This window comes from Carya illinoinensis, chromosome 8 (genome assembly GCF_018687715.1).
Source record: "Carya illinoinensis cultivar Pawnee chromosome 8, C.illinoinensisPawnee_v1, whole genome shotgun sequence".
Classification (NCBI taxonomy): Eukaryota; Viridiplantae; Streptophyta; class Magnoliopsida; order Fagales; family Juglandaceae; genus Carya; species Carya illinoinensis.
In genome coordinates this window covers 38,368,567-38,440,655 of record NC_056759.1, presented here as the reverse complement: position 1 = coordinate 38,440,655, position 72,089 = coordinate 38,368,567, and the positions used below count along the sequence as shown (strand labels likewise).

At 36.1% G+C, this 72,089-nt stretch overlaps 2 protein-coding genes and 2 long non-coding RNA genes across 6 annotated transcripts; 3 read left to right on the top strand and 1 right to left on the bottom strand.

Moving 5' to 3' along the window:
• The first annotated feature begins 22,219 nt into the window (after positions 1–22,219).
• LOC122318592 (kinesin-like protein KIN-14E) lies at positions 22,220–38,423 on the top strand. 2 transcript variants are annotated; one of them, XM_043136107.1, is made up of 24 exons: positions 22,220–22,308; positions 23,258–23,515; positions 25,044–25,116; positions 29,404–29,535; positions 29,619–29,857; positions 30,092–30,419; positions 30,628–30,727; positions 30,815–30,996; positions 31,227–31,342; positions 31,546–31,648; positions 32,134–32,286; positions 32,386–32,532; positions 32,615–32,815; positions 33,768–33,932; positions 34,002–34,106; positions 34,250–34,390; positions 34,482–34,676; positions 34,855–34,981; positions 35,095–35,297; positions 35,426–35,608; positions 35,878–35,973; positions 36,140–36,337; positions 37,147–37,418; positions 37,824–38,423. In XM_043136107.1, the coding sequence occupies exons 2-24, from the start codon at positions 23,358–23,360 to the stop codon at positions 38,014–38,016; spliced, it is 3,810 nt and encodes a 1,269-aa protein (XP_042992041.1). In that variant the 5' UTR covers positions 22,220–22,308; positions 23,258–23,357; the 3' UTR covers positions 38,017–38,423. The 2 variants fall into 2 exon arrangements, with proteins under 2 accessions (XP_042992041.1, XP_042992040.1); XM_043136106.1 differs by lacking the exon at positions 22,220–22,308 and adding an exon at positions 22,470–22,626.
• A 1,714-nt stretch (positions 38,424–40,137) lies between these two features.
• Positions 40,138–40,564, bottom strand: LOC122274134. The gene is made up of 2 exons (XR_006228230.1): positions 40,485–40,564; positions 40,138–40,369 (listed from the first exon to the last, which is right to left on the bottom strand). It is a non-coding gene; the product is annotated as an uncharacterized LOC122274134 (long non-coding RNA).
• Positions 40,565–57,690: 17,126 nt separating this feature from the next.
• On the top strand, positions 57,691–58,290 carry LOC122274237. The gene is made up of 2 exons (XR_006228259.1): positions 57,691–57,966; positions 58,054–58,290. It is a non-coding gene; the product is annotated as an uncharacterized LOC122274237 (long non-coding RNA).
• Positions 58,291–62,796: 4,506 nt separating this feature from the next.
• Positions 62,797–64,589, top strand: LOC122317964. Of its 2 annotated transcripts, XM_043135060.1 has the most exons (4): positions 62,797–62,952; positions 63,115–63,526; positions 63,615–63,731; positions 64,289–64,589. In XM_043135060.1, exons 2-4 carry the CDS (start codon positions 63,158–63,160, stop codon positions 64,364–64,366), a joined length of 564 nt encoding a protein of 187 aa, XP_042990994.1. In that variant the 5' UTR covers positions 62,797–62,952; positions 63,115–63,157; the 3' UTR covers positions 64,367–64,589. The 2 variants fall into 2 exon arrangements, with proteins under 2 accessions (XP_042990994.1, XP_042990995.1); XM_043135061.1 differs by lacking the exon at positions 62,797–62,952 and having other exon boundaries at positions 62,962–63,526.
• Positions 64,590–72,089: the final 7,500 nt, after the last annotated feature.

The window sequence follows — 72,089 nt, the reverse complement described above, 5'->3', positions numbered from 1 at the left end:
CAAGAGATCTAACCTTCTACATCTAGCCAAATGGGAGGACAACTATCCACACATACGGAGATGAGTAGAGAGACTGAGCCATGCACATCTGTACGAATAGCACCTAGTTCAAAAGCAAAAAATGTAAACTCGTGTTCCGACATTGGAGATCGCTTTGTCGTCGTCGTAAGTATGTTTCTATTTTTTTTACTTATTATTTATTTAACTATGAATAAAGATTTACAAAATACTAACAACATAACTAAATCTATTTTTGCAGATAATAATGGTGATCGAGTAAAGAGACTATTGCACTCGATTCCTAACATTTGGCATCTTCCAGAAGGGGAGCGAATTGAAATGGAGCTCAATCTTCTTGGTCAACCTATAAAAAAGCAAGACTCAAAGGTGGTAAAGTTTGATCGTCTGATAGCGAGAAGTAATAAGTTGGTTCCAATAATTTACAAAAATTGGAGGTCGGTGCCTAAATCGTGAAGGAGGAAGCGTGGGGTCTTATAAATGTATGATTTTTTCTAAAATCATATTAAAACATTATTAATAATTAATAGGTATATTAATAGGTATGGAGAAACTTTTAACACAGGACACAAATCCTATAGAAATGGGGTCTGGAGGAGCCATGACTTGGAAATCAGATGATGTTTATTTGAAAGTTATGGGCCTAGAACGGCCTGGACGTGTGCGTGGTTTGGGGTTTGGGCCAACCCCTACAAGGCAAACTTGTCAACATTCACTACCAACTTCAAACCAAGAAGATAGTATATCAAATGAAGAGTTTGATAAAATACGGAACAAATTAACTGAATTACAGAACTTAGTAAACACATTCGTGCATGCATAGGTGAGCACCCTACATATGTTTAGTTGATATCAGTCAACCTTATTTTGGAATTTTTGGACCCTCATTTGAATTTATATTCAAACTTCAGGACAATCAAAATGAGAATGAAGAGAAAGAGAATGATGAAGAAGAGGAAAATGCTAAAGAGGTAGAATATCAAGAGGAAGAGAACGATGAGGACAATGATTGAGGGTTAGGATTACAAGTTAGACTATAATTGAGACTATATTTATGATATTTGTTATATATCGACGTTTGCTTGTTTAATGGTATTTGCAACTTTTCTTAATTAAGACTAAATTTATGGTTATGCCAAATATTGACGTTTGCTCTGTTTTGCTAAGTTGGAATTAGGACGGATTATAAAAGGATAAGTGCTGGATTATGCATTAGTTTTACTATTTTTTTTTTTGGAAGTTGTGAAACTTAGTATGATATTTAACATATTTTTTCATAAAATTCGTAGACGTCACATTCTTTTTTTAAAAAGAATAAATATGAGATCTATATTAAAAGATTAAATTTTTAATAATAGACTATTTTTTTTAAAAGGAATATTGTATGACACTTGCACAATTTTAAAAGGAATGCACAATACTTACATTACTGTATTGTACATTACTTATTAAATATTAAAGGAAATAAATTAAACGGCGTCACATTAAGATCTCAATGCGTGAACTATATTCTTTAGTTCTATTTAACCTCCCTCCCTCCAGAACTGGAATGCAATATATGACATTTACAGGTAGGGCATCCTAGAAATTCAATTAAGATTTTGTGGGTATTTTTGTATCATTTAAATAAATTTTTTTTTTTATTTTTATTATTTATTTTACTATCAATAAATTTATAATAGCCTTCATCCCTGACGCTATATATTACCAGTGTCACAATAAATATTTCGGTGCATTTATCAATTACCGGCGTTTCATTGATCAATTTTCAGCATTTGGTAAACGTCGCCAATGCTATATAATTATTACCTACGTAACAATATAAATGCCAGAAAACTACTTATTTACTAGCGTAAAATTAATTAATGGCCAGCATTTGTTCAAACGATATAAACGCTGAAAAACTTAATACTTTATCAGCGTAAACTCTATCAATTGTCGGCGTTTTGTGAAACTCTGCTGATGCTATATATTATTGCCGGCAGTAGATTAAAAACGCCGGCAAACATAGTTAATATAACAATGTATAATTAATAATGTATTGGCATTTGTTTAAACGCCACCAAAAACAAATATTACTACCAGCGTAACAATCTAAATGCCGGGAAACTACTAATTTTTCGGCGCATAATTGCTATATTGGCGTTATTATAAATGCCGTCAAATCCTTATATTATTACTGGTGTAAAAATTTAAACGCCGGGAATCTCAATAATTTATCGGCGGAAACATTAAGCGCCGGTAAATTTATATAACTACCGGTGCATAAACAAACGTCGTAGATATAAACACCACCAAATTTGTTTTGTTTTGTTTTTTTTTTTTTTTTTTTTGTAGTGAAGCTTAAGAGTGTGCGTGATGTAATTATCTAAAAAACTCAATGTGCTTTTACACTAGGGAGGATCATTACTGATAATATTCTAGTTGCATATTAGGTGATGCATTTTCTGAGAAATAAGAGGCAAGGCATGAATGGTTCTATGTCCATTAAGTTGGATATTAGCAAAGCTTATGACTATGTTGGATGGCCATATTTGCAAGTGATTATGGAGGCAATGAGATTTAATGCTCGATGGATCCATCTCATTAGGATGTGTATCAAAACTGTTTCATTTTCAATTTTGGTTAATGGTGAACCAAAAGGTCCATTTGCTCGTTCTAAAGGTTTGAGATAGGTGACCATCTTTCCCTTTATTTATTCTTAATATGTACTGAAAGTTTGATTTCACTGAACAAACATGCCGAGAGAAAAGGGAAAATTTCAGCTATGAAGGTTTGTAGAGGTGCTCCCAAGATCTCTCATTTACTTTTTGCAGATGATCATTGTTTATTTTGTAAGGCTAATATGCAAGAAAATCAGAAAATTCAATCCATTCTCAACTACTATGAAGCATCTTCTAGTCAAATGATAAACAAAAGCAAAACAAGCATTGTGTTCAATTCAAATCTGAAACCACCAACTAAGGATGCAATTTTGGAATTTTGGGGAATGCAACAAAGTCAGGAGTATGAAAAATATTTAGGACTCCGATAATTTGTTAGACGATTCACTCTTAGCCACTCTTGACTGTGTATATTGTTAAATATTTTAACATGAATATTAATAAACAGATCTTCGATTTTATATGATCTACAATGATAAACAGTAATAAATAAATGTGTACCTTTCTTTATCAGTTTGATGAAGAATTAGATTTAGCTATGAGGGAAGGATCACTCTAACAACTTTGCTTCACAATTGTCTCGCGATGGCAAAAGGCACTCTAATGTTGTAGGTGAGAACTCTTTAACCCCTCAATGCTATTTATAGATTTCTGACCATCAAGAAATCTAAGAGTTTGTATCTGACTATAATTAGAGATATAGAGTTTTAATCTTATCTCTAGAATTTTTCTTATCCCGTTATCACTCATCTTTTATCTGATAAGTTTGAGTTATTTCAAACTCTATTAAGATGGGTGTGTGGGACATGGAGTTTAAATAAAACTCTTACATTCTCCCACTTGGCCCATACGCCTATAAAATAATATTTTTCGTTCATGGGTTTATTACAGGAAATTAACCATACTACGTAAATTCATTTTCTGAAACTTTCATAGTTCAAAGTACATTACATTAGTTCTGTAATATCAATGTTAAATCAACTACTAATGCGAGTCATGGTGGTCCTTTGTTATATAATCAACAAATTCCCTTCCATGTACCACAACACTAGCAACCAATTTTACATTATCTTTAATTAGGATAATTAAGGCTAATACCGTAATGTCTTGGGTTTCAATTCATATCTGTTGCAGAGATTATCTTGTCATCATTCTTCCAGACCATTTAATATACAAATAAGTGGAAAGACAAGAAAACAGAAACAAATCAACCATAATAGATATCATTAAGTGTCCAAAATAAAATAAAACATCTACGAGCTTAATAACATGTTTACATCATAAGACCTATTTTGTCAACATGCTCTTTAAACTGCTTCGCTACTAAACCCTTTGTTAATGGGTTTGCTATCATAAGCGTAGTACTAATATGTTCTATGGACACTGTCTGTTTCTGTACTTTCTTTTTGACACTTAGGTATTTGAATTCTATGTGTTTAGCACCTTTAGAATACCTATCATTTTTGGAGAAAAATACTGCAAAGGAATTATCACAATAAATTCTCAGCGGCCTGTCTATAGAGTCGACAACTCCAAGCCCTGAGATAAAGTTGCTTAGCCATAAACCATGCACTGTGGCCTTAAAACACGCCACAAACTCAGCCTCCATTGTTGATGAAGCAGTGATTGTTTGCTTCATACTTTTCCATGAGATCGCTCCACCGGCTAGTAGGAAAACATATCCAGAAGTAGATTTCCTACTATTAGAACAATCGGCAAAATCAGAATCTGAGTATCCAGTTACCTCTAAGTTGTCAGTTCTCCTACAGGTAAGTTGGTAATCCTTAGTTCCTTGCAGATATCGCAATTCCCTCTTTGCTGCTTTCCAATGAGACATCCCTGGGTTACTCTAGTAACGCCCAAGCATGCCAATTGCAAAACTAATGTCTGGTCTCGTGCAAATCTGTGCATATATCAAGCTCCCCAGAGTACAACTGAAGCATAGGGGATTTTTTCCATCTCATTACGCTCCCACTCAGTTTTAGGACATTGTGATAGGCTAAACTTATCACCTTTTGATATCAGAGTATCAAGTGATGAGCAACTTTTCATGCCAAATATCTCAAGAACTCTTTCTATGTAACTTTTCTGAGACAATCCCAATAGTCCTTATTTTCGATCCTGGAGGATTTCAATTTTGATCACAAAGGACGCCTCACCCATATCTTTCATTTCAAAGTTCTTAGATAGAAAACCCTTTGTTTCCTAAAGTAAGCCAAGATCACTACTAGCCAACAAGATATCATCAACATACAAGATCAAAAATATAAACTTGCTCCCATTGACCTTTAGGTATATACATCAATCAATGATGTTTTCTTTAAATCCAAAGGCAGTAATGGTATCATTGAACTTTAAGTACCATTGTCGAAAGCTTGCTTAAGCCCGTATATTGATTTCTTAAGCCTACATACTAGGTGATTTTTGCTCTTTTCTAAGTAGCCCTTTGGCTGCTCCATGTAGACCACTTCATCCAAACTTCCATTTAGAAAAGCTGTTTTCACATCCATCTGGTGTAACTCTAAATCAAAATGAGCCACCAATGCCATAATGATTCTGAAAGAGTCCTTTTTAGATACTGGAGAAAATGTCTCTTTGTAATCAATGCCTTCTTTCTAGGTGAAACCCTTAGCAACAAGTCTAGCCTTATGTCGTTCGACGTTGCCTTTAAAGTCGCGTTTGGTCTTAAAGACCCATTTACACCCTTTAGGCAACTCAACGAGATCCCAAACTTGATTTTGATTCATGGATTTTAACTCTTCTTTCATGGCATCGATCCATTTACTAGAATCACATCTCTCTATAGCTTGTGAAAACGTTAGTGGATCTTCACTTGTCTCAATGTCAAATTCAGATTCTTGGAGATATACCACATAGTCTGCTGAAATAGCAGGTCTCCGATCTTTCTGAGATCTGCGTAAGACTATCTATTCTGGTAACTCCGAACTTGGTTCATCAGTGATATTATCATTCTGAGATGGGTGATCATTTTCTTGTTCCAATATATCATTGTGATGATCAATTAGAGGAACCATTATCTTTTCTGAGGATGTAGGTATGGGGACATCTACTCATACTTCCTCAATGATCACATCTCTAGGTTCTATTTTCCCACCGATTTCGCCAAGTTCAATGAATTTGGCATTTCCTGTTTCCACTATTCTCGGACTGTGATTAGGACAGTAAAACCTATACCCTTTGGATCTCTCTGGGTAGCCAATAAAGTACCCATTTACTGTTCTGGGATCCAATTTCTTTTCATGTGGGTTGTAAAGTCTTGCTTCTGCTGGGCAACCCCAAACATGCGTGTGTTTTAAACTTGGTGTCCTACCAGTCTATAGCTCGAAAGGAGTTTTTGGAACTGACTTACTAGGAACTTGGTTTAAGATATAAGTTATCATCTTAATGGCTTCACCCCACAATGATTTGGGTAAGGTAGAATTGCTTACCATACTTCTGACCATATTCAATAAAGTCTGATTACGCCTTTCAGCAACACCGTTCTGCTGTGGCGTCCCTAGTATCATGTACTGTGCAACAATGCTAAGCTATTCAAGAAGTTTGGTGAATGGGCCAGGGTTACAACCCGATTCGTCATACTTTCCATAGTATTCTCCACCTCGATCCGACCTGATAATTTTCACATTTCTATCTAACTGCCTTTCCACCTTCATGAGAAATACCTCAAGTACTAAAGCAGCTTGAGATTTCTCATGTAGCAGATAGATATATCCAAACCATGAAAAATCATCTATAAAGGTAATGAAATACTTTTCTCCACCAAAACATTCAATGAAGAATGGTCCACATATATCTGTGTGAATTATTTCAAGAAACTCTTTACTTCTTGTGGCACCTTTCTTAGTATGTTTGGTTTGCTTTATTTTAATGCAATCCACACATATTTCAAGATTAGTAAAATCTAAATGCGGAAGTATCCATTCTTTTACTAATCTCTTTAACCTTTCTTTGGAGATGTGCCCCAATCTCTTATGCCACAAGTCATAAGAATGTTCATTCATCATATTTCTTTTAGTTTCAATACACATTTCATAGTTATGGGTATAGGTATTATGAATAAATGTATTATTGAGACAAAGTCGATAAAGACTATCGAAAAGAAGCCCAGAACCAATAGATAAAGAGTCTCTGAACAAATTGAAACTACCATTATGAAATGAAAAGGAATAACCATCAATGTTCAGTCTAGAAAGGGAAATTAAATTACGCCTCACAGAAGGCACAAAAACTGTGTTATGAAGGTCTAAACAATGACCAGTACTCAAAACTAAACTAAAAGTCCCTATGGCCAAAACTTCAGCCTTATTCTCATTTTCCATAAAAATGAATCGCTCACTGGGGCTTGGTATTTGGCTTGTAAGGTATCCCTGCATGGTTATAGAAACATGAACATTAGTACCTGAATCTAACCACCAAGAATTAGTAGGAACATTTACAAGGTTTGATTCAAAACGTACAAGGGCAAGAGGCTTACCCTTCTTTTCAAACCAAGCCTTACGTTTCTGACACTCATATTTCATGTGTCCATTTTTCCCACACCAGTAGCATTTGGTACTACTATGTTGAACCTGATTAACATTTCCAAGCTCCTTTCATCTTGGTGGTCCAATTCGTTTCTTTTTACTATAATGGTGCTTTTTCTTTCCAGCTTCTTTGGTCACAAAATTAGCAAAGTAATGCCCTTGTTGTTTCAGTCTTACTTCCTCCTGAACTACCATACTTGCCAGCTCATTCACATTTCATTTATCCTTAATAGAATTATAATGCATTTGGAATGGACCATACTGAGGTGGCAATGAGTTCAGAATAAATTGAACAATAAAGGACCCCTCTACTTTCATTCCCAGGGTTTGTAATCTGGCGGCAATATTTTTCATTTCAAGGATATGTTCTTGCATTCCTTTGGCTCCATCATATTTCATGGTGGTAAGTTTAGCTATCAGTGTTCCTGCTAAAGATTTATCTGCAGACTTAAATCTCTCCTCAGTATTTTTCAAAAAACTTTGGGCATCCTCAACATTAGGGAGTGAATTTTTAATATTTTCAGATATGGTCATTTTCATGAACATTAGACTCAGCTTGTTTGATTTCTCCCACTGTTTAAATGACTCTTTCTCATCCTTGTTACTCTCTTCAGTGAGGGGTGGTGGTTTTGAACTTGTAAGGGATGAGTCCAGGTCAAGGACCCTTAAGGTGAATCTGACTCGCTCAACCCACTCAGAAAAATTAGAGCCATTCAAAACAGGAACTGATGAAATTTGTAAATGTAATGATATTGGTACATTGACTGCATGAAAATATTTGTCACATAATGCTTTGAGTTAGACACTTATAAACTATAATCAGAATTTAAATAATTATGGATGAACTAACAGTGTCATCAAGACCCTCCTTTGGGAGTAGATCTTGATACATAAAGTATTCTCATCAATATTAAATTATGTGGATGAACTAAGTGTATCATCAGAATTCTCCTTTATGAGTAAACTTTGACATACAAATTGTTCCCTCCAATTTTTCTTTGATGGATGAACTAGTAGTGTTATCAAAACCCTCCTTTGAGAGTAGATCTTGATACACAAAGTGTTCACTCCAACCTTAATTTGATAAATGAACTAGTAGTGTCATCAAGATTCTCCTTTGGGAGTAGATCTTAACACACAAAATTGTTCACTCTATCATATCCACCTTACTATGGAATTTAATGATTGTTCACCAAAATTCACCAAAATTGAAGAAAATCTTGTACCTTTGGACAACCAAGTTTTTCTTTAATTTTGATAAAAATCACTTGTCCATATTAGATAAACAATTTATATATAGCATGATAATAAGAGCCAATTCATACATGAATAAAAAATTTATGTATGTAATAATAACATGCACATGTCATTTAATAAAATGTAATACATGTATTTAACAATAATAACATGCATATAAATTTATAAATAATATAATTTTCATACATGTAAATAACAATAATAACATGTATATATAAATAAATTCGATTTAAAAAAAATTAAAATAATAATATTTTAATATGACCGGTCCGATCCGGGTCTGAACCGGACCGAGACCCAGTTTATGGTCAATTGGATTTGTTGACCTGGGCCGAACCTACTGTACAGGCCCTTTTTTTTTCGTTTATTGTGCTGGGCCACATCAGTGGCCCATAGGCCCGTTTGTTTCTTTTGTCTTGGATTGGGCCAAGCCCAATCAACTCATAGTCTAGAAAGCAAACCCTTATAACACAGTTTAATGCAATGCACTAGGCCGAAGCCCACAGCCCAGCCCAAAACCCAATCACTTATGCCTTTCACAATAAAACCCTACAGTTTTCTTTTCTTCTTCCTCATATACACACAGCGTCACTTCCTTCAATATGCACACACAACACCGAGCTTTATGGCATCTTTAATGGTGGTCCTTGCCAGCAGGGAGAAGATGGCATGGCATCCTCAACCTCCTCCCGCCGCCGAGGTCCACCTCCTCTTCCCCCCCCCCCCCCTTTTTTTAATAACCATGGAAACACCTCGACAGTGGGCTATGGAGCCCTTTACTGCCGTTACAGAGACGCTGAGCTCCTCCTCGCGCTTGACCTCCCTCAGCCGATGAGAGCCATAGCCACCACACACAAGGTGGTAAAACCAGACCCAGCAGCCTGAATTGTGTTTTTTTTTTTAATTAAACTTGAAAACAATATTATTCGGTTTCATCTCAAAACAGTTTAGAGTTTCTAAAATTTGGGAGCAATTCAAATGCATACATAAATTCACATGTGCTATTTCACACACACACACACACACACACACACACACACACACACACACACACACACACACACACACACACACACATATATATTTCATATACAGATCATGAATATCAGTTCGATAATCATACATATGCAGAATCAAATTATAATTTTATGCGTATGTGTGGCGTAGCAGATGGATGCATATTATTGGTACAAAGCAATATGTATTTTTATCTTTTACAATCGAAAAGAAATATTAAAGTGATATACGGCATGTGCAATATTATATCGAGATCATAAAAAATCTATAACCTGGCTCTGATACCACATGTTAAATATTTTAACATGAACATTAATAAACGGACCTTCGATTTTATATGATCTACAATGATAAACAGTAATAAATAAATAGGTATTTTTTTCCATCAGTTTGATAAAGAATTAGATCTGGCTATGAGGGAAGGATCACCCTAACAACTTTACCTCACAAGTGTCTCACGATGGCAAAATGCACTCTAATATTGTAGGTGAGAACCTTTTAACCCCTCAGTGCTATTTATAGATTTCTGACCATCAATAAATCTAAGAGTTTGTATCTGACTATAATTAGAGATATAGAGTTTTAATCTTATCTCTTAGGATTTTTCTTATCCCGTTATCACTCATCTTTTATCTAATAAGTTTGACCTATTTCAAACTCTATTAAGATAGGTGTGTGGGACATGGAGCTTAAATAAAACTCTTACATATATCCCATAAGCTTCAAGCATCCAGCAAATCACATATGAATTTCCTTGACTAAGCACAAACTTTAGAAGAAACATGTTAATATTGCATGAAATTGATGCTAGTAGAGAAGATACTTTGCATGTATTACTCTCTTGCCCATCAATTAGAGAAGTCTAGATTAAAAACTTCCCAAAGTAGTTACAAATTAATGAGTCCAGCTTGTTTATTGATGTTGCTCTTAAAATGCTACATTATAATTGTGCAGAGTTACTGGAGTTGTTCTTTTTAATATGATGGAGCTACTGGTATAGAAGAAACATGAAGATTTTTGAGTAGAAAGATGTACATGCTGATGCTATGCTGGTAAGTGCCTTGGCTATGTAGAAAAGTTTTCATGAATTGAGGAATTTCCACCACCTGGCACTTCAAATTGAATGTAGATGGAGCCTTTTCTCAAGATGGATCTGTTGCAGGTATAGGCGCTGTATTGAGAGATTCAAAGGGTAAAGTTATAATGGCAACAGTAATAAGAGAAATGGCAAGTCTAAATGAAATCGAGCTTGAAGGCCTTGCAATCCTTAGGGGGCTACAGCTGTGTCTTCATCTTGGTATCCATCATATATCAATTGAATCAGATTATCTCTTGGTTGTAAATGAGTTCAATCGAAATGGACAGTCTATGGCCATCATGGGGAACATTATCAGTGAAGTCAGGAAGTTAATGCATCGATTTCAAACATATGTTCTAAACCATGCAAACAGAAGCTACAATACAGTAGCTCATACTCTTGCCAAACTTGGTTTGAGTGTCTCGAAAATTAGTTTATGGTGGAGTTCTTACGCGGATGTAATTGCTAATTTCCTTTGGATTGATTCTTCTTTGTAATATGTTTTATTATATGAATGAAGATAGGTTTTCCTATTTAAAAAAAAAAAACATATTTGTCACATAAAAAGGCGATTAGATAAAATAACAAATAAAAAAAATAAAAAAATGACAATTATAATGTTAGATTCGAAAATATGAATATAGGATATGTAAACTAATAAAATTAAATAAATCTAAAAATATAAACATACATATTTTAATGATTTAGGCAAACTAATAGATAATCTAACGAAGGATTCATTGAGACTAAATTATGTAATATAACTAATATGCTTTTTTTTTTTTTTTACTAATGATTTATTTTAATGATTTAAAAATTTAACTAAAAAAAGAATAGGCTGAAACCGACACACTAAAGATCTAAATTCGCAAGGATAAAACTTCCGGCTGAAACATAACTATTTTAAAGTTGGCCATTATATTTCACAAATATAAAAAGTGAAGATATATAAAGAGAGACCTTTGGAGTGATTTATATCAAGTAGACGAGGAAGTGGCATCACCCGTGACTCTTTCCTTTTTAAAGGCAAGAGTACTCGTGAGTTCTATTAATCCATTTATCATAAATTTATATGTCATATCATAGTCTATTATCCCATTGAATATAAAAATGTGGGTTCAGTCTATTAGAAGTTCATTATTAAGAATAAAATGAACAGATAAAACAAGAAAAAGATACAACTAAAATAGGTTCACTATATACATTGGACAAGTATGACTCACCTATTCTAAAAAATCGAGTAGACCTCTATAAAAGGAGGGAACCACTATATACATTGGACATCTAGCAACTTTACAAGAAAAGACTCTACGACTCGTGGGGCTCCCTCTATAGAAGGAAATCATCTTCTTCAACTTCCCTTTAACCCTATTTTCTCCATTGTATTGAGATCTATGGAGACCATGAGAACCTGTAAAATTATCTAATATAGTGGATTTCACCCCTAAACGATATGTAGATGTAGGTTTTTATGTCAAACCACGTCAATTTGCTTGTCCCTCTTTATTTATATTTTATAAGTGTTATGTATTATTTATTTCATGAATGAGCATCCGAGCATCGTATCAACGTCCAAGCCATTATCATGGGTCATTCAACCATATTATTGGGCTCCAACCATGCCGAAAAAATGTACCAATAGTTTGATACCGTCTGCAGGATTCGAACCCACAACCACAAGGTTAAAACGACCTTGGCAACAATACTTCGGCGACCGGCTAACATGACCTTAGTGACCATAGTTGTTGAGCACACATCCTCCCACGATAAACAAGGCAGACATACGCCTTTGTCGCAACAGCCAAGCTTAGAAGCACGCAAGCTAGGCTCTGGCAAACAAGGCACACATATGCCTTTGTCACAATAGCGCAGTTGAGCAAGGCACATATATGCCTCTGCCATAACTACTGCTAACGGGTCACTTCCGGGAACAATCCTCTGAGCTTTATAACAGCCTATTGTGTGTTACCTTCAGGATGGGCTCAACAATTACATGAGATAGACCCAGAAGATTAATGGCTCCCTGACCACTTAGCGCAGGTTACAACAAACAAACTCAAACTTTAATGCCAAAACAGTAGCTCCAAAGTGAAGTCACCTCAAGAGGGCAAGAAATCTACTAACGTCAACGAAAATAAAAATGATGCCAAATACAAAAACTTCTCTTCTAGAGAGAGAGAGCTCTTGAGTTGCAGAGAGGTAGTAGAGAGTCTTTCCTCATAGAGTTGTTAGATGCCCCACATTTGTAGTGGTTAAATCCTTTTATAAATGTCTCATTCCTTCTTTAAAATAGTCGAGTCGTACTTGCCTTTTATCACTTTCATATTTTTGTATCTGAGTCAACATTTTTTAGCTTTACTCTTACTTATCTTATCTCTTTCTTTTATTTTTGAGCTTCCAATGTGCTGAACCCAATTATTTTATATTCAACATATCCTTATTTTATTCCCATCACTATTGTCCAACTTATATGATTCAACATATCTCTTCTGTTGCCCACTCCTAGGAGGGATTGCCCACCGATTCCTCATTGCCGGATCTTGAAGGTCATAGGTATATCTTAATGGTTTTGCACCTCCAGGGACAATTGTGAACTAGTTAAGCAACCAGATTCCACCACATGACTCGTCAGCATTTCTGTTGCCGGCTTGGTGGTCTTCAACATTAGTGGCGATCCTCGAGCTTGAATGAGTTACATGGTGTGGCTGGACAATGGGCACCCTGCAAACATTGGAAGCCTGCAAGTAAACCACCTGCCAACTACACACTCACGACCAGTAGAAAGGGCACCCAAAAAGCCCGTCGCAAAGAGTGACAGAGACCAACGATGATAAGAGTTGGGCTTGCACACGATAGCTCGCCACCCCAGTGAAGGGCAATAGTCTCGCCATGGACACTACTAGATGGCAAGCAATGACCCACCATTCGCGTTGGGCTTGCCGTAACCAGCTTGCCACCAAGGGGGCATGATAGGCAAGCTCCTTTACCCGCCCATCGTATCTTACCCTTCATGGCAAGTAGCCATCCCCTGTAGAGCAACTTGAAGAAACTCACCACTCCATGTGGCTGGCAACAAACCCACAACGGGCAAATCTTTGACCTCCAAGGTGAAACACATAGGCTTTCCTAGCTTGACAACCTTATGGCTGGCAATGACTTGCAAGGGAACAACATCACTCTCAGTCAGTAGCAGGCACACAGAGTGGGCTGTCAATATGGAGCAAACAGTTTCCTGGCCAAGATAGTGCATGTTGGATTTGCTGCTTATATGTTGTCAAGGAAGCAAAATTTAATATTCTAGTGTTTGAGCCTCACAATCGAAGTGACTTAATTGATTGCTATGGAAGACAGGATATCTTGGTAATTTTGCATTCTTCATCAGAGATAAGATGTTGGCTTTGGGTGTTCTACCACATGTATTTACTTTCAATGCACCTATTCATGCTCAATAGCTTCTTATAACTTGGGCCAAGTGTGTTTAAGTAGTTAGCTAACCCTACTCGAGAACATGGATCTCCCCTTAGTGCAGTCAGGCATCTCCTTCAGCAAAGCCAAGTGGTCGCAACACTCACATATCTTCAGCTGGGTTTAACCACACTCGAGCTGTCAGGTAAGCCTACCCTCAAACACAACCGAGTCCATCTCTTTCAGCAAAGCCAAGTGGTCGCTACACTCACATCTCTCCCACCTGGTTTAACCACACTTAAGATGTCAAGTTAGCCTACGTACCCTAAACATGGTCAAGCATCTCTCCCACTGGGTGTAACCCAGCTTGAGCACATTGGTTACCCTTTAGCACGGTCGAGCCATCTTATTCAGCAAAGCGGAGTGGTTGCAACACTCGCATCTCTCCCATTGGGTCTAACCCTACTTTAGCATACAAGTTACCCCTTAGCATGGTCGAGCATCTCATTCAACAAAGTCGAGTAGTTGCAACACTCGCATATCTCTTATTGGGTTTAACCACACTCAAATCGTCAGGTTAGCCTATCCTCCAACACGCTTGAGCATCTCTCTTGCTGGTTCTAACCCCACTCGAGCACATAGGTTAGCCCTCAACACGGTTGAGTATCTCCTTCAGCAAAGCTGCGTGGTTGCTACACTCACACCAACGAATCTTCATGGATGGCACCACTTTCTTAAGGGTGTCGATCCTCGTCGACGTAGTCGAGTCTATCTCTCACTGAACCAAAGTTGAGTGGTCGCTACATGCATCGGAAAATCTCCATGGATGGCACCACCCTTGCCAATACAGTCGAGTTTGTCTCTCACCGAACTATAGCCGAGTGGTCACGACGCAAGTACTGGCGAATCTTAGCTGATGGAACCAGTTTCTTAAGTGTGTCGATCCTTGCCAGCACAATAGAGTTTGTATATTGCTGAACCTAAGTTGAGTGGTCTATTGCCTCTCCCTTGAACCTTAGGCAAGTGGTCGTTACAGTAGCACCTAGCGAATCTCCATGGATGGCACCACTTTCTTAAGGTGTCGATTGGTGCTCGCACGGTCGAGTTTGTTTCCCACCAAACCAAAGTCGAGTGGTCACTACAGTCGCACCCGATGAATCTTCACAGATGGGACCACTTTCTTAAGTGTGTCAATCCTCGCTTGTTTAGTCGAGTCTATCTCCTGCCAAACCTAAGTCGAGTGGTCACTACACTCACACCTAGTTAATCTCCATGGATGGCACCACTTTCTTAAGGATGTTAATCCTTACTAGCGTGGTCCAGTCTATCTCCTGCCAAACCTAAGCCAAGTGGTCACTACACTTTCACTTGGTGAATCTTCATGGATGGCACAACTTTCTTAATGGTGTCGATCATTACCAATGAGGTCGAGTTTGTCTCTCACTGAATCTAAGTCAAGTGGTCACTACACTTGCACCTGGTAAACCTTCATAGATGGCACCACTTTCTTAATGGTGTCGAACCTTGCCAGTGTGTTTGAGTTCATCTCCCTCTGAACCTAAGACGAATAGTCACTACACTTGCACCTAGTGAATCTCCATAGATGACACCACTTTCTTAAGGGTATCGATCTTCACTAGTGTAGTCAAGTCTGTCTCCCACAAAACCTAAGTTGGGTGGTCGATACACTCATATCGACGAAATTTCATAAGAGCTTACCACACCCGTGCGAAACAGTTTTGGTTTGCAAGTCTTTACCTTGTAGTATGGTTAAACTACAACAATCGATTTGACTTTTGGTGAAAACCTCTTAGCTTGGTTGAGTACATGTCCTTCTATAGAGGTGCAGTGGAGCTTCACTCCCTCCTACAGACGTCTCCCGCAGAACAAGTGCAATAGAGCCTTGCCTCTAGCCGCAGCAGTGTGGCTGAGTAGTGCTCTCGCTAGAGTAGTGCGATTGAGCATCTCTTTCAGTAAATGCCAAGTGTCATGCCACGGCTGCCCCATGCGAGTTACCTTTAGGAATGAACTTTTGAGCTCTACAACCTCCTCGTGCGAATTACCTCTAGAAATGAGTTTTCGAACTCTACAACTGCTTAGAATGGGTTACCTTAGGGAACGAGTCGACGAGCTCAACAATTGCCTAAAATGGATCCAGGGAGTCGACGGGCTCCCTCACCATCTAAGTATAGGTTACAATGAACACAACTTAACCTTCAAACAACAAAACACTCAAGAGGGCAAAGCATCTGCAGATGCCATTAGCAATGAAAAATGGAAGTATGTGCATCCCATGAGGATCATTGAAACATTCAACCAAAAATCCACTCAGCTATCCTACCCAAAAATAAGCCTCTTAATTGCACATCCTTTGTTACCTTTGCTAGAAATCCACATATCTCTGCAAGGTCTGATTTCTGAGATCCTCGTTGAATCACACAACAAGGAAAAATCAAGGACAAGTTTCTTTTATTCATATTCTATCGATTTCCATGGATTATCTCATTTTAACAAGTCAACATTAACAATCGTGAACTGTTAAGGACCAAAATAGCACCCTCAAAATATGTCGGGCCTAAGATACACCAAGCCCAGTCCACCGAAAAGCTATCATAAAAAACCAGGAGGGAATAGAAAAGACAAGACAAGAGCTGGGGGAGAAAGTGAAGTCAGGCATGCAAAGGGTAAGGGTGAAGTGACTTAAAGTTGACATTTCTCACCAACCACCCTATGACCTCAATAGATGGGGCTTTCCTACCCAAGAGATCAAGAGAGGGGGGGGGGGGATTTGATCGGAGGGGGGACCTCTAGGCAAACATTATAAGACTTTTGGAGGGCTCTTTCAGAAGGCTTATTCTACCTCAACTCAAGAAACTCTAGAGCAATTCTTTTCTCTAGGCAAAGGGTCATTGACCTCAATTGTACTGTGAGATATGAGAGATCATGAGAGACTATACAAATAATCCATTGTAATGTATTTGCCCTCCAAACACCCCGTTAACGTAAGTTTTATGCTGAACTACGTTAATTTTGTGTGTATGTGTGTCTCTCTCTTATTTACATTTTATTTATAATTTCATGTCGTGTATGGACTCAAGCATATTGTATCAATGCACAAGTGACCATCAAGCCACCATCATGGACTGAGGATGGCTTTTTCTTTCATCCGGCTTGTTGGAAATATTAAATTTTGCAACAATCATTTCTTGTTGTTATTAACCTTAAACAATAGAATAACCACCTAAAATGATTTTCTAATGATATCTTATTCTTATTGTCATGTAGATGGTCATTGAAAATATAAGTAGACATTCCCAATGACTATAATTTGTTCACAAATAAGAATAAATGTTGCCAATGACAAACTTTACCTTGCGAGTAAGAAATATATATTTTTATAGTGATCATAATATCATTGCTAATAATGAGTATTTATAATGAAATTCTATATGCTTGCAAAAAGATAATCACATTTCCAATGAAAAGGAAATTCGGCACAAATAATGGAACAATTTCAAAGAAGAATCTTAATTGGGAATATTTTCCGTGCAAATGGTACTTATTAATTGTGTGATATGAGTGATAGTAAGAACCAAACATATTGGTGCGGTTTTGGTCCAAAACCAAAAATGCACTGGCACATTTTTAAGATGCCAGTACTAACTGAAATCGACCGACAAGAAGAAAGAGAACTGGTTGGAGCCTGGCGGTCCATACAGATCAGTTTAGCGGTTTGGAGATCTGTTTTTTAGCCCTATGATTTCTACTTCTATCCCTATGTGCTACATCACAAATTGATTCACAAGTTCACAACGTACAAATTGAGTCCAAAAAAGAAATAGTACCACTAAAAATCAAAGATCAACCCACTCAGAAACCAAGTCAACCTCCTCAAAAGTGGACAAGCTTGCTATTGCTGGACACCAAGAAACCCACAAAACAACACCCAACACAATAAACCACTTGAACTACCAAATTTTTCCATGGGTGGTGAGATGAGAGAGCTTGATGAGATGAGAGAGAAAGGCAGGGAGGTTGGTTTTGGCCATTTAGAATAGATGTCACCAGCTGTTGGAGGGAAAGGCTACACGGTGTGAGAGAAGAGAGACTAGCGGCGGCAGTTGTGCATGAGAGAGGTGAGAGAGAGTATGAGAGAAATTCAATCGAGAGAGGAGAAGAGGGAGGGAGGGGGTACGTGAGGGTATCAAACTCTAAAGTCAAACAACTTCGATATGTGTGAAACGACGCCATTTCACTCACTTAAGTGAAACAATGCCATTTTATATAACATATATATATTATCGATCGGTTCATCAGCTCGGGCTTGGTTCAGATTGGGACCGAATTGGTCGACATTGATTTCGCTAAATTTATGACGCCAACAAGCCGGTTCTTTGTCGGTTTCTATATAGCCCTAGTTTCGGCTGATTAGCATACACAAAGGGTCTAGCGTTAAAACACATAATTCACACATTGTTCTTTTAATTTTTACGGTGTGTTTTGAGAATTAGGACTTGTTAAGACACTTAAATATATAAAAATATTTGTAAATAGTAATGAAATGATATATGAATAGTAATGAAATTGTTTGAATTAATATACTTTATTGAGTCTTGGGAAATGAGAGAGAAAAAGTTGAATAAAATATTATAAAATTTAAACTTATTTACAACTTATTTTTTAATATTATTTTTATTTTAAATTTTAAAAAATTTGTATTATTATTTTTTATTTGTTTGAAGTTTGGAAAAATTGTGATAATTAAGTAATAATTAAATGAAAAAGTAAAATTTGAAATTAAAAAATGATTTGTATGGAATAATGTTTCAAAAGGAAATATATGATAATATTTCAATGTCTAAACTAGCCCTTAATTAGGATATAAGGTGCTCTTAAAAAGGTCTAAACCATGTGTTTTGACAAGGTTCCCTAGGGCCTAAACTCCTTATTCTCTTTGTCAAATTGCCTTTCTCGCATGTATTCTTAGAATTCGTTTGGATGTTAAAAACATATCATAATATCTGTGAATAGTATTAAAATAATTTAAGTTACGATGTTTTATTTGGTTTTAGAAAAGAATAGAGAAAAAACTGAATAAAAATATTTTAAAGTTAAAAAAATTGTTTGATATAATTTTTATTTTGAAATTTGAAAAATGTTGCATTATTTTTTGTATTTTGTTTGAAAATTTATGAAAGTTTTAATGCTTAGATTAGGGGTGTACAGCTTTCAGTCCGGACTAAACCGAATCGAAAACTATACTAGTCGGTTTTGGTCCCACAAATTGTAGACTAAAGAAATTCGATATAGTGCCGTGGTCTATAAATTTTGGACCGGATCGGACTGGATCGAACTATATATATTTAAAATATTTTTAATAATTTAATATATTATTTTTATATAGTAATTATATAAGTTAATGATTTAATTTTTATCTAATTTATTATTATTGACCAGATAAAATATTAAATAGTATATGCTATCAATTAATAATAAATCATAAATCATGTGATGATTTATGTCATTATATGTAAATAGTTAATATATCATATATTTATACATATTTTACTATCTATACTTAATTAAAGTAATTAGGTAAATACTTAAGTAGCAAACAAGTAAGAATAATCTATGTATAATGAAATTACTTTATATTCATTAACCATATATAGAATGTATGACATTATTCATAATTATGCATGCTAAAGAGTAAAGTCTAAGTTAACCAAAGCAGAACCGGGGGGGGGGGGGGGGGGGGGGGGAGGGAATGAGGCTTCGGCTTCGTCCTCCCTTCCTTCCCTCCCTTCTCTTTCTTTTTCTTTCTTAGTAGCTATTTTTGTAGTTTTGTTTTAGATTTGTTTTTGTTTTAATCTCTAGTTTTGGTTTTTGGATAAGCTCTCGGTGAAGGTCTGAAGAGGGGAGCTGCATCGCTGTGGCTCTTACGCAAAGGCCTTGCCTCGGCTTACCCCAAAACCCCTCTCTTCGGTCATTTATGGTGACGTGTTAGCAGTGTGGAAGCGTGGGCTGACCTGACAAAGAGGTTTCGGTGGCCAGAGGTTTGGCCTCGGGTCCATTGGGGTGAGGGGTTGGGCGGTGGCTCTTGAGGACGTTTCTGCCAGTTGCTCTATTTTCGAGTTATAACAGGGACGACATGTGCTGGCTGTGGGGTGCAGAGGGCCGCTGGTGTGGTTGTTGGTGCTGCTGAAACGTTGGGGTTAGAGGTTGTGGGGCTCAGCTAGGCAGAAAGATCTTAGGTTGCGGCGTGGAGGTTGCGGTGTGGGCTGTCCTCAAAACCGGCATTGATGAGAGCAGTGCAGGGCTGGGCAAGAGCCGGGCGGGAGAAGATGCAGAGGCTAGGAGGGATGACGTTGGGCGGCGGCGGCGGCATAGTGTTGAGATAAAACCCTAACGGGTTGGGCCCCCATGCTGGCCTTTAGTTCGGGCTGGGCTCTTTTGTCTTACAGCCCATTATCAGTTTTTTGTATTTGTTGTTAGTCTGTTTTAGTTTTATTAAATAATAAAAAAGACTAGTGTCCCACTCCTCTTTTGAAGAAAATTGGGTGTTTGTCCTACTCCTCTTTTGGAACAAGGTAGGTGTTAGTACTCTTCCTCCTTGGGAGGAGAGAGTGTGGTTGTACTCCTCCTCTTGGAGAGGATGGAGCGTGGTGTACCTCTCTTTTTCGGAAGAAAGGTTGTTTTAGCTCTGGTTTGACAGAGCGCCTTCTCTGTTGACTGCTGTCAGGAGAGAAGGTGTAGAAGTTTAGACAATGTCCATCACAAAGAAATTTGTTGGCGGGGAAGCTCCTGAGCAGTTGCGTTAGTTGACTTATAGTCTGGTTATCCTGTATTGATAAGTCACAGTTGTAACTTCGTTTATGAATGAATGCAATGAAGCATATTTTCATAAAAAAAAAAAAGTTAGTAAGTAGTAACTATCAACATTATAAATAGAATTATAGTTAAATATTTCTTTTAATGAATTTATTACATAATCCACATTAATAATTCACTTAATTTTAATTTTAATAATTTTAATAATTTTTTATTAATTAATTTGCAAAAAAATGAAACAAAATAACAGAATAATTAGGTCTGACTTAAAAAAATGATGGACCGAAAATTTTGGTCCATCACCTATTCGAAATGGACTGGACTGATTTACAATACTATATTGGATAAAAAAATTGAAAATTAAAAATTAAAAAATATTTTATATTAACGTGATGCTTGAAAAAAAATTTAAGAATGTTTAAAAATAATTGAGGACAACCATGTTCCCAAATGGGCCCTTAAATTTCCTCTCTCTCTCTCTCTCACATAGCAATCTCTATGGATATATAAAATCTAAGAGTAATGTTATATACAGTTGTGAAATTGTAAACGCCGTGCAATCGCTTTGAAAAAGAGTGAAGTCCACGATTAAAAAGTTAGTTTTTTTTTTTTATATGGGTCCTATATTAATTCATTTTTTTTAAAGTGACTGCACGCCGCTTACACAACCACGACTGCAAATATCATTTTTCAAAATCTAAATATGTAAAGTATTTTTCAAACGTCGTAAGGAAACCTACCTGCTACATGTAGCAGCTACAGTTCATCCTTCAAATAATTGTTTATTATTTATATTTCATTTCTTTATTCATTTTCTTTGACTTTGGTTTTTACAATCTAAGTAAATTTTTTTTATTATTCATTATCTAAAACATATTTATTTCATTTTCTCCCATAAATATTTTGGAAATATTTTCATGATATGATTGTACTTTTTCATACTTTGTTTTATTTTTAATTTTTATTTTGTGTGTATAGACAAAATTATATCACGTGGTATATAAAATTATATTACAAATATAAAAAGATATAAGATATTGTAAATTTATTAATAATTATAAGAAATATATGAAAATGACCAAAAAATCTGTTTAAGATGCCGTTTGGACGATGAATTGAGTTGAGATGATTTGGAATAAAAATTAAAAGTTAAATAAAATATTTTTAAAATATTATTTTTTAATATTATTATTATTTTGATATTTAAAAAATAAAATTAATTATTATATTTATGTAAACATTTAAAAAAATTATAATAATAAAATAAAATATAATATATTTTTTCCAAACGGGATCTAAATAATATGAAGAAAAAAATATAAACTTATAAATAGTATATTGTAAAAACTAAAATCAAAAAGTAAATTTTGATAATATATAAATAGAAAACAATATAAACAAATCATGAGAGTGCTCTCATTTTTCTCTCTTTCTGCACCTCGCCCTTCACCTCAAACGTAGCACGCCACCCATCACCGCCACGGCATCGTTGGTGGTAAGTTTCTTTGCCCCTCTCGTTCTCATTCTCCTTCTCCGTCTTCCCTCTCCTTCCGTCTATTTGAAAACTTCCGCCACGTGGAAGTCTTCTACGGGGCAGGAGCCGGCATGGCCGGCAGTTACATATTTTTGTCAAGAGAAATAAAATGACGCTTCCATTGAACGTACGATTAGGAACCAAAAGATAAAAAAAATTATCATAAAACTACTCTCTTCTGTTGCCATTATAGTACTCCCGTGACTCCCACTTCTCTCTCTCTCTCTCTCTCTCTCTCATCCTCCGGCTCTCCCATTTTGGCCTCTACAGGATGAACTGGTGATTCTCTCTTTTTAAGCTCAGATCTCAGATCTCTGAGATGTATTTGTTTGCGCGATTCAATGTATCATCACCTCTATGAAAGCACAAGTTTTTTTTTTTTTTTTTTAAATTATTTTTAAGCCTAGAAATGTTTAGTTTTCACTTTAACATGGCGTTCTCTGTTGTAGAAGGTGCATCCATGTGTGCGTTTGGATCCGCAATCTCCACTTCAGTGTTTGGCATCTGATTTTGGGCATTAGTCACACCATTTTTTTCTCCTTTCGGGATTCTTTTCCTCTGTTTGAACACTAAACTTTGTTTTAAATCTGGATGTGCTTTTTTGTCCTTCTTTCTTGTAGGCTAAATTTAAGGTAGATATTTCCAAAACTATGTCTCAGATGATGGAATTTTATGGTTTTTTTGCTGAAGTTCCTCTTAGTTCACCCATATCTGTCTTTCTTTGAGTTATCTTTACTCTCGTTTTTTTGATCTTTTTTACAGACATTGCTTTGATACCAATAATATTTTCACGTAGCTTTACCTTTTCCTTTGTGTACATAATTCGGTAGAATGCTGCTTATCTTGAGCAAGACGATGTTACCAATCAGTGGAGCTAATACCTTATGCTTTTGATCTTTTCTATATTTAGCCTTTTTCAGATTCATGACAGAATGGAGGACTCAAAGGTGTTCCAAGGAGCTAAACTGTTCATCTGAAGGTTCCTAAGTTTATCAGTTAATTTTAGCGCAATGACCATTGATATGCAGCCATCTACGGCCCAAAGTGCGGGAACCAGCAGGTCTTCCTTTAGCTCTAGCAATGGGAATGAGGATACTCCTCTGCACAGCTCTACTGCCGTCTCAAATGGCGATGACTATGACAGTGATGGCTCTAATTTTGCACCACTGTAAGTGTCATGAATTCCTCTCGAGCTATTTTATGACTAATTCTGTGGTTTCTATTCATTCACAAGTAAGGTGAGAGTCATATCTTCTGGTACTATTCATTATGATTTTTCTCCTCTACTGTTAAAAAATACTTACTCAATTGCTCAAGGTATGTGGTAGTGCTGCCGGTTGTAAAGAAATTGTGCTGGAGAATCAGAAATTTTTTTCATTTTAATTTTAATATTTATTTGGAACTTGTGAACAATTTATCCTAATTAGCCTGCCAAAACTCTTCATTGATTGTTTTGGAATTAGTTCCACAGATAGGAGTATAAACAGGTCTAGTTCGGGTGAGTAGTGGGTTGAGCTTGCCAACGAGTTTCATTTTATGTTCATAAACAACTCACTTATTTTCAAGCTAGTTCATAAACAACTTACTTATTTTCAAGCTAGTTCATAAACAGCTCACCTATTCTTGGTACTACAATCTCTTATTAATTATAAAAAAAAAAAAAAAAAATTCAAGCTAGTTCGAGCTTAATCATAGGCTACTTAATTTTTATAAAATAGATTATTTATATTATATCTTATTATCTGCAAACTTTAGTGAAAAATAATTAAACTTTTGTAAATATCTGTATTTAGTTTATACATACATATATGAATGATTATATTCCTAATTATTTAAACAATCCATGTCATTTTAGAAGCATGACTTCAATATATCTTTTAAGTACTTGAGACATTCTCGTTATGATGTTATCAACAATATATAAGATAATAAATTTCCAGTCCAACAGTCACGTTGCTCCTATGTACTTCGGATATGCCTATTTACTTGGAATAAAATCTCTTATTACCTATCAAAAAAAATATATAAGATAATAAATTTGAAATCATTCGAGTTTCTACAAGCTTATAAGTGGAGTCGAGTTTTATATGAATTGAATCTTTTAATAATCAATCATAATTTTGTACTAATCAAAAGAGAATAATCAATCCTAATTTTGTATTCAAGAACTAAACTACTCATTTGATAAACGAATTGAGTTGAACTCAGGTTTTGCTGAGCTTTCCGAGTAGTCTTGTTTATTTATAGCTCTACCATGGATATCAAAACCGCCTTCAAGCTCCTGGTGGGAACTTTATTTTCAGCACACCCCTTCTTTGCCTGTATGCTATACACACATTATTATGTTAGCTTGTTGTACTTTTGTGTTGAAGTTGGTATTGATGTCCTATTCTCAATGGTCATTTTTGCTTTTATCTTCATTAACTCACTTCTTCACAAAGGTCATGTTAAATGCAATTTGCTTAGGTAAAAATTTGTCCAGCCACCACCTGCCCTTTCAAAGTGGGTTCCTTTCTACTATGATGAGGGCAGGTCACGGTTTCATATCTCCCATTGTCTACCTTATGATTGTTGGATTCCTTAATTGGTTAAAACAAACTTTTTTTTTTGTTTTTTTTTTTGGGGGGGGGGGGGGGGGGCTTATGTGCTTTGTTTGGTTATTAACTCTAGTAAACCTATATTCTTGTTTCTTGCAGTACACCAGCAACCCTCTCGATGGCAATTCCAGAAGAACTTGCTGGTGCTATTCCCTTGATTAGTAGATTCCAGGTGGGAAGATATGTCTTACAGCTATTCATGTGATATGATCTACGCAAAAAAGGAAAAAAATTTTATTGAATTTTCTTGAAATCATATTTTCTTAAAAAAATGCAACGCTTGACTTGCTTTCATTAAAAAAATTATATGCTATATATAGTTGGAATTTTTTTTTTTCCAGTTCAAATTAGAAAACTATTTGCAACCAATTCAAATTTTCTTTCTACGTTCATAAAAGAGGATGTAACAGTAAAACCACCCACTCATATATCTTTCATTTCAACCAACCTACTATCCCACATTAACAAAATACCACCCCAGGTTCCTCTTGAACAACACTAATCTACATGATAGTCGCTCTATAGAGTGTGAGCAATACCATAGGACATTTGTTTCAACTCAGCTTCCTGAAGGTAAATGATATCGGCTTTTTAATCTCTCAACGACTTGCTAGAATGAAGGCCCTATCCTCTTCAGTGAACCTTCTAAAGATGCCTGTAAAAACCTCACTGCACCGCAATAAAAATCAGCATTCTCCAAAGCCTCCATAACAATAACAAATAGAAAGGTGGATAAGAGATTCCCTTATCATAAACCCCACATACTACTTTCAACATTATTGAAAATCGTACGGAAGAGATGCACTGTGCGAACCAACCACATCATTGCCCCCCAAAAATCTAGTAGATTAAAAATTCTCAATTTGCATAATTATAAGGCCTCGTTTGGTTACATAGATGAGATGAGATAAAAGTTGAAATTTGAATAAAATATTATTAGAATATAATTTTTTAATATTATTTTTGTTCTGAAATTCAAAAAAGTTGAATTGTTTATTATATTTTGTGTGAGAATTTGGGAAAGTTGTAATGATTATATGATATGAGATGAAATGGTTTGAACCGTGTAACCAAACCAGGCCTAAGCCTTATCAATGTCCAACTTACATGACACTCTCGCCTCTTATGATCTCAATCTAGTAATGATGCATTAATTGGCAATAAGAACCAAATCAAGAATTTCTCCTCCATTAACAAAAGCATTTAGCAAATTGGTAATGATCTTTGACAACACTGATTTCATTCTAATTGCTAGAACTTTGGCCAGGCAATGATCCTTAATATCAGCTACTCTAGGGTTATTTGGGGTTAAATCAATGAATATAGCATTGATGCTCTTCTCGAATATTCCTTTATAATAAAACTTATGGAGCATATTTATAACATCTTCCTTCACAATATCCTTCAAAAAGGGCCAAGGGATAAATTTGATGCCTTGGCACCCACCATAAGGGCTCTCACCACTTGCCACATTTCTCTCTCCTCAAAGAATCTTTCTAACCATTGAGCCTTAGTCTCCTCCAGGAAAGTAAATGAACATCCATCCAACTTCAGCCTTCAAGTGGATTTTTTCATGTACTAGTTCTAATAAAACTCCACAATGTGATTACTAACCTTGAAAGATCATAAGAAGCTTTACCATAAAAAACTAAGTAGTCAATGGAATTATTCCTTCTATGTGAATTAACCACCTGATGAAAGACTTCACACATTTATTGCCCTCTTGAAGCTGAATTCCCTTGATTATTGTCTCTATCATATTTTCTCCACAGGTGTTGTCCTTTCCAAGTGATGTCTTCCTTAATTTCTTTTCATCATTCAAGGATCTATTTCTTTAGTCACATCATTGCTCTTTAAATCTTTCCTATATTACCAATCACTCATTCCAAACTCATAAATCAGCTTTCAAAGCTTTTAGTTTACGTTCCAAGATATATATATTTTTTATAGGCAATAAAGAAGTTTTATTCATAAGAAAAGAAGGCATAGCCCAAGTATGCAAGATGTATACATGAGAAGTACCAAATTGGAGTTTACAACTGAAAATATCATGGACATTTAGCTTATTAAAATCCCCCGTCCATAAGAACAAGGTTTTAAAAAAGAAAACTTTAAGCTCATTCATTGTCCTCTCGCGATCCTTGAAGCTTCTATCATTTCTCTCATGCCAAATGCACCAACACATACATATAGGGGACACCTTTTAGATTGCTACCACTTGAGGATTGCCTTGGAGGCCTCTCCAACTTGCTAGAAAGCCCACCAGCCTACGAGGCATGACCAATGATATTCTTATTCCTACAAAAGAAAAAAAAAATCATCCCACATTGTCCTGGCCACCTCATAATGTAGAAACATGGTGTGGGGTTATGGAAGCATATAAGAAAAGGTTGGGGGGTATTCTCTAGCAACACTAGGCTAGGTATGGAGAATGGCCAGAGAATCAGCTTTTGGAATGATGTATGGGTGGGTGATACAGCTCTTAAGGCAGCTTACCTTGCTATTTTCAGCATTGCAAGGGAAAAAGATGCGAATGTGGTAGACTTGTGGGGTACTACACATGATGCTCAAGTGTGGAACATAAATCTCACTAGGGAGGCTCATGGCTGGGAAGTGAGCATGCTGGTGGAGTTTTTTAACCTACTTCATAACATCTCACCTAATGCTTTAATTGAAGATAAGCTGGTTTGGTGTCCATCTCGGAAATGAAAATTCTCGGTAGGTTCTTATTATGAGACTCTTGCAGCCCCACCTTTGCCTAACTTTCTGTGGAAGAGCATATGGAGGAATCAAGAACCTCCTAAGGCGGCATTCTTTGTCTGGACAGCAGCCCTCGGGAAGATCCTAACCCTTGATAATTTAAGAATATGCGGTCTTATAATAATGGATTGGTGCTGTATGTGCAAAAAGAGTGGGGAAACAGTAGATCATCTTCTCCTACATTGTGATTTTGCTAGGGACACTTGGAATCATTTCTTTAGTAGGATGGGGTTAGCATGGACAATACTGGGAAGGGTAGCTGAATTATTGGCAAGTTGGAGAGGGATTTCAAGGACAGCATAGATTTTAGCACTATGGAAAATGGCCCCCATTTGTATCTTATGGTGCATCTGGAGTGAATGAAACAACAGGCTTTTTGAGGACTAGGAAAGATCTATAGAAGAATTTAGGGGTTTCATATGGAAGACTTTATTTTTGTGGGCCATGGCTTTAGAGTTCTATGGCCTCAGCTTCCATGATTTCCTTGTAACTTTTTCTAGCTCTTAAAGCGGTGTATTCACATGTATACTCCCAGTGTACCTGGCTTACGCCTTCTTTACATCAATAAAATTTAATATTACTTATAAAAAAAAAAACAATGTAGAATCAGGTGATCTATTGATTTCCCATTCTTCTTACATATCCAACACCATTACAAGATGTTTCCTCAAGTTGTCTATAGTAAGAATCTTGCCTAAGGAGGCTGTCCGAACGAAAAATGTTGCTTTCAAAGGAGCTTTCGTCTTCCATGTATTCCTCCAAGGAAAAGTGTTCATTTCGTGACTAGTTAGAAATTCGTAGAAACATCTGATTGTGCATCTACCTTTCTAGGTGGGGCTCTAGTTGATCTTGTCTATGGTTCCTTCAGTCACTCTTACGGAATACAATAAAGCAAAGAACTCGGTGATAACCTCCAACTCCCAATCTTGTGCTATCCCGAATGAAATCTACATTGCATTGAGGGGAGCCACTAGAGAAGACTAAGAGATCAGCTACCGAGGCATCCTTCACCCATACAAGCTTGAAGATGGCAAGGAATGTGTCTTTTAGGCTTTGTTCATTGCACCATGTGTGATGCCAAAACCTGACTCGAGAACTGTCACCCATCTCAAAAATCTCTCATCCTTTTTCTAATGTGTTTCCACAAATGCACCGTATGGTTCGCGTACCTCATTCAAGCACCTTTCTTCCCAAGCTTCCTTGAACTTCGAATCTATAATTGTCTTCCATGGGCCCCCCTTTCTTTTTGGTACCGCCACAACCATGTATCCAAAAGAGCTGGTTGAACTTCATCAAGTTACTAATCCTTAATCCACCTCCAGATGAAATTTGAACTCGCCCCCCATGCCAAAAAAGCCTTCTCGCAAGGTCATAATTGGGACCATACACTGGGAAGGTCCATTCAAGTCATCCTTTATTAATACCCTTAATAATAGATTGTGATCCAAAATAGTGCAACTTTTTCTATCTATAGTTCCCAATAATTTTTATTGCCTTTTACTTTTCGTTAGTTAGGTAGATATATTGTATTCTTCTTGTGTACTGAGCATTTCATATTGATAAAATCAGCCTCCATGTAAAAAAAAAATATTTCCTCTCATTGTAAGCGAATAACTTCAATCCATATTAAGCATAGCTTTCCTTGCTTTTGTTCTATGCAAGTTGGTAGTAATGCTCCTTTGTCATTTGCTCTTCATAGGTGGAAGGCTTTCTAAGGTTGATGCAGAAACAGATTCAGTCTGCCGGAAAACGTGGTTTTTTTTCGAAAAGATCTGTAGGCTCTCAAGTTCGGGAAAGATACACGTTTGAAGATATGCTCTGTTTCCAAAAGGTGATGGCAATATGGCATGCTGTGTCTAATGACACCACAGTCTGTTTTATCATTGAAGATATAAACAAACTATTTTTTTACAGGATCCTATACCAACTTCGCTTCTTAAAATTAACAGTGACCTAGTAAGCAGAGCAACAAAACTGTTCCAAATAATTTTGAAGTACATGGGTATTGATTCATCTGATCGAGTTACTCTGGCAAACATAGACGAACGGATTGAGCTTGTTGGAAAATTATACAAGCATACTTTGAAGCGTTCAGAGCTGCGAGATGAACTTCTCATTCAGATTTCAAAACAAACAAGAAATTGTCCTGATAGGTATTCCTCTCATGTGATACCTTATATTTTATAAATCAGTATCATTTGGGCCTGTAGTCTTTAGCATTGTGACATAAGCAAAATGTCCACATCTCCACATTCATAACAGTACAGTATCTCCTCTGTTCCACCTTTTCTGAAGCAAAGTCTCCAAGTTATGACTGGCCTTTCATATCGGAACTGCTATGATTCCTACTCTTAATACCGTTATCATACCTGATCTTATTATTACAGGCATTACTTGGTAAAAGCATGGGAGTTGATGTATTTATGTGCATCCTCTATGCCTCCTAGTAAGGACATTGGTGGATACCTATCAGAGTATGTCCATAATGTAGCCCATGGCATGAGTGTGGATTCTGAGGTTCGTGGGCTTGCATTAAATACACTAAATGCTCTGAAGCATGCGGTGAAGGCTGGTCCCAGGCATACAATACCAGGGCGTGAGGAGATTGAGGCTCTCTTAACCGGTCGAAAACTCACGACTATAGTATTTTTCTTAGATGAAACTTTTGAAGAAATCACTTATGACATGGCAACCACAGTGGCTGATGCTGTTGAGGTGTTTTTTTTTTTAAGTACTTTGTGTTTTTATTTAATATGCTTTTTTTAGCCTTCTCTAGTTTTCCGTGTGTTTGAACATATTTATCGATCTGCATATCTACTAATAAAAGAGTTTTATTTTGAAGCCTTCAAAGATGCATTATTTTAAATCTTCATTAAGATCTGAAGCACTTTGTATCAACTGAACTCATTTATATCCATTTCAGGAGCTTGCAGGAATAATTAAATTGTCAGCATACTCTAGCTTTAGTCTGTTTGAATGCCGTAAAGTTGTTACTGGTTCTAAATCACCTGAGCCTGGAAATGGTATCTTATTCTACCTGCTTCCTGATTGTTTCCTTAAGTAAGATGTATGGAAATAGTAATCTATGCAGGACATTTTTTGTCACACAGAGGAGTATATTGGGTTAGATGATAACAAATATATTGGGGATCTGCTGGCGGAATTCAAGGCATCGAAGGATCGAAGTAAGGGAGAAATTTTGCACTGCAAACTAACGTTAAAAAAAAAGCTATTTCGTGAGTCAGATGAAGCTATAACAGATCCCATGTTTCTGCAGTTGTCCTACGTTCAAGTATGTAACTTCTTATTTAAAAAACTAGTGATGCTCATTTCAAAGTATTACAGCTTTGCTTTCTCAACTGTGGAAGTATTTCTTTCTCTTGTGAGCAGAAAGTGATTCTTTCATAGATGGAGGCATCTCTGAAGTACCTACCTAGCAGTTTCCTTGTTAACCTTTTATCTCCTTTGTTTTTGTTGATACCCAGTTATAGTGTTTTTTGATACCTAGTTGTATTGTTACAGTTGCAACATGATTATATATTAGGCAATTATCCTGTTGGAAGGGATGATGCTGCCCAGTTGTCTGCATTGCAGATCTTGGTCGAGATTGGATTTGTTGATAGACCTGAATCATGCGTGTGAGTGTTTTGTTACTTTGGCTTACTTCATCGTATTCATGCCTCTTTTTTTTTTTCGTGTCACATGTTAATTTGAAGGTATTCTACTTGCTTTCATCTTCTCGTTGATTGGAAACATAGGGGAGTTCCTTTTTGTTTTATTTTAATTATATTCAGACATCCAATTGTTTAATAACCTAACAATTTTTAATTCTAATTTTCAGTGATTGGAATTCACTTTTGGAACGATTCCTACCTAGACAAATTGCAATAACACGAGCAAAGCGGGAATGGGAATTAGATATTCTTTCTCGTTATTGTTCTATGGTAAGAACTAGAATTTTGAAGTTCCTTGTGCATCCACAACTAACTGGCGGCAAAGGAGATTAGTGTTCTAAGTCCATTTGTATTTTTTTCCTAGAATTCATTTTAATTTAACTATAGAACACTTTCAACTCTCATGTATAAGTTTCTTATAATATACTAAAAAAAATATTTTCTGATGATGTTCTTTTAGCTCTTTAGACCTCTAAACTGTTTTTCTATGACAATTGTACTTAAACTTATCTTGTTTGCTTCCCTCAGTGTATCATCTGCTGTTTTAAACTAAATTGACAATATTTTCACTTATTGAAAAGATGACTATTTGTGGCCTACTAAGCTTTTCCCCCTATTTTGGTTGTCTAACCGTTTTCTCATGCATGCATGGTTATCTGTCTTCCACTTATAGGCCAATCTTTACTTAGGACATCACTACATGTTTAACTGATGGGAAAAAGTTGAAAAATAAAATCTGATTTGTTTTTTGCTAGGAACATTTGACAAAAGATGATGCAAGACAACAGTTTCTGCGGATATTGAGATCACTTCCTTATGGGAATTCAGTTTTCTTTAGTGTTCGCAAGATTGATGATCCTATTGGACTCCTGCCAGGACGGATAATTTTGGGCATTAACAAGAGGGGGGTAAGACTTCAAATTATATTTTCACGAAGTACATAATTTCTTTCCATACTTTGATAAGCCAATTGCCCTACATTTATTCGTTTTCTCATTTCCCGGTAGGTTCATTTTTTCCGTCCAGTTCCAAAGGAGTATCTACATTCAGCTGAATTGCGAGACATAATGCAATTTGGTAGTAGCAACACTGCTGTCTTCTTTAAGATGAGAGTTGCTGGTGTGCTTCACATATTTCAATTTGATACCAAGCAGGTTTGATCACCTCTCTAATTTATTTAACCTCTGAACTATTTCATGAATTCATGCCTAAGTAGTTATTTCTCCTTTATTGTAGGGAGAAGAAATTTGTGTTGCTCTTCAGACACATATAAATGATGTCATGTTGCGTCGTTACTCTAAGGCTCGGTCCAGTGCTGGCAGTTCAATAAATGGAGACCTTACTAACAATTTTAGGCCTCCTAGCATGGAAGTGTATGAGAAACGTGTTCAGGATTTGTCTAAAGCTCTTGAAGAATCTCAAACCCAGGCTGATCAAGTAAGACTTGTTGCAATTCTAACAGATTGGAATTGGAAAACTTGGTAGTGAACAACTTATTCCAAACCTCTCTTCTTTTTTTTTTTTTTTTTTTTTTTGGGGGGGGGGGGTGTGTTATAAGTGGACCTGCAGTGGCTGCGTTGGTTTTACATAGATACGAATAAACCTGTCAATCTAGTGAAATTTACATACTTGCTCAATTAAAGCACCACCAAGGTCCCATGGTTGAGCTTATAGGTAAAGCTTCACTGACTAAATTTAGCCTAAAGCAACCTCAGGTGAGGTAATCACAAACACTGGGGCTTGTTTGGGAAACTCATCTCATCTCATAATTTCTCATAATTTTTTTCCCAAACATCACTCAAATACAGACACTTCAATTTCAAATCTTCAACCTTTTCATAGATCATTACGACTTTCCCAAACTTCCAAACAAAATACAAAAAATAATATAATTTTTCCAAATTTCAAAACAAAAATAATATTAAAAAATTATATCCTAACAATATTTAATCTTTATAATATTTCTATTCAATTTTTTCTCTCCTTTCCCAAAATCCAATAAAATATCTTAACTTAAACTGTTTTACTACTATTTCATAGAATCCTCATCTCATTCCCCAAGCATCCGCTAAATCTTTCATGATTGTTTGGATCCTTCCACTCTTCCAAAGACTGAGAAATGTACTGGATACTCATATTGCAAAGTTGATCCTAGGTTTGGAACATGAGGGTCATTTCTTTCAAGCTATCTAAGCTTCCTAATTGTACACTATTAATGGCCTTCTAAAAATCATCTAGGTCCTCATGTAAGTGGGGCTTCAGTTGATGGTAAGAGCTGGTTCATGTGTAGTAGAAGAAATCTTCTTTTGCTTATATACTATTATAGAAGTTTTGATGTATCTCCCTCATGGAATTACATCTGGTATTGAAGTTAAGCTTGTTATTTTAGTTTTTACAAGAACTGCGTGAAAAACAAAAGCAAGATGTGAAAATGCAAGAAGAACTAGAGGAAATGAAAGACTCCTTGAGATCTGAGAAACAAAACCTTGCAAAAGTTACATGCGATCGTGACAGACTTAGATCATGGTGTGATGAAAAGGATAAGGCTCTTCAGGTTAGTATGATCAACATTGTGGAATTGGCATTATTTATTTGAGCTTGCATTAATTTTGAAATCTATTAGGCTGCACTGCTGGAGAAAAGGAGCCTGGAATCGAGGTTGGCCAAGTTGGGGAATCTTATGATAGAGAACAATACCAAAAAAGATATGACTGGAGCTGATACCCAGGTAAATTTTGCGGAAATGAATTCTTGGTGTCAATAGGAATATATCTGTTAATTAATTCATATGATTATAATAATCTCTTTCAACAATAATGGGTTTTTATGTGATGGACGAATAACTTTTGTATTTTGAACACTTTAACACAGTTGTTACAAAAACTCCAAGATGAGTTAAATCTTCGTAATGAGGAGTTTCATGCAGCTGAAGACATTATGAAGAAGCTGGTTAGTGAAAGATTATCACTGGAACAAAGGATGTCTGAACTTGAAAAGAAGAAAGCTGATGAGGTAGCACTGTTAATACTTGAATTTGGTTTTAGACACCTCTATCATTTTCACAAGGTTAGGAATTGTATCCATAGTAATTATTGAAATGCAGATAGATTTACTTGAGAAAAACTTTGATCAAGAACGTAAAGCCTTGAAGTTTCAAATTCTTGAACTTGAAAAGAAGCTTGAAGGGGTGACACAAGAATTAGCTATTGCTGAGTCAACTCTTACAGTCAGGAATGCTGATCTAGCTTCATCACAAAATAATCTAAAGGAATTAGAGGAATTGAGAGAAATGAAAGAGGTATGATACTTCTGATCTTATGTAATTCGTTGAACTTCAATACCTACTTCAATTGCATCAAAAAACTTCAGGCCTTGATGTAAACGTCTTTCCAGTTTGGTTGATATGGCTGCATTCTGTATTTTCCTAAAGACCCATAGTGAGTAAATCTTACTCATTAATTTCCACTTGCATTTAGGATATCGATAGAAAGAATGAGCAAACTGCTGCCATTTTGAAGATGCAAGGGGCCCAACTTGCAGAGTTGGAAGTGCTCTATAAGGAAGAACAAGTTTTAAGGAAGCGTTATTTTAATACCATTGAAGGTTGGCATTTTCTAATTACTTCAATGGGGTGCTTTTTTTGGCCTTTGTTTGTGTAATCTTGAAAAGTCTTTATCACTGCAATAACAAAATATTATCTCTTGGATACATTTCAGATATGAAAGGCAAGATCAGAGTTTTTTGTCGATTGAGACCTCTTAATGAGAAAGAGATTGCGGAAAAAGAAAGAGATTTACTTACAAGTCTAGACGAGTTTACGGTTGAACATCCATGGAAAGATGATAAACTCAAGCAGCATATGTATGATCGTGTGTTTGATGGCAGTGCTACTCAAGAAGATGTGTTTGAGGATACAAGGGCAAGTTTGACTAATTTAAATATATTATCAACTTATGGGATCTTATTTTTTCTCTATAGTGAGTGTGTTTGTGCATGTACTGTAATTTTCAATTCATAATTTCATTTGCTTTTATTGTTTTAATGCAGTATCTGGTGCAGTCTGCTGTGGATGGCTATAACGTGTGCATATTTGCTTATGGTCAAACTGGATCTGGAAAGACATTTACAGTATATGGATCTGAAAGCAATCCTGGACTTACCCCCCGAGCTACTGCAGAGTTATTTAAAATCATAAATCGAGATGACAAAAAATTCTCATTTTCATTGAAGGTGCAATTGTTGTAACAAATTGAATTATTTTTTCTGAAAATTTCATCATTTTAATGGTCGATAGATCTTCAATTCACTTTATATACAAGCTTGAAGGTTACAACCCTCGACAAAATAAAGTTGTAGCTATTGCTCAATATTTCTCATTTGCACGATTATGTGTCTAATTAGTTGTTCATCTATATATATATATATATATATTTATAATTGTTCGTCTATATGATTTGTATTTATTGTTGTAGAATTGACATCAATCTGTATTGATGCAGGCATATATGGTGGAGTTATACCAAGACACACTTGTAGATCTTCTATTATCAAAAAATGCTAAACGCTTAAAATTGGATATTAAGAAAGATTTGAAGGTATGATGTTATCCAGTTTCCCTTGTAATTTATATTTTCTTTGAGAAATATTATAAAGAGTTTCAATCTATTAGATGGTAAATGAATGCTGTTCTTTATAGTTGATCATATAAATCATAGTATTCCCCTTTGAAAGCTGCTCTTGATGTTAAGACTGTGATGTCAGGGCATGGTATCTGTAGAAAATGTAACCGTTGTATCAATTTCAACATTTGAGGAATTGAAGAGCATTATTCGAAGAGGATCTGAGCAACGACATACATCCGGAACTCAAATGAATGAAGTCAGTTCAAGATCTCATCTAATACTTTCAATTTTTATTGAAAGTACCAATCTTCAAACTCAATCTGTTGCAAGGGGAAAGGTATCATCATTATCAGTCATAGTGTTTATATGTTTGAACATACAATGATATATAGTTCATGTAGGCTTGAAGCCTAGTTGGGAAAGAGAGGAGGAGGGGGGGTTGGGGTTTTTTGTCTTCAGGGCAAACACTATGATGCAAACGAAAAAAATGTAAAGATTTGTAGTACTTCTCCAGAAATGGCCCCCCAAGAATCCATAAAGCCATCCAAGAAAAACTCTGGTTCCTTTAGAATATGTTTCTCATACTTGGGTTTATGCACTTTGGACATGGACAATGTATACATTATTTTGTCTTGCTCTTTTTATCCTGCAATGCAAAGAAGGATAAATTTAAGTGTGATGATGCTAGAGATTAGGATTGAGGCCTTGTCTTGGTTGCTGCCTCGTTTGGTTACACAGTTTAGATGAGATGAGATGAAATGTTTTATTGAAAGTTAAATAAAATATTGTTATAATATAATTTTTTAATATTAGTTTTGTTTTGAGATTTGAAAAAGTTGTAATGATGAGATGATATGAGATAGTCTAGGTTTGGTTAAACAAATGAGGCCTTTGGCCCGGTTTGGATAGTGAGTTGAGTTCAGATGAGTTCAAATGAAAGTTGAATAAAATATTATTAAAATATTATTTTTTAATATTATTATTATTATTTCGGGATTTGCAAAAGTTGAATTGTTTATTTTATTTTGTATGAGAATTTGAAAAATCTGTAATAATTAAGATGAGATGAGATGAGAGTTTTCTGAAAGTAAACCAGGCTAATGTCTTTTATGGTTATATGTGACCATCGTATGATTTCATTTGCAGCTAAGTTTTGTGGATCTTGCTGGTTCAGAAAGAGTGAAAAAGTCGGGGTCTTCCGGTAGTCAACTCAAGGAAGCTCAAAGCATCAATAAATCACTTTCAGCACTCGCTGATGTTATTAGTGCATTATCTTCTGGTGGTCAACACATACCTTACAGGAATCACAAGCTAACCATGTTAATGAGTGATTCACTTGGTGGTAATGCCAAAACACTCATGTTCGTAAATGTATCACCATCTGAATCAAACTTGGATGAGACGTACAATTCTCTAATGTATGTTATCTCTCTACTGTTCACAACTTCACGTCTCTAATTTTCTTTTGGTGTGACTTGCTTCCTCTCCTCACTAACTTATCCTTAGCAATACGTCCATAAGTTATAAAGCTTGATTGTTATTGAATCATTGATAAGCAATAATGGAATGAGAACATGAATTCTTACCATTAATATGAATTTATGTTTCTGTTCTTTTTTAAAACTCAACATTACGTATTGCTGATTTTGCAATTTTAAGTTGCTGAGCATTGTAGTTTCATTCCAACTTGGTGGCATATTGATGTAGGACGTTGTTGGCTATGAATTATTTTCATACCTAGTGCCTTGACTAATTATTCTGTTCTTTTCCTTTTCACGGTATACAAGTGTTTGTTCTTATCATGCTTGCCTCTGCTTATTCAGGTATGCATCTAGAGTTCGATCGATTGTGAATGATCCAAGCAAGAATATTTCGTCAAAAGAGGTAGCTCGATTGAAAAAGTTGGTCGCTTATTGGAAGGAGCAAGCAGGTAGGATGGGGGATGGTGATGAACTTGAAGAAATTCAAGAAGAACGGCCAACAAAAGACAGGACAGATGGTCGTCATTCCATGTAATGCTTCTATCATACAAGTTGTGTGAATCATTTTCTTGTGAAAAATAGCTTAGGCAAGTTGCCACGCTAGGTTTTGGGCAGGTAAGCTAGGGCTTTGGCAAGGTTGAAAGACTACCTTGGTAGTTACATTATGTTGTCGATCCATGTTTATCTTGCGCCAACAATGTACTAAAGCTGGAGGTGCTGTAGTTAGTTTAGCAGGATTTAAGTTGTATAGCCTAATGTATATTTATCATTTGTATCTTAGAACGACTGCGATTCATAAGAACTTCAAACTACAAATGGTAGGCGCAACGAGTAAGTAGCAACTTTTAGAAGCATTAAATTCATCACAAATATGTAACTTTAACAATTCACGAAGAGGAGACATTGTCAACAAGCTTAGATCAAGCTCATTTACACAAGCAATCGCCTTTGGTGCATGGGTTGCGAGTAAAGATGAGATATTGTATCACTAGATACTTGTCCAATAGGGTTGTATAACACAAAGCTACGTTGCCTTAGTGGGAAAGCCTCACAGTTCATACAACTTGTAGTTAACCAAATGCAAGACATTGTGTGCTTCATATGTGCTTATTTAACCAAATGTGAAATTTAGTGGATGGTATTTTTAGTCACTTTTTGAGTCAAATTTATTTTTAATGTCAATTTTTTTTTTCTTTGACTATGTCTTAAGGTGGATGTTGTAATTATTGTTACTCCATGTTGTCTATGGTCATGATTGATATGATCTAAAAAAGAATGGTTGGAAAATTGATTTGACCAAAAATTGAGTAACATTAGAGCGAATAAAGACTACTCAATTATGCTATTTGGTTGTGTTTGCTGACATCAAAGTATAATGCTACACGGTGGTAAAGAGACAAAGTTGGTGAACGTATTGTGATATTAGAGGTAGTCAAAGTATAGTTATGAGTTTTTTAACTGGAGGGATAAAAATAAAAATGCTTGATCTGATATACTTAAATGAGTACGGGGCATGACAAGACATTTAGGTTTAATACCATGCTGGTCTTCTCTATAAGATGTTTGATATAAAGCACAACCTATGTTTTTGCATGAACAAAATTGAAAACACAGAGAGACCAGACATGAGGATGGTCCAATTACCCGTCACATCCGCAACCTCACATAAGTACTATACTAATTTATAAATAAACATTTTCCTAACGATAGGCTTGGAGGATGATGCCATAACTATATTCGATATTTTTGTAGTAGATCTGGTATTTTTATGGTTAGACCGCCAAGGACGACGAAGCTAGAATTTATGTAGAGGGGGCAAAGGATATATAAACATTTTTATATAACAAAATTAAAAGATTATTTAAAAGCGTGTATAAGTATATATGAAGTTTTAAATTTAAATGTAAAATAAAAAAATAAAAGCATTTAATATGCCTATTGATCTCAATATTTTTTAAACAAATAAAGATCATTAATTATCACATTTCTTCTCAATATGGACTAGCAAATAATTTATAGGAAAGTTTTCATTTATTTTGTTTTGAAATCTTATCTCAACAATATTAAAAGTTGGAAATTTTCATTTAATTTATTTTTATTTGAAAAAATATTCTTAATAATGTTTATGATTTAAAGTTTTTGGCTTGTCCATATTATTCGACTTAGGTTTTCAACATAAAAGGTAAAGAAAATGATCCATAAAAAGTCATATTATGAAATTATGATGAGTAATGATAGGTATAAGCTTTTAAAATAAACAAGCCTAGGACTGTTCATCCAGATTCCGAACCGGGTACTCGGGTGTACCTGGCCTGGAACCCAAGTTTCAAACCCAGGCAAAAACTCGACCTAGGTACACCTGGTTTATGACCCGGTCTAGAACCGAGTGACTCCGAATTTTTTAAAATCTAAAAAATCCGGATTCCAGGTTCTACTCGTTTTTTTTCTTTTAAATAACAAAAACTTATGTTATGAAGTTTCTTTTAAGAAACATTTTGTTTTTATCTTAAAGCGTATATTCTATTACAAATTTTTCAAGAAAAAATGTTGAAAATCACATTCTTTTTTATACAAAACTAATTATTATTTTTAACTAAATGCATCTAAAAATAAAGAAATTTAATATCTATCATGTAAATGCATGCCAAGAAAAAAATTGCAATCAGTACATATTATATTATTTGGTATTTATACATTACATTAAGAAACATAATTACAAAATATGAAATTACATATAAAAAATGGATTACATAGAGCCACCAATAAATGTTACATAATATGTTTGCTTCATGCAATGAATGCATTTCTCCACAGCCATTGTTGGTCCAAGCTTATCTATAAGATGTATTCAATAATGTTCTTGACCTGCTAAATAATATCATAGTTTCCTATAAAACATGCAATCATAAGAAACAGAAAAAAGATTTATATGAGATCCAAACTAGTTATTTCTCACCATTTAGAAAACATTTTCCATTATAAACAAAAGATTGGGATCCATACATAATTCATGAAACAACTCCTCATATACGAGCACTTTGAATTGAGTATTTCTCACCAATAGTCTCCTAGCACCCTTGTAATTAATAAAAAGTAACATAAATTTTAGTCAAGCCAAGAACAATCAACTTATTTGAGTTGAGTTTGATCAATCAATTTCTCCAAGCGTCCGGTATTACCTTTAAATGACTATCTTTGGTATGAAATATTATGCATTTAAGCAAACAGAACAAATGGTAGGACAAGATTCTTTTTTTCATGCATTTGCCCCTTCCGTCCTGTTTGGAGTTAGTTCATTGAAAGAATATGTTAAAAGGATCATCATAAAAAAGGAAAAAGACAATCCTAGAAGAACTAAAGAGACAAAACAAAGTCAAATGGATAAAACATGATCAAAATGATTGAAATGGTAAATAATGCACAATGTTCTTTCTAGTTTGAAAGAGCAGCTGTTCTATTTTCTAACCTTCGGTTGCTGAGTGAACTCTAATATATATATGCCTGTATTAAACCGACAGCTATATATCTCCACCCGATTAAGACTTGCCCTACTCTTCCCCCCTCTAAGGAAAAGATGATCTGTCCAGCATTAAGCCATAAAAGCGGACGCATCCATTAATATTATCAATGTCTGTGAACAGTTAATTACGAAATAACCACATTTTCTAACAACATTCACTAGAACAAGATTCCATTAGTATTAACATTACTTGTCAACTTTCAGAAGTCTAGGAGGGCAAAGGGTTTACAAGAGTCAAAGAGCTCAGAGATCATGAAGGCATTACAAAGCAAAAAGAAATAGCCAAATTTTCCTTTCGCTGGCATTATAATCTCCTGACCTATTAAACTTTCTGAGATTGCATAGCCAGATGAAGACAATGAAGTCTTGTTTTCTCATAATTAATATACTTTCTTTCTTAAAAGTTTTGGGGCAGGTTTCTTTCTAGTTCTCTCAGAAGCACATCTACCAGTGTTCTCAACTATTTCATGCTTCTTGATTTCACTACTCATCTCACCCTCCTGAAATATTGGACTCTTCAACCACCTAACAGCCCCCGAATCAATAGTCTATAAAAGAACCAATGGCCATATCCCCTTCAAAAATGATTTTCTGATAAGCCTATTCAGTTCAAGTTTCATGACACGAACTCACATAATAGCCACCTTCAAATATAGACCCAAAAATGCTTAAGAATCATGGCAGAAAGAATAATAAAAATGCTTGCTATACACTTATAAATTTTTCCCATCTAATATACACAATCTCATCGCCCATCTAATATAGTAGAAAATACCAATAACAGGCAAAACAAATGTAATATAGTAGAAAAGCAAGACCCAGATAAAAAGAGAAGGAGAAAAACTGACTTCGATCGGCACAAAGGATGAAGACGACGGATTCGATTATAAGAAGTTAATTTGGGCACAAAATAGTAAGAAAAATTAGCTCTACTTGTAGCTATTAGAGAAGCAACAATTGCTGAAATTGTAGCACTGGAAATAACAAAGATAGTAATTGATAGTGCTCCAATGTATATGAATGTTACACAGGTGAAGAAAAAGGCGTTCTTCGACAAACCCATTCTTCAACAAACTCATTCTTCATATCTAAACACATACCCAAATGGAAAAACGTTCTAATCTCTTGGATCCCAAGCTCAAGCACTTCCACCGTTTGGCATCGCAGATAGCAGAGTGAGAGATAGAGCAGATGAGAGAGTGATTTCGAGAGGGGCTAGGGCATCGCAGACATAGACGCAGAGCATAGAGAGAGAGAGAGAGAGAGAGAGAGAGAGAGAGGGAAGTCTGGGGGAGACGAAAATCTCAGGGGGTGGCTACTTATGCGACATTGCGAACTATTGCGAAGTAGGGTTTTTTTTTTGTTTTATAGAACCCAGGTCTGGGTTTACAATCCGGTACCCAGACCGGATTCATCATGTTTTCTAAATTCGAGTTCCAGCCCGAATTTAACCTAGGCCACAAATTGAAACCAGAGATCCGGTTATCTGGATTTCGGATTGGGCCGGATAAAATCCACAATCCTAAACAAGCTTCATGCAAGCCTTTTATTAAAAAGTGGGTCTTACTAATAAAAAATAATTTTTTTAAATTTTTTTTGGTGGGGTTCACTTTTTTACTAGGGCTTATATGTGGTTTATCTATTTGAAATTTGTGTAAATCATTTTTCTATTATGATATTTAAAAGTAATTTAAACATTTGTACAACATATATAATAAATCAAATTTAAAAAAAAATTTGGATTTACATGATGAATCAATGAGCATATATATGATTTAAAGAAAATAAGATATATAAAATTTCACATTTAATACTCTTTTATTTTTATTTTTACATAATTTTAAATTAAATTAATAAAAATTGTCATGATTTTGGGGGCATGGTACATGTATATAGTCCGAGCTTCTCAAAATTCGTCCGTGGACCTAGCTTGTTTAATTGGTACATGTATGTTCAAATCCACCCAAACATGATTTGATTACGTTAGATTTAATGGATGGAATAGTCTACCTCTAATTAGGTGTAATATCCTTCAAATCAAGATCTCTCAAAATTTATGTCAAAATTTAAGATCTAAAGTGAAATTGATATACATAAAATAGACCCTATAATGTTAATAAAATGATAACAATAATTCTGTTTGGCAACCGATTCTTGTTTCCTACAACGCACATCTTACATGGCAAACTCAGTTTGGGCTAGACTGAGCTGCCATGTCACGGATCATAGCATTAGATGCAAACCCTCACTTTCCCAATCAATTTCCTCCTCCACTAAAACTCCCATACTCATCTTCTCACTTCCTCCCAATTTCCTCCTCTCTCTCGTACTCCCGTGCTCCTATCTCTCATGCGCCTCTCTCTCTCTCTCTCATGCTCCTTTGTCTCCCTCTATACTTCTATCTCTCATGTTTCTCTTTGTGATTCTAGAGCAAATTCTGGATCTACGATGTGGCTACTCGAGTCGACGTCAAAGTTGAATAGGAGGTGTGCCTGCATCCATATTTGAGCCCATGTCACGATAAGCTTTTGGTCGGTTGTTGATTTATGGTTCTCTAGTACAAGGACGAGGTTAAGCTAATTTTTAAAAATTATTATACATTGATTTTTGGTTTCTGGTGAGTGATTTTTGGTTGGTGAGAGAGTATGGAGGTTGTAAAATAATGGAATTGCTTAGCCAAATGGAGTTTTGTCCAAATGATTATTTTACAAGTAATTTTCTCTAGCAACACATGAATGTTCTTCATCTGACAGACTTTAAATGCATATATCCATAGAAAATTCTCCTCATCTCTAACAATGCATAGGTGCATTTAACTTCGCATTCTTCCTCATAATTGTAAACTGAGCACTGGGGGGCGATTTTGACATGGTCATCAGTGGAAATTTCATTCAAAACATTGAAGGTGAAATTGCAACCATTCGTGCTGACAAGTGCGCAATTACATAAAATCATTCCCGACACATCTCTGGACTTCTTTAAACTTTGCATTTGTATACAATGTTTGAAACTACTTCTCAACGGGGAATGAGGATACGCATGAGATCATTTGGTTTCAAGAATTGAAATAAGCTATCATCTCGACCTTCACCTTCTTCCTTAGAGCATTGTTAAATTGATCGATAAATTCCTTTAATGTCGTACCAGAATGCACAAACCCGTTGAAGAATACGTTCATGCTTTTAAACTGTTGTGTAGTGCTTATATCAGCTCAAAATAGACTCTTCAAATAAACTGGTACCAAGATTGACCTCTCATTGTACAACCCTTGTAGCTATGCATTATCACAAATTCATACTTTTGAAGTAGTTTCCCCCACTTCCCCTTAAATTCCGCACAAGTTAATCATAAAAAAAACTTTAAATGGAAGTTTTCAACCTTGCGTTGAATTGGGAGTGGGATCCCAATTTCTCTGGCAGTTTCAACATGAGATGCCAGAGATAATATCTATGGCCACTGTTAAGAAATACAATGGCAATAGCACTCCTTATTACCCAATGTTGGTCTGTTATGATGGCTTTGGGAGCCCAACCATTCATGCACTTCAATCATGCTCAGAACAACCATACAAAAGTACTTGTGTTCTCGCTTGAAATCAAGCTAGCCCCTAACACCTATGATGGTTTACACCAACAAAGGAAGAAAAAGACATACAATATCTATTTTTTAGGTACATCATATCGAAGGTGATAACATCTCTAAAGTACTCATATGTTGCTTGACTTTGTGTGATAGCCCATAACACATTTCTGACTTTGAACTTGTCATCCACATCCATGATAGAAACAAAGGCATCATTCATCTCTCTTATTCTCTCAAAGTATTCACTAAGTGCTTCACCATCTCATTCACCCAACTTTAAGTGTCTGGCTTTGTCAATAAAATTTCGAGTATCTTTCTCATGAAATTCAAGATTCTCAAAACCCCCTGCGTAAACAACAAGTGTGTTGAACTTTTTGTTCATTCAAATACCTACTATGTCATTCAAATCAAACATTTTTTGATTATATTTATCTAAACACTTGTGAGATCTAAAAAAAATATGAATTTTTGTGGGCAAACAATGCTATGATTGTGAGCAACATCAACAGTGGTCAAAACCCATACCTCATTCACCAAGTGAGCATTTACCTTTGCCTTATAATTCGTTTTAATTATTGGTCATGGCCTCAAGACATTACTATGGCTAAGATGGTAATTCCTGCCACGCGCACACCCAATTGTCACATACTTTGAACTTTCATCTGCCCCTCTGTTTGTCCTAAATGTCTTCACACCAAAACTTGGGCTAGAAGCCCTTTCTCAGTGGCAAACTTCATACCCGATTTTGGCACTTTAACTCATTCATCATTATCTGATAGTTCATGAGTCCCCTCCACCTCTGATACTACATTAATCCCATTCACCTCCAAAGTTAATGAAAATGAAATGTATGGTTAGGATTAGCATTTATGTTATATACCCTGGATGTTAACTCATCGGGTTAAAAGTCTAATATTGTTAGTAATATGACAGCTTTGATCTGTCGTGTGTGATGTACTTCTAGTTGATGAGTCAATTACGCATTGGGGAGTCTCTTGAAATTGTTTCAAATCCTTCGGATTACTGACCGGAGGGTCGGGCATAGTTGGTAAATGCTTTAATTAGGCACAGTGTTAGAAAAATTCAATTGCACCTATAGAAAAACCTTGAAAAGGAATTAAAAGGCATATACTTGAATAGTCTCTTGAAATCATCTCAACTCCTCTAGATTATTGACCAGAGCGTAGGGCATAGTTGGTGGATGTCGCAATTAGGCACAATGTTAGAAAGACTCAACTGCACTTACAGAAAAACTTCAAAAACAATAAAAGCCATCTACTTGGATTGTGTCTTGAAATCGTCTCAACTCATTCGGATTATTGACTGGAGGGTAGGGCATAGCTGGTGGATGTTGCAATTAGACACGATGTTAAAAAGACTCAAATGCACTTAAGGAAAAACTTAAAAAAAAAAGGAAAAAAAAGAAAAGAAAAAAAAAAGGTATCTATCTAGATAGTCTCTTGAAATTGTCTCAACTCCTCCGGATTACTGACTAGAGGATAGGGCATAGTTGGTGGATGCTGCAATTAGGCGCAATGTTAGAAAGACTCAATTGCATGTATGAAAAAACATTTTGAAAAATAAAAGGTATCTACCTGACTACTAAAATGGTACGGATTCGGATTTGGATATGTATTTGGAGGCATCATATATGATAGGTAGTATGGATTTTTTGGACCATAATATCCCTATAATACACAAATAAACAATACATTAAGTAAATGGAAATATTGGACGCAACGATGTATCCAAATGACTAATGTGTATCATACTTGGGTCAGTGAAATCAATGTAGAAGGCTTGGGTGGCCTTCGACCATCATCTTTGCCTTCCATCCAATGACTTCTTGTCTAACCTTACAAAATGATGCCATGACTATTGATAATTAGTTTTAAAAATATTATGCAATAAAAGTCTCTACACATAAATCAGATCAGATCTAAATTAAATATATATATATATATATATATATGACTAGTGGGTATGTTTCTCAGACAAAAAATTTTCCACAAAAAAATATACTCTTTAAACATAAATCATACTAAACCCAACATTTTCCACAAAAAAACATGACTAGCAGGGATGTTTCCGTGAACAAAAATCTTCCATAAAAAATATACTCTTTATACATAAATAAGATCAGATCTAACATTTTGGTACTAGTTGAAAACTTTTAACTTAATGGTTCACATTCCAATCATTTCTACAGAACTTCTAAAGTAAATATGGGACCTAGAAAGTATTAAATCTATATAACTCAAATGAGGCATAGAAGAGCTCACGAAGAAAATCAAGGTGTTTGACAAACTTCATGCTTTCGGTTGGTTGGTTGGTTGGTTGTTTTCCTTAGCGGGCCCAGACTGTGATGGAGTAGAAGACGTCGTTGAGATTGACAGAGGTGAGAATAGAAGTCCCCCCGGGGGCGGGGGGGCTGTGGTGAATGGTAGGATTCAAATAATAAACACAAAGCTCTACTTTCGTAACATTATAGCACATAATGTGTAAGGGGATTTTTCCCTCAAGCCTAAGGCCGGTACGATCACATGGTAAATCCCAAAAGGCTGGGAGGCAAGGGACACGTCACTTCAGCCTCTCCCTACGGCGCCTAGCCTTAGAGAGCCTATGCAAGCAAGCAAGCAGTAAACATCTGGAGCCCTTGATCCTTTGACAACAAATAGGGAGGAAACTAACGGAGTGCACATGCAATTGGGTAGAGGAGATAGGAAGCCATGCCAGGAAGCCACGCCACATTAATGGGCTCTAACCAAGGAGATAGCTGAGGGGACATATCCTCCTGACATGAGGTATGAGAAATTAACTCTCAGAAACCTAGTATACAAGGCCCAGGTACAAAGAACTCTCTCTGAACTCCTTATTCACTTGCACAAAATATTAAGGCGATACTAACTTTGGCATCTGAGACACCCTGGCCTCCACCAAGGCCCATGTCTTGTGGTGTTTTCTTTGTGTTCGCATGCCCAAGATCGAAGACCCAAGTTGTTGAGAGCATGGCCTAAAGGTGTGTGAAACATGACGTTAACAATGGTGACGTCTATTGGATATTCATAGACTTTGCGTGTCCATTGTATGCATGCAACAACTCGTTCTCAGACGACTTAGAGGCAGGAGAAAGCAACATCGATAAATATGGAAGCAATGATTGTGGCAATAGAACAACATGAAGGGATAGAGAAGGAGACACTCGATTGAACCACCCATGAGCTAAGAGATAACACAGAGCCAAACAAGTTCATAGGCACCTGCAGTGTTGGAAGGAGAACTGACTCACTCAAAAATGAGTAGCACAAAGGCTATCCCAAGTGCAGGAGGATGTCATGTAATAATTATGAATAAAATTCCTAGATCATCTCCTCAAGAAAATTTGTTTAAATCTAAACTCGTATAAAATGATGAAAAGTTTCACTAACAAAAGTGGTGGTATGTACAATGAATGGAAGAGTGCAACGAAAATTTTTTTAAAAAAAAAAAAGTACTAGTCATAGACTAGTCATATTTTTAGATTTTTGAATGTTGAAATGGAATGTAAAATAATAACAAATTGAAATTAAGAATTAAGAACTCAACTACGTTAAACAATTTTAATTAATCTGAAAACTAAATATTAAAACTGAATTTATTTAAGTCTTAATTAACCTTTAATTAATCTAAAATGCAATTATAATGAATATTTAATGGAAGCTTAAAGAAACAAGAAAAATAACTAACATAAAATAAAATAAACAGCAAATAAAATATCCAAAATTTTAAACCAAAAATATCAAAAATATACCATAAACTTTAAATTGAAATTAAATGAAAAGTATGAAATGAAAAGAGCAAGCCCAATGGATGTCGATGGCGATTGAAAGCGGTGAAAGAGGCTGGACTGTAGTAGCAATTGAACCCCTCAAGGAGCTCTTCAAAGACGCTGCAGTTCCTCAGTGAAAAGAAAAAAAATGAATAACGAGTCCCGTGCAATGCGAATTCCATCCAAAGAAAAAATGTCTGTGGCGTTGAATTAATGCCCAGATGAAATTATGTGTGGCGCTGAAATGAATAAATGCCCAAGAGAATTATGTGCGGCTAAAATGAATGAATTAACTAGCTGAACGAAAAGAATTGTGCAGCTTGAAATGCCCCAAAAATGAATATTGTGTGGGGCACTGGCTCAATACGAAAAGTTAAAGCTATTCCATCCCAGGTCAAAGTCCAATATCAAAATATGTATCCCTTCCGTATGGCGTGCCAAAACTTGACTCAAAATGCAAAGCCTCCTCAGGTCAAAAGTATCCCTTTTGGATCCCATGTCAAAAGTCATATATGTCCAAATTAAAAAGCGTGCCCACTCTCTCAAAACACAAAGAATCCCTTCACTCTTCCTATGCGGTGTGAAATGCCCAATAAAGCAAGTAAGGCCTAGCATGTAACTTTTAATAACTTCCCACTTCTATTTCTTTTGACTACTGCATATAAAGATAAATAAAATAAAATAAAATAAAATAAGAAGAATAAAATATATAAAAAAAAATATGTGTTGTGCATATAAAGAAAAATTACTCAATTAAATCATAAGTTCTAAAATTAAGCATAAATCATACTATTTATCAATTTAAGTCACACTTGAATTTATGCATCTTAATCATTTTTTCATCTAAAATCAATAATAATGTAATGAAAGAATTAAAATATATTAGTTCTAGATATATAAAATATATAATATTTTAGCTCAATCGGGAACCAACACCAAGGAAAGAAGGAAGAGCGCGCAAGACGTCCTCCCACCCCCACCTGAGTGCACCCCAACAGATGGCAGGATTCAAGACGAGTAGATATTTAGGAAGGCAAAGCCAAATAAGCTGCTAGAATTGGTCTTGCTAAACCCGATCTGCCCAGAGGCCACCACCAGGATCGGCACCGAGATGACTCTCGAAATGAGGGGTGCCATGCAGCGGCTCCTCATGGAGCACCAGGACGTCTTCGCCTGGAGTCACGAGGACATGCTAGGAATCGACCTAGAGATCATACAGCACCACCTAAGTGTGGACCCCAAGGCTAAGGGGATAAGACATAAACAGAGGAGCTTCAGTGCAGAGAAGAACACAACCATTGCCACAGAGGTTGACCGATTACTTATGGTGAGATTCATACGAGAAGCTCATTACCCAAACTGGCTATCCAAAGTGATGCTGGTAAAAAAAAAAATTGGCAAATGGAGGATGTGTGTGGACTTCACCGACCTGAATAACGCCTGTCTGAAGGACAGTTTCCCACTTCCCTGCATCGACCTCATTATTTATTTAACGATGGGTCATCGCATGCTGAGATTTATGGATGCCTACTTTGACTAATACTAAATCCACATGAACTAGAACAACTAGGAGAAGACGTCGTTCATCACCAACCGGGGGCTATACTACTACTCAGGCCTCAGTCATGCCATTCAAATTGAAGAATGCAAAGGCCACCTACCAACAATTGGTCAATCATATGTTTAAAGATCAGATCAGGAGGAATATGGAGGTTTATATGGACGATTTGCTAGTCAAAAGTGAAAAACTAGTGCAGCACCTGGACGACCTTCGAGAAGTCTTTGTGGTGCTGAGGCAATACCAGATGAAGCTGAACCTGGCAAAATGTGCTTTCGGCATGGGTTCCGGGAAGTTCTTGGGCTTCATGGTGTCAGAACGAGGAATTGAGGCCAACCTGGGGAAGGTAGAAGCTATACTTAACATGCCCCCCTTGGAAGATAAACGAAGCCTAGAAGCTCATAGGTCGAGTAACAGCCCTAAATCATTTTTTGTCAAGATCCACCGAAAAGTGCCTCCCTTTCTTCAAACTACTACGGAAGGCTCAAAACTGGGATGAAGAGTGAGATCAAGCATTCGACGCCCTTAAAAAATACCTCACCAGCACTCTGTTGCTTAGCCAACCCAGATGCAAAGAGTTTGTGGTCTTGTACCTATTTGTCTCCCTGCAAGCGGCCTCCTCGACCTTGGTTCAAGATTAAGGCATCCAGAGACCCGTATACTACACCATCAGAGCCTATTGAGGAGCGGAGGCCATATACCCACGCATAGAGTAGCTCACATTCGCCTTAGTGTTAACCACTTGAAAACTCCGCCCTTATTTTCAAACTCACACAGTCAAGGTCCTCACCGAGACCTCTCTAAAGAAGATTCTGCAAAGGCCAGATGCCTTAGGTCACCTCACAAATTAGGCTGTGGAGTTGAGCAAATTAAACATTGAGTACGTGCCATGAACTTCGATCAAAGGGCAAGTGTTGGCGAATTTCATGATAGAGTTCACAGGCTTCCCTGAGGAGGCCGAACATGCACATCCAGTGAAGCCTTAGCAAGTCTCTGTCGATGGAGGGAGAGTGTGAGTACATATAGTTATAGACAAAGGTGAAGAGCATAACTATGCTATCAAACTGGCATTCAAAACTACAAACAACGAGGTAGAGTATGAGGCATTAGTCTTTGGCCTAACGGCCGCCAGGTCCCTAGGCACCGAGGAAGTAAAAGTACGAGCAGATTCCCAGGTAATGATTAGCCAAGTACAAGGGGAATTGCAGTAAAGAGCGAGAAGTTAAAAAATTATTTAACATTGATAGAGGCCAAGCGCACCTACTTCAGGTACTTCCAAATTTGACAAGTTTTGAGGGCCAAAAACCACAAGGCAGACAGGCTAGCAAGAACAATATTTGGACAAGAAAGTGCTCCCTCCCGAAGTGGACAACGTTCAGGATCGTAGAGGTACTTGCCATAGGAATTGAGGTAATGGAGGTCGAACCAGAACCGTAGAGTGGGCACTGGACATCATCAAGTATTTGGACGCCAATGAGGTGCTCAACGACAGGTGGGAAGCGAAGAAGATCAAGAATAGAGTAGCATGATACACTATTGTCAACAGTGTACTGTATCAAATCGGGTATTCCACACCCCTCCTGAGGTGTATCTCGTTCGAGGAGGCCCAATACATGTTAGGAGAGATACACAAGGGAATCTACAAGGACCACTCATGAAGAAAGGTATTGGCAGGCAAGATAATGCGGGTAGGGGACACTGGCCGCGTGCCTTTAAGCATGTTGATGAATATATACAGAAGTGTAAAAAGTGCCAAGAGTAATCCAGGTTTTAGAAAGAGAATGGTTTTGCCCAATTTTTGTTTCTTTTAATACATTTAGCTAAAATTTTGTTCTTTCTTTTAAAACTCTTAGAACTAGAAAACATTTTTTCAATTGTTTGGTATATTACTACGTTTTTTTTATGTCTTGTGTTGGCTTTGCACTTTGCCTTATTTTTTTATGTGTGGTGTATTATTATGATTTTTTTATGTCTTGTGTTGGTTGAATTTTCTAATTTTTTATTATGTTGGAGAATCAGGAATGCCTTCTCGAAGGGATTTCAGTTATAGCTTTCCTACCCCTACCAGTACCCCTATCCCAGAATCGAACCCTACTCCAGCCTCTATGGGGAGTACACCTTGCCCCGCCCCCAAACCCACACAGGGCAAGAAACTTGTTTCCATAATTTGGTCTCACTTTACCAAACTATAGGGTGGTAACTCCAATAACCCCCAAGCAAAATGTAATCACTATGAGAAAATATATGGATGTCATTATAAGAAATATGGTACATCCCAGTTAAATGTCATTTTAGAGGAACAATGCAATAAGAGTCTAATATTAAGATCCTTACTGAAGAAGAGTCAATCTAGACTAGATATTGGACTACAAAAAATGACAGATGGGAGTAGTGAGGGTCTAAAGTTGAAGGGGTTTACAAAGTATAATCCCGATAAGTGTAGAAGGAAGTTAGCTTGTATACTTATCATAAACGAGCTACCTTTTTAGTTTATGGAGGGGAGAGGGTTTCAAGAACTTGTCCAAGAATTAGAACCCAGATTTACACTTCCATCTCACCACACTATGGCAAAAAATATTAAAAAGATGTACAGAAAAAATAAAGATGTTTTGAGGGGCCAATTGGTGGGTTTGGTAGTTTGCCTCACTACTAATACTTGGAATTCCGTCCAAAATATTAATTACATGTCTTTGACTGTGCATTTTGTTGATTCTGATTAGATTCTTCACAAAAAAATTATTAAGTTTTGCCAAATAACCGATCACAAGGGTGAGATAATTGGGAAGGCCTTGAAGGCAGCAATAAAGGAGTGGGGGTTGGTATTGGTTTTGACAGTTTCAGTTGATAATGCCTCGTCTAATAATGTCGGATTGGAATATTTGAAAACTTATCTTAGAGAGGCAAATAAGATAGTCTTGGGTGGTGAATATTTGCATATTAGATATGCTACACATATCTTGAATTTAATTATGATTGAGGGGTTGAAAGATGTTGATGACTCAGTTGCATGAGTTAAAATGGTTATGAAAGTTGTGAGATCTTCTCCTTCTAGATTGGAGACATTCAAGATTGCTGCGAAGATTGCAGGCATAATGTCGATTAGGAAAGCCTAATAATGATGATTGGGAGGTAGTTTATACTTTTGTTGATTTTCTTGAGCTTTTTTATGATGTCACATTGAAGTTATCTGGTTCTTTGTACTCTATATTTCATGAGTTTTGTCAACAAATATGTAGGGTAAAATAAGAATTAGACAACAAGTGTAAGGGTTCCAATCTACGGATGGGGAAGATGGCATTGACCATGAGGGTCAAATATGACAAGTAATTGATGGCATGGTATATGGTTTGGGACTTGCGCATGATCAGGCATGGGCTGATCTTATTGGTGATATGGTTCGAGATATCCTAGTTAAATTGTACAATGAGTTTACTGCATCTACTATACCTACACGTACCCCAACGCCTCCTCCAGACACCGGGGCAACATAGAAGCATAGATTGGCTTGGACTAAGACCCTCTCACAGAATCTCATACTAGTCCATCAAGGTCAATCTACGAAGGCGAAGTCGGAGTTAGACCCATCTTGTATGAGATAGCCCGCTATATTTTGGTCATCCCTATTAGCACCGTTGCCTCGGAGTTAACCTTTAGTATCGGAGCACGCATATTGGATCCTTTCTATAGTTTATTGTCTCCTACAACTATGGAGGAATTGATATGCACATAGAGTTGAACGATGGGAAAGGATATTCATGTTTCAAATGTTTTAGATTTTAAAGAGACCGACGAGGAGAAAGGTGGTGATAAGCCTGGATCTAGACCGCCTGGTAATTGTTATTTTCATTTTGTTATTTTGATTTATTTATATTCATTTTGATTTCATCGATATTAATTTTAGTATTAATTATTATATCAACACATGAGATGACTCAGAAGACGTCTACCTCGCTGCAGCATGACTTTGTGTTAAAAGACCCACCATTGCCAATTTTCCATTTGCCACAGTCCATATGTTTGTACAATTTGTAATTTGTATGCCATTAGTTGATTTTGTTGTATTTATATATATATATATATATATATATATATATATATATATTTATTGTACAATATGAATATGTGCAGCTCAAGCTTCAAATCTCAATGAATTAATAAAAAGATTACTTGCTCGGGCAGCCCCAAATGTCACAGCCAAAAACTCAGACAGCTCTCTTAGTATCTTTAGAATATTAAAATTTGAATAATTTGTATGTATTATGTATTCAGTGATTTGTAATATTGATACAATAACCCTTGGATACTTTTATGTATGTAATTTTGTGATTGTTTAGCCTAAAATTTGGTAGTAGCTTAATTATTATTATTAGTTTATTAGTAGTAGACTAGTACTCTTTGGTAGTACTTCATTAGTTCATTTGCTCTAAATTATTAAATTTGTATCATGTATATATTATTTTTATTCATGTAACTTTTTCTTAATCTAGTTTTTTAACCTCTTTTTTTTTACTTCTAATTTGCGGGGGCGGGGGGCAGCCTACCCTGCCCCCTAGGTGGCTAGTAGCACCCCTACTTTGTCCCTCCTGCGGTGGAGTTTGGCTGACCCTCGGCTGCCCAACAATTTACCTTCTTCGTGAATGTAAATAGGCAGGAGCAGGTCCAGTTCCAAACTATCCGAACAGAATACCTCTTCATGAGGGTCAACAAGTGGTACCAATCCCAACGAAGGAGAGCGGGTCGAGCCTCATGGCTGCCTGAACAACTTACCCCAACCTCTACTACGACTAAGAGTGGCTTCAATGCCAGTCTGACCCTCACTTATCTTCCATGTGTTATCAATGAACGAGAGTGGGTTCAGTCCCAAACTGCCTGAATAAACTACCTCCTCGTGAGGGTCAGCAAGTGGGAATAGCCTCTGCAGCGGCCTGATGTCCCCTACGGAGGAGAGCAAGTCTAGCCCTTTGGCTATACGAATAACTTACTCTGTCCTCATCACGGTGAAGTGCGGATGGTTGCTTAGTCGTCCGACATTTACCTTCCTCATGGGGTACCAAAGGGATAGGTGTAATGCTTAAGGTTGCTTGATCCCTCCCGTGGCGAAGTACAAGCTAGCCCTCAGCTGCTCGATAACTTACCTTCCTTGTAGGCGTCAACAAACGGGAGTGGGTTTAGTCCTAGACTATCAAAACAACCTACCTCCCTGTGAGGGTCAATAAACAAGACCTTCCACTGCGATGGCTCGACTTCCCTCGTAGAGGAGAGCAAGTCCAACCTCATGGCTACCCTAACAAGTTACCTCGACCTCCACCATGATGAAGAGTGGGTTCAACACCAACCTAACCCTCACTTACCTTCCCAGTGATGTCAACGGACTGGAGCAGGCCCATCCCAAACTGCAAGAACAGACTACCTCCTTGCATGGATTAACAGGCGGGACCAACCCCCACGCCATCCTGACCTCCCCCACAGAAGAGAGCTGGTCCAGCCCCTCTAGTACTTGAACAACTTACTTCGTCCCTGTCACAGTGAAGTGCGGACCGGCCTCTCATTCGTTCGAAAAATCGCCTCCCCAAGGGATCAAATGGGAGGGCTCGGCCTGAGGTATCCCTACCCCTCCCTTGACGGAGTGCGGATTCAGTCTTCGAACTGCCCGACACAACCAGGGCACCATCTTTCACAATGAAATGCCACAAGCCTAAGCTACACTACAGCAGGACTACTCAAGTTGGAAAATCTCAAGAATTGTTTATACTAACTTATTTCACTTTCGTAGTATGGATAAACATCTCCTACTTACCTTCTCGTTGAGGACTGACAGGTCGGTCCGGCCTTGAAGTGGCTCAACCTGTCGCACAACAAAGTGCGGGATCAGTCTCTCGACTATCCAACATTGCTTAAGGCGGGCTCAAACTACATGAACTGCTCAACCTCTTTTGGAGACCTATGTCGAGCCCAGCCCTATGACAAGGTTAAATGTTAAATGTTAAGGGAGCCACCTCCAGCTAAATGTTAAGGTAGCCAATTGTGGGACAACTCTCCGGCATGGAGACCAATGAAGAAGGGATGGCTCAAGGCATCCTAATCTCTCTCCCCATGGAGTGGAAGCCCAGTCTCCCCTCGATGCGACTTAATCTTATGAGGTTGGGGTTATTCAACTACAAAAAGAAAAAGAGGGTGTCAAGCCCATTGGCAAGTAACCCATGGCACCAACAACGACATCTCTTACCCAATGATCCCACCCAAAGCGTGCATGATATATATGCAAGGTACAAGTAGAAGAAAAGGAAGGAAAAACTATATATTGAAATGCACGGCATGACAATAAAAGAAATACTTGTTTATTTATAAATTAAAGTCTTTACACAAAAAGGAAGGAAAATCGCTACATCTATAGAAGGAACTTTACAAAGAAAAAAGTAGTTAGCTGGTAGATTTGGAGCCGGTGGGGTCATTCGAGAGCGCACTCAGAATTAGATCCTTCCCTATCAATCGCCTTGCTACAGGGCCGCAGGGTCAGGAGCGAGAGTCTCAAGGTCCAATGACTGCAAATTGCTCCCAGGGTCCGAGAGCATGTGGTCCCTCATCCTCTCTGAGCCCTCCAGATAGCCATAATTGCATGTGTCATCACAAACTTGACGGACGTGTGACAACTCTTGGTAAAGCTGGAAGAGGGTTGCGTTGGCAATGTCAAGGGAGTCCAAGCCCAGATACAGGGAGCCTAAGCTGAACAGACGACCCATTGGCCCATTAAGAGCCCCCAGCCATGATCGTGCGGTAAATCTAAAAAGGCTGGCAGGCAAGGGACATGTCACCCTGGCCTCTCCCTACAAAGCCTAGCCTTAGAGAGCCTATCTAGGCAGGCAGACAGTAAACACAATGAACCCTTGATCCTTTGAAAATAGTAGGGAGGAAATTGATGAAATGCATCTGAAACTGGACAGAGAAGACAAGAAGTCATGTCGCATTCATTGTGCCCCTCAGGAGGCCATGCCGCATTAATGGGACATATCCTCTTGACACGAGATATGGGTAATTGACCCACTAGAAACTTAGTGTAAAAGGCAATCCGTATGTACAAAAAACTATCTTTGAATTCCTTATTCACTTTTACAAAATATTAAAGTGATACTGACTTTAATATCGAAAACTCTACAGCCTTCTCCAAGGCCCTGTCTTGCAGTGTCTTCTTTTGTATTTGCAAGTCCAAAATTAAAGACCTAATTTACTAAGAGCCTAATCTAAAAATGTCCGAAACACCACGTTTACCTCATATGTCCCCTTTTATGAGTGGCCTATAATAGTTATTACTACTAGAGTAAAATAATTCACACGAAAAAAATGATAAAATTCGCCAATCTATCCATATTCCACTTTGGATTCTAAAATTTGGAGAGAGAAATCTATTGCCTCTGACATTTAAGCCTACCGGCTAACTAGTTAAACATTCAGAGCCCCGTGGACCGAGCTCAATTATATTAAAATAAGGTTCATGCTGCGGTCACTGCTTCTAACTTTGCGTTAATATAAAGTTTGTGTTATAAACTATCTTGAATTGTATGACCACATTTATCTAGTCGTCAAATGCATAGTGCATAGTGCTAGCATAGTGAGCTAGCATAGTCCCCTTTGTACGCCTATATATATCGTTAAATTCTTTAAGAAATATATGTTTTGATAATAGATCAATAAGTTAACCTCTCTCGCTCTCTCTCAATCTCTTGACACTCTCTCTCGTTATCGGTGAAGGGGTGCCGATAATTCTGGTGCCCAACGCGTCTCAGACGTTGATTTGCAAGTTTGACCATAAAAAAAAAAAATATATATATATATATATATAAATAAATAAATAAGAAAGGCAGCAATGATTTTGCCGAAAAAGGTGGGAGGTGAGCTGGGTTCTACCCCAGGAAAAGGAGGTGCTGGAGTCCATGAACGTGCGTAGCCGACTTCACTGACGATGGATCTCACATGCAATTTGCAAGAGTGGAACTTTATCATTTTGGTTTTATGCGACAAAGTCATTAAAGGAAACGTGGAAGTTTGAAAAAGAATCTTTATTTTATACACCATTACCTACAACTTACTTATTTTTATTTTCTGACAGGGGCATATCTTTACTTTGCCATGCAAATCTCGACTTCGGCAAAAGTCTCCATGGAGACCCACCAAGGCTACCTACTACTCTAATACTATTATATTTCTCTCTCTTATATTATTACATTTTAAAAAGTGCAGGGGCATATCTTTACTTTGCCATGCAAATCTCGACTTAGGCAAAAGTCTCCATGGAGACCCACCAAGGCTACCTACTACTCTTATACTATTATATTTCTCTCTCTTATATTATTACATTTTAAAAAGTGCAGGGTATAAAAGAAAAGATTGTATTGGAAGGCCACGCATGCAACTTGGTGTTGCAATTGAGATAATGGATTGGGATCCACAACTTTAAAAATAAAAAGAGAAGCTTAGTTTTATTTGGTGATGGTGGAGATCCACACATGCAAATTGGTGTTGCGATTGAGAAAGTGGATGGATGTTGCCGTAGAGTTTTTCTACTCATTTTTACAAGTTGCTAGCAAAAGATAGAAAATTATTATTATAACTACTGCAATTATTTCTCCATCAAAATAACGCTGGACATCAAGTAAGTTTTTAATATAGTATTTACAATTGCTGAGGTGAATATTAATGATTATATTCATTATTATTACTTGATAAATTCTATGTTTATTCACATAGTTTATATACAAGTTTTATTTATTTATACTTGTTATGAATTATTGATGATAAGATTCATCTTGGAATGAGAATGGAGCATCCCTGAAGGATCGCCCTAAATCAATAATAGCTTTTAAGTATCTCATAGTTTAAATGATTGATACTTGTACTAAAAGCTCATTATGATTTATGCACTTGAAGTTGCATAATTGAAATGGTGGAAAGAATATATATTTGAATGAACATTTTGAATGTTCTCCTGAAGTAGCAATATCAAGTATGCTCCTGAAGTAGTAATATAAAATGCAAACGTTCACAATATATTCTAAATTTATATCTAGTCTTTCAGTGACTGAGTAAAATAATGAGTTTTTGATAAGAATCATTAGTCACGTCTTACTAGATCTATATCATTCCCTGAAGTGAATGATAATGAATTTATATCATTCTATTCCCTGGAGTGAAAAGAATGATGTGTTTCATTCAAAGAAACTAAGAGATTGAACGTGATAATGAATATCTTTTCGGGCCAGAAGCTCGTATTGGAAAAGTTGTAAGCTTTCTATTTGAGATAATATTATACAAATTATTGAATCAAATATTATGATGCATCAAAAGGTAATATGATTCAAAATATTTGTATCTTTTAATGGTTATCTTGATCATCCAAAATCAATTACGATAAATCGAATGATTTTCATATGGACGTCCATAAAAGAACCAGAAGATTCTTTTACTATAAAGTCTTACCACCAGAAGTGGAAAGAAAAATTTGCTTGAAGCAAATAAGATGAAATTATTCAACGTTATCTTGATTATCATATGTGAACCAGAAGTTCAGATGATAATTAAATTATGGATGCAATAAGATAAAAATGTCTTATAGTCGAGCTGCTAAAATCCCAGCGAGGATTGAAGTCCCTGAAGGACAATTAAGAAATTCAGCAGTCTAATGAACATAAGAAATGTCTAAAGGTATGTGAGACTTATTGATACAAAAGATAGAGCATCTCAAAAAGAGAAAGACATAAATAATTGGTGCTCCTGAAGAGGCCATACCCACGAAACAAGCAATAAAGTCCATCCAGATTTTCTGTATAAAATTCTCCTATATAAACTCTTGAAGAGTACAAATCTCCTGAAGAGTGCCTTCTGAAGAGGTTTATCATGAAAATGTCTTCCCTTGAAGAGGGACAGGTACCTGAAAATAACGAGATCTCGTTACATTTCATGAATAATGGAGAAATTATGGATAGAAATAAAATCGTTGTCGACAACGTATTTCCATATGAGATGGCAATTGACATTACCAGAAGTAATGTAGCAAGTGAATCAAGAACCGTCGAAGAATACCGACGTAAAATATTGGCCAATATTCGAAAGAAATAATTCCTGCAGAATTGATTCACTAGTAAAATATGATGCATCGGGACTTATAGTCCAAACACCTAAAGAGGTGATGCTTGTTGAATGTCAGTGGGTATTTATAGAAAGGAAATAAAAATGTGATATATAAATCACGAGTCAGTTTCTCAATTCCTGCAGAATTGATATCACTCAGTAAAATGTGATAAATATGGACTTGAAGTCCAAACACCTAAAGAGGTGATTTTTGTTAAATATCAGTGGATATTTATATACATGATATAAAAAGCCTGAAGCTTTTAATATGAAAATGTGATATAGAAATCACAAGTTAGTTTCTCGAAGAAACAATATTGATATGATTTTAAAGTGGTTGAAATCATATTAAGATTTTTATTAGCTTGAAAGTTATCGAGAGTTTGGATATGCATGATTAACTGCATATTTATATGGATCATTGGATCATGATATATATATGAAAATCCCTGAAGGATAGAAAATGCCTGAAACTTCTAATCTGAATGCATCAAGAAATATGTATTCTATCAAGTTTCAAAGATCCTTATATGATCTAAAGCAATCCAAACGCAAATGGGAACCAGTTATTATTGCAGTTTATATATATGATTTAAATGTCATTGAGGCTCCAGAAGAGCTCATGAAAACTGCACATAATTGAAATATAAATCTGAAACCCTTGCGGCTTCAAGGGGAAGATGGATGATGTTATTAGTCATGAAATACCATCTATGAAATACCATATTTTAATACAATTAGTATTTCAGATTCATATTATGGGTTTAATATGAAGTGTGCATTATTAAAGAAGAAATAAAAAATGAGCACACAGAAATCTACCAGAAGATAGAAACACAAATATGAATATTTGTGAAATATTATTTTATTATCTTGAAGCAAGAATTACAGAAATTTAAGACACTTTGCCTCATTCTTCAAATGCTCTTGTTCTTCAAGAATCTGCATGTCTTCCCTATCTAAAGCGGTGGGCAATCGAAAAGAAGATTTAAGCAAAGATTTTAAATTCCTATTCTCTTTCTTTATTGATTCTATCTTCATGTTGGACTCCAGAAGAAGTCGCTGAAGTATAGCAATATTCTCGTGGAGATAGTCAACTCCACAAGTTCTGGATTGCAGTCGCTGAGAAAATGCGACAATAGATGATGAGTATCGGGTACCGAGACTCACAAGCTCATAGATAGCTTTATTATCTGCCCTACGAGTCAGATCATTACATTGCATGATAGCACCTGTGGTAGTAGCAGGTACAACTGATGAACTAGGTGCAGAGTACCTCATATATTGGCCACGAGAAGATCGCTGAGCCATTGCAGAGTAAAAATGCAGAAAGAGATTGCAGAGTAAAAATGCAGTATGATTACAGAAAAGTGAAGAAGATGAGATGCGAATGAAGATGAGCTGAATATCTCTTTTATAGAGAAAATTATCTCTCGTGAAGCAAGAGAAAAGAGACGAAATATAGCTTCATAGCTCTGCGGCGCCTGATAGCACGCCTGACAGCTGCGGCCCCTGACAACACGCCTGACACCTACAGAAGAGTTGAAAAAGCCTACGATGCTTGTCTGATCTAAAAAGGCTGGCCACCGTTTTTATGAGGTTAGCGGTTTAATGTTGATGAATTCTCCACTAACTGTATTATTTACAAGAACTCCAGAAGAGTACAACTCCAGAAGAGTAGTGATGAGCAGAAAGATCCAGTTGTGATTAATTTATCAACATGGATCAAGTCCACAGTTAGTTGGATGTACAGATGCGAGTTATCTTTCAGATACACACAAGAAGATCATTGCAATTCATGAGAAGAAAGTTGAAATTGATATCAAGAAGGTACGGTCAAGTAAAAATCTGGTAGATTTATTCACTAAAGCATTACCAACTGCAACATTTAAGAAGATTATGCAGAACATTGGAATGCGGAGGTTTGAAGACCTGTTATCATGCACTTTTCAGGGGAAGTAATGTCTTGAAGACTTGTGCTGATTGTACTCTTTTTCCTTCGCTAAGGTTTTATCCCACTGGGTTTTCCTTTGCAAGGTTTTAATGAGGCAATCTTAAAGCACTCGGCGATACACATGAATACTGTACTCTTTTTCCTTCGCCATTGGTTTTTTTTCCACAGGGTTTTTTCTTGGCAAGGTTTTAACGAGGCATATTCTTTAAATATGGTCATCCAAAGGGGAAGTGTTATAAACTATCTTGAATTGTATGACCACATTTATCTAGTCGTCAAATGCATAGTGCATAGTGCTAGCATAGTGAGCTAGCATAGTCCCCTTTGTACGCCTATATATATCGTTAAATTTTTTAAGAAATATATGTTTTGATAATAGATCAATAAGTTAACCTCTCTCGCTCTCTCTCAATCTCTTGACACTCTCTCTCATTTTTATTAAGTTTTATAACAGTTTGAGTATTTTTTTCATATATTTTTTTAGATGTATTTTTTTAACACTATTAAATATATTTTTTTTAAATTTATAATATTATTTAAAAATATTTTCTTAATCATTAAATAAAAAATATTATAAAAAATAATTTTTTTTGCAGCCGTGGCTCCCAGTGGGAGCTGGGATCGAGATCCATAGCATTTTCCTTAACATAATCGCCGTCTGTGCCCACCACAAAGCGACCACATCCATTCAGATATATTTATCTCTTTTCTTTTTTTTTTAAACCAAGTTTGCATATCATTAAAAAAAAAAAAAAAAAAAATTCTTTTCTTTTCTTTTCGCTGAAACATAAAGATTTGATATTTGAAAAAAAAATAGAAACAGAGAGAGGGATAATAAGCGTGATGGGTTATATCAACTTGTGTGGCTGTCCAAGCCTCTCCTCCGTCGTCTTTAATTTGAGCCAAAATCTAAGTAAAGGGGGCAAGGTAAGTTCTACGATGCTCCTCTCCTCATATCTGATATCTCTTCCGTTTCTTCTTTGTATTTGATTACTTATTTCTTTATGTACCACCACATACTAGGGTTTGATTAGCAATACCTAAAATGTATTGATTCTTGATAGTTTAGACCTCTATCTTAATTTGCAGAAACAAAAGAACGGGGAAGGATTAGAAGGAAGGGGAGGAAGGGATGGCAGCAACCTTCTTGTGTTCATGGAATCCAACTCTAGTACATGGTTCCAGAAAAGTAAATTCATTGTATCACAGATCATTAGAAGGTGTTGGACAGATTACACTAGATCAACCAACTGCGAAAAGAAGCTCAAGTCGTCATGGCTGTCCAACGAAAATATCCCGTAGGTTTTCTGTGTTTGCTGTGACCGAAAGTTCTAAAGAGCCAAGCAAGACTGAAGAAACAATCCCTTCTTGGGCCAGGGCAGATTCAGATGTGCCCCCTCCTTGGGCTCAGGATGAAGGCAAGGAAAGTGCATCACAGCAAATATTTGAGATTCCCTTCTATGTTTATTTACTTGCTTCAGCAGTGACTGCAATTGCTGCAGTAAGTTCCCTCTCCCTCCAATTCATTTTCATTCTATGACCTGAAATTCTCTTTCCTTAAATTTTCTTATGCACCTCTTGGACTGCAGATAGGCTCTGTGTTTGAATATGTGAATCTGAGGCCAGTGTTTGGAATTTTGAAATCAGACAGCATTTTTTATGCTCCATTGCTTGGATTTTTTGCATTTACTGGCATTCCCGTTTCAGTAAGTTCTTGTATTCTCTAATATCTTTTTTTTTGTTTTTTTTTTGTTTTTATGTAAGTTGATTCCTTTGATGTTGAAACTAGAGTATGATTCCATTAGGGTCTAAATTCGTGAATTGGTGTATTAAATTATATTTCTTTTACTTTTTTTTTTTTTGAAAGGATATTTCTTTTACTTTGATTTCTTCGATTTTTAATCAATTGTTGTAGATAGAAGCTTTCAGCCAACAGGGGTCCATTGTTTTAATTATTTTTACTAGTTACAAATTCTAAATAAATAAGATTCGTACAGACTTTTTATAAAAATAGTGGGTCATACTAAAAAGAATAGATATTTTTTTTTTACTTTAAGATGGGGTTCACTTATTTACAAATGGACTATCTGAAGCTTGTGTATTTGAGGCTTATTTATAATATAATAGACGAATGACGTCCAAATCCAGTTCTAGATCAGATTTTGCGAAGTATTGTGCATAAGTAGGACATAGAAAAAGATCTCAGTTGAAATGAACAACTTGATCCCCTCTTCAGCTAACATGAATGTTAAATACTGTACAGATTTTCCTGTGGCTCAAATCTGTTCAAGCTGCTAACAAGGAAGCTGAAGAACAAGACCGCAGGGATGGCTATCTGTAGCATTAACTACCCTCTACAGTTGTGATTTTAAATATTGAGGAGGATCATGTGTTGTTATGGAATTTATTTCGAGGGACAAATGATTCCTGATACAAACATAAATGTGAATAGTTTTACTAGTAAATGACACATACAAAACTCTTTTTTATTCTATTTTATATGAAGGATATTTATGCAAAACTTCAAATGAAATAAAAAAACTAGAAAATGTTAGCATTTATTATGAATTGGTGTTATTACATTTCATTGATTTAAATAAATTGTTGAATAGTTGTACCCATATTATTATTCTAGTTTTTATTCGGTTTTAATTTAAATACATTAAATGAACTGTTACGGTGGCGATGAATTTAATGGCGAAGTATGTAACTGTCACTTCCTCTGATTAAGTATCAATTAATTTTGAAGTCTTGCAGTCATTGTACACTCATTTCAATTCTTTTGTATACGTTCCCCGCCCCGACAATACTTTGTACGAAAAAGACCATTTGGTTTATACTGCAATTCTCAACTCATTGAAATGCATCGAGTGAACTGTTATTGTGGCGTTTTAAGCTAATGGCCCCAAGTATGTAACTGTCACTTCCTCACATCAATTAAATTTGTAACTGCCACTTCTCAGTTGCCATTTAAATAAGAATGTGACACCGCCGACACTGTTTATTTCGATGGATCAAGTTGTTTATTTGCGTAGCCATTTGCATAAGTACTCCACAATGATACAAGTATACTAACTATTCTAACATAATACATCTTCGTACTCAGGCTAATTGAGCTTGGTACATGACTTGCGGGTATTGCAGCAAATGTCAAGCCACGAATGAACCTCAAGGTTCAAAGATATATATCCTTGCTAGATTTTCTGAAGCAATAAAATTTTTCTTTCATTGATCAATAGAGGTTTATTAATCTTATTATCAAAACTTATTTTAAAAGTTCCATCAAAATATTACTGAATGTAATCAATATTAATCTCATCAAAAACAAACTTAACATACTGAGATTCACGTTCCAATAACCATTTATTAGGAAGAGTGATATCTCTCCAAGAATCATTTTTGAAATTTAGATCTTAGCATCAAGAGTAGAATTTTGGATTAACATAATTCTATCACCTAATTTTTTTAAAACAATTTTAGGATATAAATTAGTTTTTAGCACTCTATAGCAAATATGATAAACAATAGCGAATGATTTATTCCTTTCATCCATACATGTAACACCCCCTTTCCTAGGGCTAGGAGTGTCACATAATTTTCATAAAATATACCCGGCAAGAGATCTCATATTTAATAGATCCAAACTAAATAAAATAATTAAGGCTTGGAATTAAATTCAACTGCTCTATCTAAATCTGACCCGCCTGCTCGCACTTATCATCATCCTCATCTGGGTGGTTTAAAAAATATGAAGTAAAACTAAAATGAATCAAAGACTTACAAAGAAATATAATAAACGTAAGGTTTTTATGCTGGTCATACTAATGCTTATGCTATCCATGACTGATTTGTTTGAATTAAATGACTCTTTTGACATAAATGAATGATCTAACTGATATGACTGGGTAACATACTTAACCCTGTGTGCAAACTTGTACACTGATCCCACATCCCGTGGCTGCAATGGGAGCCACTGATAGTATTATGTCATATTATGGTGGACCACGCTTGAATTAGTGACTTGCACATCTATCCTGAAATTGCATTGGTACCATGCACTTGAATGACCATCTGAATTAAACTATTATGATCTTATTTTGTACTTGAACTTAAAATAGTTTATGTGTCTTATGCAACGTGAGATGCGTGACATAATACATACATAATTTTAGTTTCTGAATTTGAACTTGATGCGGAATGGCATGATCGTATGCTATGCTAGATGACATGTTTGCATAATTATGACTTGTGAGATACATAAACATTGGCTTTCAAGAATTGGCGTTAATAATATTTTATCTAAGCTGAAATGTGATGATCCTAATTTGTGATCAAATTACGTATCTCACTGTGTTACTTCCTACATCTCACTTCGTAACTCTTTACCTATACACAGTATTAAATGTCACTAAATCTGTCTAGTAACAACATGTCCTGATATCCTACTTTAATTAAATTCATAATGTAGAACATAGTCAATTAAATATTCTCTTTAACACCAAAATCAATTAATCCTGATATTTTATAGTATTTAAATACTAATAACATATTACAATTCAGTAGAATTGGAGGGCCTATTTTAGTCGATGGCCCATTTTATCTTAAAAACCCAATATGAAATAAGCCCACTAGGAGAGGCCTTTTGCTGACTGAAGGAAATTAGAGAGTAGGGGTGTAACCGGTCCAGTTCGGTTCGGTTCAGTTTTAGATAAAATCTAAGACCGAACCGGTATGTATCGGTTTTGTATTTTTAAAAATCGATTACGCACCGATTACCCCCCTAAACTGGTACGTCCAGTTTTACTGGCTTCGGTCCGGTTTTCCGGTTTTAATATATTAAGTATATTAGTATTACTAATGTATTTTTCAAAAGAAATATATAGAGAATTTATTAGGCAATAAAATGAATTATATATATATATATATATTTTATATTAAAAACATATAATCAAATAAATATTCATGTTTAAGATTAAAATGTTATGTTATAAATTATAATATATTATTTCATACATAATTATATATATTATATATAAAATATATTATATATAATATTAAAAATTAATCAAATATATATATAATATGTGAATTGGTTCGGTCCAGTCCCGATTTGGTGTTAGAAAACATAAAACTAATTCCAAACCGGATTTGACCGGTTTTTAAAATAAAAGAACCGATTCCAAACTGAACCAATTGAAAACTAGACCGAACCAACTGATTTGGTCCGGTCCGGGCCTGTTTTCTGATTTTTCGGTTTATTTTTACACGCCTATTAGAGAGTCCAAAGTTCAGCAAAGTTACACACACACGCCACCTTTACAGAAAGATAGAGATTTCATGCAGATACGTGATCATTTCGATTACCGGATGATGATCCATATCAATAAACTCTTAACAAGATAAGCATCATGTATGAATCTATATATACTAGGTAACTCTTGATAGTAAGGGATCAAACTCTCTTTTAGATTCTAAATCGTTTTGTTATATACTTTACTGAGTTAAGCATCAGAGTTTTTCCAGACGGATCACACCGGAGCCTCTTGATATCACGCAGGTGACGTAGGTGAATAGTTGTGGAGGAGAAGTAGGACATGTCCTTAACAAGAATGCTTGGACTATATTTAATTCTATTAAAATAAGTTGTGAAAACCTCATTTCTTAAAATAGGTTTACTTTCTTATAATTAACATAATTATTCAATCTTACAAGAAATCTAATTAATGCTAATATCATTTAAATATGCTTAAAATATTTATTTATTTTAAGTACTTTACAACTTTAATAGCATAAATATATCAAAATCTATTACAATAAATATCAAAATTCGTTTCATACAATAGACTTAAAGTGTTTCAAATAAAAGATGAAACGCTTACTATTTATTATTGAAATCTAATTGTGAAATTAATAATAAATATTAAACACTATAGTTCAAATTCCTTAATTAATTTCTATAGGAAAAAATGAAATTTCTATAAAATAGAGTTTATGGGCAAGTTAAAACTGAGCCCCAATAAAATATTAGGAAAAAGCTACTCTACCGCCTCATTCTTACCGCTCCTCTTACTGCTTGATGTGATCATAACACGTGGTAGGTTCGACAATGGCAACGTCTGATGCAAAGAGAAACCAGGAATAAAATCACTTCGACAGTAATCACAAACCCACACAGCAGGATGGGGAGGAAACGAGGACCGTGGCTTCCGCGGAAGGGAAATGAGGTGGTGGAGATTCTAGGGTTCGGAATGTAGGCGACAATGGAGGTAGATTTCCAGCCAAAGATATGAAGTTGGTCTCCTGGGTACTAAAGGTAGGAGAAATGGGCAAGAGGTGTGAAGTGGATAACTCTAAACTCGGTAACAGAGGTTTCGAGGGGGTAAAACAAATTCTCTTCCGTTTTCGCGCCCGTAGCGAGTAGCAACGATATTAGGCTGCTGCAAGAAGTTTTATTTTTTGCAACGCATATTGTCGTCACTATAGACTCAAATTTCGTTGCAAAAAACTAAGTGAAGCGCTCCACTTCATTAAACCGTGTATCGATGTAAAAATATTGCAAGGAGTAATATTTCGCTACAAAAGGTTATCTATTATAGCGATTTTAATTGTAGCATAATAAAAACGCTGCAAAAGGTCTAATTTCTTATAGTGATACTTGAAACCAAACTAACGTGAGCATGACATGAATATTAACACCAACAACAATAACACCACCATAACCTCCAAATATGTCTCTCAACATGAAAGGCAGCCGCTTGAAACCCAATAAGCTACCCAGATCTAGATTACAAGCCACGCCTAAAATTTTTCACAAGCTTATAGATTTAACATCGAGCGTCGAAGGTTGAGCCATCAAACACATTAAGACCATTAGCAATCTCCAATTTAAAAGCTGACGACTAACATGAACCCAATCTCTTTTCTAAGTATGAGAGGCATTGATTTAGTAAAATGGAGAACCCAAAAATCATGTATAAGATCAGGAGGCTGAAGCTTGACAGCGAAACCCAAACAAGAAAGCTGCTTGTTGGAGTGCGATGGAGTATTTGACCAATGAAATAAGGGAGTAACGAAACAACAGCGTCCCACAAGAACACTTTTCTCACCGCATTAAGCCATTTGCATGATCTCTGAGTGATTCCAAGTTCACCAGCAGCAATGGCTAGAGGAGTGGATTGGTTGCGACGTTGGTTTCGATAGCTCAGGGACGAGGGTTCTATTTCTCTAGTTTTTTTTCTTTTTTAATTTTTAATCACTTTAACATGTGGCATGGCCACATGAAGCGGTAAGAACAAGCGGTACAAACATGTGGCATGGCAACTCTAAGTAATTATCAACACAGCACATGTTATAAAATAAGAGTATTTTGTACAGTGATGTTAGTTTTATAAAATATTTTATAAAAATACCCCTTCGTTTAAAATATTATTGTGTAAAGTGGTATAAAAAGTGAAGTGTGTTTATTATTTTTCAAATATTAATCCTCGTCCCCCAAAATTCTTAGAACAGTTTCTACCACCATCAACACCAAGCCCACGTGAGCGTAAAATTCAATTTAATAAACTCAAACACTTATAAAAGAACTTATTTTTATTTGAGTTTTACTAAATAAAGTGTATACTAATGTTGATATTTTCATATTTAAAATTTAAATTAATATTATTTTTAATAAAATTTATTTTTTAATTAATCATATTAAATAGATACAGATACGCATAATTACTTGTAATTAGACGTTCCTTTTTATTTTTATTTTGCAAAGAACAGAAGCTCCTATGGAGGAATGAGGGAACCGAGTAACACATGGGGGAAATATGCGTGCGACAGGGAATGCTTACCGAGAGGAGGGATGCGGCGGCGTTGATGGCTGGGCTAAGCTCGACGATGGTGAGCTGGGCGGGGCAGTACTGAGAGAGAGAGAGAGAGAGAGAGAGAGAGAGAGAGAGAGAGACGTTGGGTGCTGTTAACAGGGGTAACGGCAGAGTAGAAGGAGAAGCAAGGAGATCTCGGCGTGGGCTTACAACAGCGGCGCGAGGGTGACGGGATGTGATCGGCTGGCTATCTCTGTGGTTGTCCCGATGGTTCCCGGCGAGGGGTTGTGGGTATCTCAGCAGTTGGTGTTTGGTGGCGGTACATCATGTGGTGTAACACGACGTGGCATGGTGTACGTAATGTTTGTCGAAGGGGCTTCACGATGCAGAGCTATTGGCTAATTCTGTCGTGCAGTGGCAGTGGTAGTGAGCTGCGGTGGCTGCATAGTGCTCGTCGTCTCACTGAGTGGCTTCTGTGCGGCTTTTCGTGGCATGGGCGGGCTCTGTTCTGTGAGTGTAAAATAGAGTCATGCACTTTTTCTTGTTCCATGCGAATGTGGTTTTCGTTTTGGCCTAACGAGGTCGACGGCGCTACTAATAGGTGCGATGTAGATCGACTTCAACATGGGGGCTTGGTTTGATTCGAGGTGGTTTGTTGCCAAGAATATAAAGAGAGCTTCAACGCGTTCAATGCCATCGGTTACAAACTGATAACGTGCATATTGATAACGTGCAAATCCATTAAGAGGACGAACAATACGAATTTACGCGGGTTTATTCCACTACGTTCATTCTATTAATGGATAATAATAATAATAATAATAATAACAATAATAATAATAATAATAATAATAATACAACCTCAATTAAAATTACAAATGTTACTAATAGAATTTGATAAAATTCATAATAGTAATATATGTTAAAATAAACTATTTTTGATAATATTTTAAAATTTAAATAGATAATATATTATCTAATTTAGGCTCACACAAACCTAAATAAATAATAGCCCATCAACATCCGATAACATTGGCACATTAAACCTAATTTAGGCTCAACAAGATTATCTATATTCCAACCTTAGAAATATTGGGCGGGTCATTACAATATCATAACTAGATGTCAAAATATTCAAAGTTAAGGCCTTAAGAATATTAGGATCATCTAAAGTAAGGGTTAGATTAGGAAAACAATAAAAATGAACTGGACCATTAAACAAAGATGATTAAATCATTCCAAGTATACTAATTTCAAATTCTTGAATCTAGCATTTCTCAAGCATAAAAGTATAGAAGCATCGATTTCATTTCAGGTAAGAGGTTTAACAGTAACTTGGACAAAACCAATATATCAGAATTTATAACCTTTAATAAGAAAATCATGAATAAATTTTTTGATTAAACAAACAACATTTTTCATAAGTTTTTGAAATAGCACAAGTCGATTAAACAGTTTTAACACTAAAATCAATCTTAAAAGCAGACTAAAAATCTAACTAATTTTGTAAATAGCTTTGACATCAATCTTAGGAATAATCCTGTTAATGCCTAAAATCGGCACAACAAACCGGAAGGGGAAAAAGATCCATTCATGACCCACTGAGGTAGTTTAGGCTTTGATTGGTATGGTGTGGAGCCCCCGGCAATGGTCCGATGTGGCCATATGGTATTCATGCATATGTCCATGGCAGTGAACAAAAAATAAATACGAAAAATGTAAAGAGAGAAGAACATACAGATTTATGTGGTTTGGCACTAGGCCTACGTCCACAGGAGTTCGGGGAGGGGAGAGTCCGCTATTATATACTAGTTTTATAGTCTCTCATGGTCACTCATCCTCAATGTACAATAGATATCATAGGACTATCTTGGGTGGAGATATCGTCGTTGGAGCTCCTGTCGTGAAGTTGAGGAAGCCCCACAAAGAGAAGCCTAGCCTAAAGTCCTTGAAATCATTTGGTTCCCCCCCTTCTTATCTTCTACCCCTCCTCCTTTATGTCTCATTCTCTTTCCTTTATGTCACACTCTATTTTTCCTCTTGACACCCTGTCTTCCCTCAACATTTTTGCCCCTCCTTTTTTCTCTATTTCTTCCCTCCTGATGAGTCCCCTCACCTTGGGTTGGGCTAAAAAACACTATGGGCCTGATATATTTTGTCCCTTACAACTCCGTTTGTTAAAATCAGGGCAATCAAACTCATCATCAATGTAAGTAAACGATGGTGAAATGATTAAATGAATTGAAAATATCA

Bases quoted from the DNA above. Each gene is read 5' to 3' on its own strand.
- LOC122318592 (XM_043136107.1), top strand. From the start codon at position 23,358: ATGACCATTGATATGCAGCCATCTACGGCCCAAAGTGCGGGAACCAGC. The intron at 34,677-34,854 runs GTATGATACTTC...ACTTGCATTTAG, and splicing joins AATTGAGAGAAATGAAAGAG to GATATCGATAGAAAGAATGA. The intron at 35,298-35,425 runs GCAAGTTTGACT...GTTTTAATGCAG, and splicing joins ATGTGTTTGAGGATACAAGG to TATCTGGTGCAGTCTGCTGT.
- LOC122317964 (XM_043135060.1), top strand. From the start codon at position 63,158: ATGGCAGCAACCTTCTTGTGTTCATGGAATCCAACTCTAGTACATGGT. The intron at 63,527-63,614 runs GTAAGTTCCCTC...CTTGGACTGCAG, and splicing joins CAGTGACTGCAATTGCTGCA to ATAGGCTCTGTGTTTGAATA. The intron at 63,732-64,288 runs GTAAGTTCTTGT...AATACTGTACAG, and splicing joins TTACTGGCATTCCCGTTTCA to ATTTTCCTGTGGCTCAAATC.